Source organism: Thalia democratica, chromosome 1, assembly GCF_965202585.1.
Source record: "Thalia democratica chromosome 1, ktThaDemo2.hap1.1, whole genome shotgun sequence".
NCBI classification, from domain to species: Eukaryota; Metazoa; Chordata; class Thaliacea; order Salpida; family Salpidae; genus Thalia; species Thalia democratica.
Genome location: NC_139165.1, coordinates 52,009,665 through 52,068,386, shown reverse-complemented (window position 1 = coordinate 52,068,386; position 58,722 = coordinate 52,009,665). Strand labels below are relative to the sequence as shown.

General features: G+C 24.1%; 3 protein-coding genes across 4 annotated transcripts; 1 reads left to right on the top strand and 2 right to left on the bottom strand.

Moving 5' to 3' along the window:
* The first annotated feature begins 25,485 nt into the window (after window positions 1-25,485).
* Window positions 25,486-29,536, top strand: LOC145830555 (dynein regulatory complex protein 8-like). The gene is made up of 4 exons (XM_082938275.1): window positions 25,486-25,585; window positions 27,557-27,688; window positions 28,639-28,753; window positions 28,943-29,536. Exons 1-4 carry the CDS (start codon window positions 25,558-25,560, stop codon window positions 29,163-29,165), a joined length of 498 nt encoding a protein of 165 aa, XP_082794401.1. The 5' UTR covers window positions 25,486-25,557; the 3' UTR covers window positions 29,166-29,536.
* Window positions 29,537-32,990: 3,454 nt separating this feature from the next.
* On the bottom strand, window positions 32,991-38,122 carry LOC145837435 (uncharacterized). Its single transcript, XM_082945117.1, has 4 exons — window positions 37,900-38,122; window positions 37,212-37,623; window positions 36,787-36,941; window positions 32,991-33,049 (listed from the first exon to the last, which is right to left on the bottom strand). The coding sequence occupies exons 1-4, from the start codon at window positions 38,120-38,122 to the stop codon at window positions 32,991-32,993; spliced, it is 849 nt and encodes a 282-aa protein (XP_082801243.1).
* A 5,645-nt stretch (window positions 38,123-43,767) lies between these two features.
* Window positions 43,768-53,537, bottom strand: LOC145842418 (equilibrative nucleoside transporter 2-like). Of its 2 annotated transcripts, none has more exons than XM_082949860.1 (14): window positions 53,448-53,537; window positions 52,148-52,214; window positions 51,787-51,868; window positions 50,287-50,450; window positions 50,057-50,135; window positions 49,720-49,872; window positions 48,609-48,657; window positions 48,448-48,545; window positions 48,102-48,141; window positions 47,483-47,559; window positions 47,073-47,211; window positions 46,419-46,504; window positions 45,593-45,795; window positions 43,768-44,543 (listed from the first exon to the last, which is right to left on the bottom strand). In XM_082949860.1, the coding sequence occupies exons 1-14, from the start codon at window positions 53,482-53,484 to the stop codon at window positions 44,432-44,434; spliced, it is 1,386 nt and encodes a 461-aa protein (XP_082805986.1). In that variant the 5' UTR covers window positions 53,485-53,537; the 3' UTR covers window positions 43,768-44,431. The 2 variants fall into 2 exon arrangements, with proteins under 2 accessions (XP_082805986.1, XP_082805995.1); XM_082949869.1 differs by lacking the exon at window positions 53,448-53,537 and adding an exon at window positions 52,530-52,583.
* Between the last annotated feature and the right edge of the window lie 5,185 nt (window positions 53,538-58,722).

The following is a 58,722-nucleotide window of genomic DNA, read 5'->3' as shown; positions in this document are numbered from 1 at the left end:
TGCTTAAAAGAAGCAACCTTGACGTTTTGCGTGCGTTTAAAAAAGGCTGTTAAACCACAGAATTGTGTTTATTTTTTCTTAAATACATATTAAAGAAATAAATTTAAAACTCTAAAAACTTTAACTTAACCTTTAATCACTTATTGAAATTATGTAGGTTTTGTTTGTTAGAAATGCAGTTAGATTTTTGCATTTAAAGTCTTGTAGAAAATTAAAAATTACTTCATACTATTTTTAGTTACTTGTGTTTGAAAGTAAGTTTCTTTACAATCTTAAATAGAAACCCATAAAGGTAAAATTTCTTGTGAAGAGCTTCTATCTTACATTTACTTCACAAAAAGAGTAGATGTATATGTACACAAACATTTTTGTCAGTTCTTTAAGTAAATAAAGGTTTTACTTTTTTTAAAAAGCTTTTTGACTTTGAATGAAAAAATTAATAGTATCATATTTTTTGCCATAACAAACAAAAGAAGGTCTTGCAACTAAAATTAAAGTATCTAAAAACAGTTATTGCAGTTTATTGAAAAGTAACAAAAAAGTTACGAAGTATTCAGTTTTAAATGGAAACTAACCAGTTTTAATTAACGCTAATTTTGTTTATTTAAAAAAATAAACTGCACTAGAAATAGACAAAACAAAGTTTTAGTAAAAAAAATATAAAATATATTAAAAATTAAAATAGGATGAAGGTAGTCTTCCTCTTTTGATTTTGAAGACCGGACAGGATTGAATTTTAGATAAACAAAAAAAAAACGGTTAGAACTATCAAAAAAAATCAGTCTCAGTCTTATTCAAACACTTTTAAGAGATCTTTCGTTTATTAAAAAACAAACATTTTCAATTCTGTAGAAAACAAAAAAATACACTAGCAAGTAGAGAAAATGAAATACTGTATATTAAATATATTTTGCAAAATTAAAAAAAAAACTAAAAATTACCATTTTACTAAAATACTGAATTTTATACTTTTACTTCAAAATTAATAGTACACTTATATTTGAGATTAGTCAGTAAAATTTGATATAATTTTTTCAATTTGAGAAACTGAGAAAACGACACTTTAGAAAATTGTTTTTATTTATTGTAACTAAGAAAAACTATTTCTATAAACAACAAACAATTAAAAACAAGTGTTTTTAAGGAATACTTTTAATAAAAAATTCAAAATGTCATCAATTTTTATTTATTTATCAAGTACAACATTAGGGGATTTTTTTTAATCGTTTGTTGTTTATAGAAATAGTTTTTCTTAGTTACAATAAACAAAAATAATTTTCTAAAGTGTCGTTTTCTCAGTTTCTCAAATTGAAAAAAATATATCAAACTTTACTGACTAATCTCAAATATAAGTGTTCTATTAATTTTGAAGTAAAAGTATAAAATTCAGTATTTTAGTAAAATGATAATTTTTAGTTTTATTTTAAATTTTGCTAAATATATTTAATATACGGTATTTGATTTTCTCTAGTTGCTAGTGTATTTTTTTGTTTTCTACAGAATTGAAAATGTTTGTTTTTAAATAAACGAAAGATCTCTTCAAAGTGTTTGAATAAGACTGAGACTGATTTTTTTGATGGTTCTAACCATTTTTTATTTTTGAATATATTAAAAAGTGAAAAAAAAATCGGTGTTATATTTTTAAATTTTTTATAAAAACAAATTAGACATTAATCTTCCTTTATTCTACCAACATATGTTTCTGTGTGTCAACGAATCAACACACAGAAACATATGTTGGTAGAATAAAGGAAGATTACTGTATAATTTGTTTTTATTTATATTCCAGTGAAGTTACTTTACTAGGATCTTTTGTTAGCAAACAATTAAAACTATATTTTGAACAGTTAAATTTTGTATATAAATATAAGTTGTTAATAAAAAATCTAACGACGTGCTCGACAGATTCAAAGGTAAAATTTAAGTTAAAAGATTTAAAAAAAATTATCTTTGTAAAATTTAATTAAAATAAAAAAAGCTTAAATGTACTTTTAGTTTTTTAAATGGTCAAAAATTTCAAAAATACAATTTTTTAAATTAGGCATAGATTTAAAAATATCCTAATAATCTACATTATTTATGATAGTCTGTTACTCTGAATTTTACGATAACTTGAGTATTTTTAAAGTAGCAAGATTATAAACACTCTCAGTCATTTCGAAAGGTCTTTCTGTCCAATCCTTCTTTTCCATGTCATGTTCAGCCATCAAGTTCAAATTATTAGGCAAACAAAATATTTTACGGCCGACGCAAACAACTTCGGAAATTGACCGTTGATAGGACGCGTCATCATGACTTGTAATCGATTGCTGAAACTGTTCGCTTCCAACCGGCCGAACACAAATAACCTGCTTCTGATTGCCACCTGTTTGTGGCGTCGCTTGCCGAAACATTACTTTTTCTATAATTGTAAACAAAAAACAATGGTAAATATACTTTTTTATTTATGTTTACCATTGAAAATTATTTATTAGATTTACAATCATACTAACAAGAACCAACGATAAAACATACTATAATAAAAAACACACTTTTAAAATATAAAAAGAAAACGATTATTATAAAAGTATTTAATACAAAGAATTTAAAACTATATACTGATAAATGAACTTTTTCTGCTTACATAAACTGGGATTTAATGATTAAATACACAAGTCTTCCAGAGTATGTAGCTAAAAAAAGAAACCTTGTAGTAGAAAATACTTTTAGACCTAAAGGAATAACTTACATAACGAAACAAACAACTTAAAGGCAAACATTAAATACTTGAAAAATTGGTTTAAGCTGCTTTAAAGAATGTAAAAATTAAATAAACTTACACACTATGCACTTGATATAGGTAAAAAAGACAGTTTTTCTTTTTTTTTTAATATACTTCTAAAGTTTCTATAAATTTTAGGTCTATTAAGCTTTTTAAACGCTTTTCTAAGCCCAATTATTCAACTACACTCAGAAAGTTGCAAACACTGAAAAAAAAAAAATTCTTAATAAAAGTAGAATAAGTTATTATAAGTTTACTTGAAACTGTAATCTCAGTCAATAATTTATATATTTAATTTTATTTAAAATAAAAACATCCACAACTAAGTTTTAGTATGGGCAAGCTAGAAAATCAAAAATAAGTTTTTGAATATTCTAAAGGTATTTCAAAAACGTAATCTTAATCAATATTCTAAATAATAGCTGGATAACTAGGTTATAGTAAAAATATTATTTTATCTGTTACATTGATTAGTAAATTTTCAAACAAATCTTTTATATTTTTATTTATAATCAAGCTTTGTTTCTATCAAAACAGCAAACACTATAACCTGAATGCAAAACAAATCTAAGTACTGCAACAAAATGTAATCAACTATAATTTTAAATGGCGGTTTATACTATAAATCATAACACTTTTAGATATTTTAGATTACTTTCTCTACTGTAAAAAGTAAACTGTTTTAAATATATTTCTTAAGATGCTTTTTTTTTGGTTATTTTTAATTTTGTTGTCAGAGACGTTGAAAAGTTTTCAATGAACCAATTATTTGTTTTTAGATTTTTTTGATTGAGTTTTTTTTTTATATAACTAAAATGTCTACTATAAAAATAAAAAAGTGATGCCTTAATTATGTCGGGCCCAAGCTAAAACTTTTAAACGTTTAAAATTAATTTTATGGTCTAATTTAAATAAAATCAATTAGTAGAACTAAAATGTTAAAAAAGGTAATTTTAATAAACTTTTAATTAAGTAACATGAAAGTTATAGAACTGCTATCAAACTAGTTATTTAAGTTATATTTTCATGTTTATTTTAGTATGTAAATACAAATTATTAACGTACAAAATATCAAACACTAATTTTCAATTACGATTTTTATTAAGGTGGGTTAGGGAAAAGGGTTTAAATAAAAAAAAGTAAAAATAAAGCTTTAAAAAGATACTGACTCACCAAATATACAAATCAGGTCTACATTTAAGTATACTTTACATATTTTAGTTATATTCAAGTAAACATAACAATTTTCTATAAAGTTAAGTAAATTTTATAAGTTTTAGGTTTTAAGTTTTTTATATCTATCATTGTTATATTTAATTTTTTTAATTTAACAGTTTGAAAAACAAGTTTAGCCTGTTAAAAAGTTTTATACTTTGACTTATATGTTTTGTTTATAAATGTGAAAAATATCTGTAAAATAAATTAAAATTTTTAGGTTAAAATTTAGGTTTATAAGTTTTTAAAATTACTTAATACTTTTAAAGATGAAATACACTAAAAACCATTAAAGTTAGCGTGACACGATTGGAGCTAAAACATATTTTCCAAATCCTATTAACTTACATATACATCAAACTCAAACCGCTAATTTTTTATTTGGTAGTCTGTTTTAAGTGTTAATATTTATTCTATAATTTAAACCAGTGAAACAAAAACCTTTTTTATGACGGTTATTAATTATTTACAATATTTTTTAATTCTTAAAATCATACAACATGCGTTAACCTAGAAACATATAAATCATTAAACTAACTATTTTTTATATCTAAATAATGTGTTTCTAACATTTAACTAATTTATTTTAAAGCTGGTTATACTTTACTTTTCTTGAAAAAATAGTTTGTAAAATAAGATGTAAATAAATACTTCATATAACAGCTAATGTATACTTCTAACTTTTTAACAAATATTTATTTTAGGCAAGTTTATTAAATTACTCGAAAAGGAAGTAGAAATTTTAGTTTTGTTTAATAAACATAAATATAAAATTTTTTCAATGCAAAGCCTTAAACCATACTATTTGAAAATGGCTGAAATACATTAATTCTAAGAAAATGTGTCTATTAGTGATCATTTAAAAACTGTTGTATGAATTTTTATTCTTTAATTGACTACGAGCGTGAACTTAGCTTGACAGCGTTTTTTAGGAATTTTATAAAATGTCCAAAGTTTAGACCCAATTATTTTCCTTATTTTAATAGCTAATTGAAATTTTTTTTTATTCTAGAGAATGGTCCGTTGTCTTTTACTAAAAAAATCTATTGGATTGGGGTTTGAGTTTTTGAGTGGGGCCCCTTTAAAAATTTTGAGATTTTTATCTATTTTTTTATTTATACAAGATTTCTCCAAAAATAATTAAAAATTTCAAATTTAATTTTTAAGCATTCTTATTTAAATGCGTTTAATGATGTTGTAAACTTTTTTTTCAATTTTTTTTTATACCATAAGCCTGAATAAATTTTTTAGAAAAATTCCAATTTTGCTTGATTTTGTTTTATTGATATACAGATTTTTATGCAAAAATAAAATGTTATTTTTATAATTTTTAATTTTAACAGACTTGTATTTTATGTATTATGATCTTATGATATTGTTTTCCCAGTTTATTATTGTTTTTAGAGTATATGACTCATACAAGTTTTACCTAAACTCTTAGCACTTGCGTAAAAAATCCCTCAAACAGCGTTGCTAAGAATTAAGGTAAAACTTGTATGGGTTATATATTTGAAAAATAATAATAAACTGGGTAAAAAATATCACAACATCATAAAACATAACAATAGAAGTCTGTTACATATATAAATTATTAGAAAAACATTTTATTTTTGAATAAAAAGCTGTTTATCTATAAAAGGAAAATCGTGCAAATTTGGAACTTTTCTGAAAAAATTATTCAGGCTTATGGTATTAAAAAAATTTTTTTTTAAGTTTACAACATCATTAAACTTTTTTTTTTAAGTATGTAAAAAAATGGTGTTTTTCTTGCACCAGGTACGAATATTTTGAGCACAAAATTTTGTTGTTTAATAAACTACAAAACAGCGTTATAAAACATACAATTTTTTGTGATTTATATTTTATTTTAACAGTGCAGAACAACAAAAAAAAAACAACTTAACAAATTTACGTTGCAACAGTATTTTATATAAAATCGAATAAAAAATTAGCTTTATAAAATAAATACATCGAAATTCATGCTTTAAATATGTATCTTAGACTATTTTTAAAATGAAAATATTTAACACTTTATTTTATAGTGGCGTAAAATTTTTTTGAATTAACTAAAATAAAATTTATCTAAAAAAGCTGTACCAAAGAATTTTTTAAAAACATTTATCAATGTTTGCTATAACTACATGCATTTTTATATGGTTTAAATTATATTTTCTTAGTTTTAATTTAACCTAAAATACTTTGAAATAAAAAATGTAGAAAGTATACAACTAAAATTAGCACAAACAAAAAGTATAATACCAAAAGTACTAACTTAATATGCTTAGATTAATAAGTTGGCTACGAATACAAAAATTTGATAAGATCCTTAGATCGACTTAAAATAATATGAGTAAATCAATTACAAAATGGAGATATAAAGATTTTTTTAAACTAGTTGAATATTCTGTACTACTAGAACTTGCGCTTGTAGCAGCTACATCAATAAAAGAATTATTTACATCTTTAAAAATAAAACTATCTGACAGTTGAGAAACATTGAAAACACTTTGAGTCTAAAAACAGTTTTTGTTATTTTGGTATTTGTTGCAAATATCGTTTTGCAACTGTGTGTAATCATTAGTAAAATTTTCTGAAACTGCCTTTTGTTTTCTCCACTGATAAGCGGCCATCAGCGGGGCAAAAGTGTTTAAACTTGCCGCAAAATTTCTACTTAAAGCCGATGTTGCAGTATTATTGCTATGGGTTTGACTGCATGCATATTGTAGTTGTGCAGAGTTTATCTTTTCGAGCTGCGTGTTAAAAATTAAACTAGCTCTACTTTGGTGAAGAAACTTTTGTGAAGCGGAAATTGCTGCTAAATGCTGGTGAGCTATGTAGGCACTATTCTTGTTTAAAGTGTGAACAGATGGCTGTATCAGACTTGGAAATGGAACAAGTTTATCAGTTAATGTAACTAAATGATGCTTTGCGGGAGTTGATTTGGAGTCTGAGTATTAAAATATTTAAGTAAAAACTCTAAATAAGAAAAGTAAAAAAGAGAAAAAAACTAATTTTTATGTCAATTCATTATTTTCCTTTTTTTTAACAATCAGCTTTGTAAAATAAACAAGTCAACCTGATAAAAACGATGAATTGTTTTCAAAGGCATTTTGTCGGGATATTTTGTTTTTGAAAATATTTGTTTTGTATTCCTCATTATTAGCATGTCTTTTAAAAGTTTTATTCTTCTCAGTAATGAAATTTTTCATAGAATCATCTTTTACTTTTGAAAGCATGCTTAGCTGAAGACAAAAAGAAATCAAAATGTTTCAATAGTGTTTTAAAAGAGTTTTAGAATAAACACAAAATATTCATTTAATGGTTTCACTTAACTTTGATTTAATTCTAAAATTTTGTTTAAAAAAATGGTATCAATAATAAAGGAAGTAAATATTATTTAAGTACAACAAACTCACTATTTTATCGTCTTCTAAATAGTCTTTTTGACCGTTTTTGTGTTTTTGTTTATAGAACATGGTTTCATTCAAACAGACGTTTTCCGTTCTGCCATAACTATAGTTTAATAATAAGACTGTTTGTAAAACTGGAGTATGAAAAAAAACTCACTTTTTTGCTTCAGCACTATTTTTATTTTCCATTATTTCGCAAATCAAGCTAGACTTTGGTTCAGATGTTTCAGAACTAACTGTTTTTATAATATAGGATTATGTTTATTATTTTAAGATGTTAAACTTTTTTCTTGTTACTTTTGGTATCTATATAATTTTAAGTTTATCTTATGTGCCAACCATAGTATTTTTTCTATATAGTTTTAAAAAATTTCTTTTTAATTTTTTCATTGACAAAGTTAGCATAGAGGCATGATATTTTATTTCTTCACTTGTTTTTTCGAAGTTGTTAAATAAAGTCTGTTTTTGGTACACTTTAGGACTATTTTTTTGCTTTTCATTGTTTTTTCTTGTATAAACATAACTTCCACTAGCTGATGGTTGGCTTTTACTAGCATATAAGCTGAGCGAAGATGCAGGAAAATTGTTTAAAGGAAGTTGTTTCGACGAATTGGCAAAGTTTGCGGATTGTTGCTCATCAAAACTTTTCAAGATGAGCTGGAAGTCACGAACTTCGCTTTCTTCGTGAGCTTGTTGCCTTCTCAGTGCAACCTTAATATTGTATGTTAAATAAAACGTCTTAATGGTAATAGCTTAGCATAAATAAAAATACAACTTGTTTAAGGTTTTGTTCATAACTTGAACCCAACTTTACAAAGCTCCTTACCACACTTTTTTTTGCTTAATATTTTTTATTCAAACAGTTTGTACATACTAAACGTTTTTAAGCTTTTCAAAGCCTTTATTAACTGATGTAAAAAGGTCTAGTACAATTAGTCATTAAATTTTTGTTCTTTAAACTTATATGAACTAAAATTTTCTATGATTAAAAAATATTAATTTAAAATTTACTTGGGCTGCCATCACTCGTTGTCTTTCAGCAATAAGAGTGCACTTCGGGCACATACAATCCTTCCACTTGCAGTACCTTTTGTGTCCTTTTAGCGGACTGACCACGCCATGATTCCTGCACCTTGCACATTTTGGTGATCGTGGATATTTGTTATCAGCAGTTGAGTTTCTTAGTAGTAGAGATGATACTTTTGTGCGCGAAAATTTTAAATTGCTAGTCGAATCTTTAGGTTTTACCTGTTTTACTTCATTACATGCAGAGGTTGAAGTGGCTTGTTGGTGTGTTGTTGGTTTTACGAAGTTTTTCTTGCTCATTTTCGCAGTTTGATTTATATTTTTGGCGGAATAATTGCTTTTAAATAAATGCAAAACTTTCTTCACTTCTCATTCTCTTCTTTTAGCGGCACGTAGCGGTAACGGTATACTATCAAAATCCACCTGCGTTCAAAATCCAGCCAATCAAAATCCACCCGCGTTTAAAATCCACTTAATTTTTTTTTAAATTTTCTTTATTTGTTAATCTATTTTATTTGTTTTTTATTCTTTTAAATTATCTTTAATTTGTTTTTCACTATCATTGTTAAGCCTAACCCTTACCCTCGATCGGTAAGCGGTTCTCGAATTTGACTGGGTCGATTTTGATTGTGTCGATTTTGAACGCGGTTGGATTTAGAACGTGTCTGAGCGGAAACATTTGATTTTAGGTAGTTGTTAATAAACATTTATAGAAGCATGTTAAGTTTGATAAGAATTAGTTTTTTACAAAGTTAGGCAAGAAAAAAAAACTTTTAAATACTTTAAATTCTTTTTATTTTCTGGTAAAACTATTAGGTTTAACTTTTATTTTTATTTTTTTATTTCTTTAAATTTACCAAAACTTTACTTAAAATAAAACTTACTTTTGAAAAACATATATCAAAATAAAAGTAACAAAAATCTTTAAACATTTAGTTTTAATTATAAAAACTCTTTTTTTTAGTTTTAGAATATTAAGAAACATATAAATGTTTTATTAAAAGTTTTTTTTTAATAGTATGGCCTTTTAAATGCTCTATAAAAAGTTGCAAGTTAATATATACTTTTTTTTATTACTATAAAAACTTTTTTAAGCAACATTACAATTTTAAAATCTTAAGATTGCAGAAATTAAGATGTTTTCTAAAAGTGAAGATAAATTAAAAAAAAATTTAGTAGACAATGAATTTAAAGCTAGCTGACAAGATCAACTGTATAGTTTAAAAAAATTTAGTTTACAAACAAAAACAGTATTGTGCTAGAATATATGTTTTAAAACTACAAAAAGATTACTATTAATTTAAACAAAGATGTTTAATTATTTTTTAAGTATTGATTAACATTTGAGTTAGAATTTGTATCTATTATAGCTAAAGAATCGTTATTTGTCATTTTTATGGTTCAAAATTGTAGGTAATTTATGAAAATCACATCTAAGTGCTTGATCGTTTACAGTAACTTTGTAATCAAAATTATTTAACTAAACAAATGTTTGTGAAAAACTTTATATAATTATTTTTGATTTGAACATAGCTATCTATGCAGGTAATGTAATACATATTTAGGTCTATGAAACATCGCACTGTATAATTTGCACTTATCGAGTAGTTAATGTACCTTTCAAGAAAAATTGAAACTTTCAAATAATTTACTTAAAAGCTGTAAAATGTCTAACTTAAACTTAAAAATAACTTGTGAATAAGGGGCAGAAAATCTATGAAAATAGCAGCTTGACGTTCTATCATAGAACGGCCACATCAGTCTTAACTTTTTGTTCAAAGGCGTTTTGGTATTTTGAATTAGTTTTAGAAGCTTAATAGAACTAAAAACAATATATAGTAGGTAATTAATTTCACTGACTTCTTAGCTAACATTTTATATTGGCATGGATAGCTACAACATCAGTTTATTATAAAAATATGAATTTTTTTCTTAGGTTTAAAAATATAAAAATTAAAGTACACAACTTATACTTTTTTAATAAAAGGAAAAAATAAACATTGTATCAGCTTAACGATTTATTTATATAAAAAATACTTTTTTTTATAACGTTTTACATAAAACTCAAAACTTGAAAATAAATCTTGAAATAAACCTAGACATATTGTACCGAAAAGTAAAGTTTGCGATTTAAAAGAAAAAAAGATTTACCCTTTTTAAACAGTTTAAACATTTTTAAATTTAAAGTAAAGTTCTAATTGTAAACAAAACAAAAACTGAATAGCTTAAAATTTTACCTTTAACTATAAGCACTAAACCATCAACCGGAAAAACTTTTACTTCTAAGGTTTATAACTTACAAAAAAAAAAGGCGATGACACCTGTTAAAAAAAAAGTACTGCCATTTACCACAACCAAAGAACACGAAACTTCTACTTGTTAGTTATACTAAGTGTATAGTTATTTTAGTTAAAACAAATTAAGTAAGTAAAGCTGTTTATTTGATTTTAAATAGTGTTTTATAACGAAGTTACTAAAATTAATTTTGAAATGAAATATTATGGAAACTAAAACTGAAAACTTTTGTACATTTTTCATGGTTATAAAATGTTGAATTTTATGTTGCTTACGTGCATTGTCAAGAAGCGAGTAGTTATTAGAATTTTTAATAATTAATATTTAACGTAATACTTTTAATTAAAACTGATTTTTTGAATATTTACTAACAAATCTAATTTTTATTATAAGTTTAAATTATTTAGTGTTGTATAAAAATGTTATCATATATTTATTTAAAACGTCCGTTGCTATAATTTTTGTGTTTTAATAACAGCTAAAAATTATCATATCATATGTAGATACATGAATATTAAAATTAGAATGCATTTGATAGGTGAAACAAAGCCTTTCCTCTATTTTTATAACTTAAAGGGAACATAAAATAACTTACGTTAAATGTTTAGTTGCTCTTGAATAATTGAACAAAACATAATTCTATTAGAAATAATTTAAATTGACACAAGCCAAGCTTTTAGCTTCAAATTTTTATATGACACACATAGCACGTATGTTATAAATTTTATTTAATAATTTAGTATATACAAAATTATAGAAAAGCTTTCCTACTGCTGTGTAACACAAAAGTCGTAAAATTTTATGACAATTGTTTTTATTAAAAAAAGATTTATTACAACAATGTAACAGTAAATATAATTTTAATAGATTGATATATTTTCTAGTGTTTTCTTCTTTCTGAAATTTTTAGTATGAGGTTAAAAGTTTTTATAAACATTTGTTAATATTTACAAACATATTTACAAGTTAAGCTGCAATTATAAATAATAATTATCTTATTATAAATTTTTCCTTTGTACGTAACTTTTATTAAGATTTTCTTTTTTATTTCTTTAAATTATCCAAGCATTACATTTAAAATACTTCATTGACTTATAAATAAACTTATGTTAATAGATTACTCGAAAAAAAAAACCTTTTTGTTACCGTCAAGTGTTTAGTATTGACAATTTATCCCTAGATTTTATATACAACTGTAGATATAAATTGTAATAATTATCTATGAAACTATAGTTATTGCTTTAAAATGTTACCTTGAAGAGTATAAACAACATAACTTTAGTAAAAGGTAACAATAAAGATTAGTTCGTAGTTTTATATAAATCAGGGGTGAGAAAATTAAATTGCTGTCCCGCGACGTATCCTAGTTTGAAAAAAACTGTTGAAAAACAACTAAATTAAAGAATTTATATTTTGAAATGTGCTCTTAATTAAATTTTCAGAACAATTTAATGCTTACTAAGTTATTATGTTTTATTACTTTTAAATTTGTTGAATATTTTTCGGTATTTGAAGTACAGGTTTTAAAAACTTAAGCGTCTTTTTTTATTAATTAATGCTCGCGAAATATTTATTCTAATAAATTGGCCCACCGACTAAAAAATTTGCCTAAACTTAATTTTAAACGTATTTGTAATTTTTATAGTTTAGTTTAAGATTAAAGATAAGTATTGCGACCAAAGTGACAAAAAATGTTAAAATGATTATATTTAGAACAGTTTTTGTATATGGTTCATAGTAACTCATTAAAGTGTAATAAATAACTTGTTCAACTATAAACTATATGTAAGTTTTGATTTTATTCTAAATATTGATCATAGATCAGCATTAAGTTTTTATACTAATCTGGTTAAGTAGAAAAAAAAACAGACTTTTTTTTTCAAATCTTTGTAAATTGTAAAATTTTTTAAATAAAACTTAGTTTAAAATTGAATTAATGAATTTTTAAATGTTTTAAATAAGTAGATAGTTTATCATAAATATGTAAATTTTTATTATTTATTATTTAGTATTCAAAAGGTTTAAGTAGATAATGTTTTGCCTTCGTTGTTAAACTTTTGTTTAAGTTTATCGTTTAAAAATTATATTAAGAGGACAAGACATAAACTAAAAAAACCGTTAACATTTTTAGTGCTTGTTTTATCCTTTTTTTTTCTAGATGTTTTTGAAGTATATCTAAGCTTGAAGCTTAGTTTAGACTTTAGTCTAATTTAAAAGATAAAACAAAACAATCGTACACATAAAATTTAGTAACGTAAGAAAATTGAATACATGTTAACAATAATAGAAGTTTTATTTAAGTAACATTTATAATTACAGTACTAGTTACAAAAAACATCAAGGTATATACTGGTAGCAAATATTAACATACTAATACGAAATACATAAACAAACGTTAGAAAATATTAAACGTAAAAGTAAATAAAACACATTGACCAGACGTTAAATCGAGCGCAATTAACTTTAAAGTTACCTTATGAAACATTTTGTATGATTTATTTGTGGTGAGTTTTAATTTTTTGTAGTGAATTTCAACCAAAAAACATTTTAAAGGTAAATAAATTAAAGAGCTATAGTTAGCAATAGCTTAATAAAAAAGTTATGTACTGCAATTTTTAGTGAAGTTAATTATTGTTGTTTTTATGCCTTTACTTCGTTATTTAACGAAGTAGTAACTATAGATTTTACAGAGATGATGGAATATATATATTTTTTTTAAGACAGTCGAAATTTTTAACCACTTATAATTTATACTTACGATAACAAAACGCTCAAAATATTTGGTCTTAGGACATAGTGCACGAAAAACCTTATGGTTATCGAGTTGCACACCATGGATACCTTTAAATGTTTTTTCCAGGACAAATATAGCATTTGTAAATTATTTTTTAAACAGCTTAAACAAAAAACTGAAGAAAAGTATTTAGTTTCCAACAAATTGAGAAATTTACTATTTTGTAAATCGGCTATAGCACTCTTAGTAGTATTAAATATATTGCATAAACTTTCATAATTAATTGTTATACTTTTGAAGAAATAATCTATTTAAAATGAATAATTAAATAAATTTTTATAAAAACAACACTTGTTAAAAAGTTATATTTTTAGGATCAATAAAACAATTAATTACCTTTCTGTGTTTACACAGTTGGTATTATTTTTTTCTAATAAAAAATAATAGTTAAAATTTAGTGAGAGGCTATTTTTATTGCTTTATTGTAGTTAGGTCCGTGCAAAAAAAAATGTTTTTGTATTTCTCTTTAAAAACCATAGTAAATAGTAAAGTAAAAAATGTTTGTGAAAAAAAAAGTAGTTGTTAAGTATATTTTAATTCTAAAAAACTTTTTTAAGGTGGTAACAAAATTAAACAACTAAAAATAGTTTAGCGGTCTACTGATTGCTTTATTTTATAAGTCTTTATTATTTCTGAAAACTTTTAAAATTTACCTACCTTTCAAAAATGTTTTGTTATATTATAAAACTGAAACTAAACTAAAATTTATCATTATAAAATTTCAAAATTCAATATGAAAAACTTTACATTGTTAAAAAGTTTTAACGGTCATATTAAATCTAGAGTATATTACGTACGATTGAGATTTCTAAAAAACGTAGCTTTTACTTTTATCATGTCGATTTTATATTTAAAACTACGTACTTTCTGAACTAAAATATTAATAAAAAAAAAAAAATACAGCCATGATTTTTTTTTATCAAGTTCTTATTATCTTATAGTCCTAAGATAACTTTAAACTGGTTTAGCTTTTAGTTTCTTTTATTATTTGGTGTTTTAATTGTTACTAACAGCACTCATGAAACTACTGTCCTTTCTCTGACAATTACAAGTATAAAACACTTTACTTTGACTATATTCTGTATTGTAAATGCAACTAACTCAAAAAGAATTTGTACAAGCTAAAAAACTAATATTTTTAACAATTACATTATATTCATTATTTGAATTATTAAAGTAAAATAAGCTAAACAATAATCCGTTAAGTCAATTCTAAATTTCTTAGTTTTGTCATGAAAACCTTATTAAAAATTGTAAATCTGCTGAAAACAAAAAGTTTTTTAAAATTTTACTAGCTGTGAAAATAATTTTAAAAACTAATTATCGTTTGTTTTCATCAAAGCAAGTTTGTTTATTTAGGATGTAGCTTACATGTAAAGTTTAAGGTACGTAAGATTTTCTTAAAAAGTTATTAAAGATTAAGTTAAGCATTTGTTGGAATATTCGATTGTATCATAGTTTATCAAACGATAAAAAACCCTTAAAATAATTGGTCTTAAGACCTGGTGCACCAAAAACCTTGTGCTTATCGAGTCACACACCACTTGAATACCTTTTAATATCTTGTCCAGGGTTACTTTAAGATTACGATTCTAGTTGCTAGTCAAACTTTTAAAGTTTTCAACTTCAGAAGGATAGTAAATATTACGTTTTATTTTTTCAAAATTTTGTTACATAAACAGTGTTTATGTTTGCTTTATGTATAATTTAACTAAAAGTCTTGTAGTGTATTTAAATATATTGTTTTTGTATTTTTCTTTAAAAAATCGATAAATAAGTTTAATGAATACTTGAAAAGAAACACAATAACAATTAATTTTGTTAATATAAATGTTCATTAGACTTACTTATTGATTTGTTAAAGCAAACAAATAAAACAATATATTTAAATACACTTAAAGACTTTTAGTTAAACTATATATAAAGCATTATAAAAAAACTGTTTATGTAATAAAGTTTTGAAAAAATAAAAAGCAGTATCTACTATCCTTTTGAAGTTGAAAACTTTAAATCTTAACTTTTTCACAATAGTTAGTTTTAATAAAAAGGCTATTAAAAAAAAATTATCACATTATTACATAAAAAAAAGTTAAGGTTTTAGTTAAAAAAAAGTATTGCGAAAACTAAAGTAAACTTGATGTTTAATCATAAAACACTGATTCATTCTCAACAAATAAAAAAATAATACACACGTACATGATATTTAAAATTTTAAAAGCTTGTTTTGTTTTAAGAGTAAAAAAATATTTTAAAAGATATAAAAATTATAATGTTTGTTTATGTATTAGTTGGAGTGTTTGTAATGACACAAGCTTTTTTCATAGTATAAAGAAATTCATTAACAAGTATTGTTACCTAAACACATAAAATTTTACTAAAATTAGTATTATTCAAGGCATTGTACTATTAAAGTACGTACATGTATTAATATTTTATACATTTTTAATTTTGAAGTTTGTTTTATACCATAACAAACAACAGAGTCTATAATTATTTATCTAATTTACTTAATTATTTTCAGTTTATCATAAAAGTCATTAAATTTTACTATTTATTACAACTAAATATTAATTCAAACAAAGTTATGCTCTTTTAACTTAGTTAAACTGTAAACATAAAGTATGTTATTTAATTGATTGAAAACCATAACTGATAAGTAAAAAGTTTTCAAACTTTTACGTACCTACTACACGTGTTACTAAAAGATTATATATAAAATATTTTCAAATACTTTTTTAAAATTGTGAAAATAAAAAACACTTGTACTAGCTGTATTTGTAGACAACAAAAAATTACTATTTGAAATCTTTAAAACGGCGGGTTTAATAGCTTATTTTACAAACTACTTAAATGCAAACTTTCTTATTTTTATTTGTCTAAACAGCTTTAATCAAACTCACTTTATTTAAAAAGCAACCTAAAGCGCCGTTTCAAAATTTTTGTTAAGAAGTAATAGCTAAGTTAATAGCATCGCTGACTTGCATATATGAAATCATAAAAGAAACATGAGGAATTTATGTTCAATTAATGATAATTTTAGTAAAACGTACTTGGGTCATGTGTTACATAAAAATAATTTAGATAAAAAAAAAGGGTGAACCATTTAAAATAGTCATAATTAAGTGTATTAAAATAAGTTTAATTTTTTTTTGCTGCTGCAGTGACCGTTAGAAAATTTGAAGGTTTTTGAAATTTACATTCGGGCATATTTGTATAAACTATTAAAATATTAGAAATTAGGAAAAAAAACCTTGAGAACACAGCAAAGTAAGAATACTGAAATAAAAAAAAAATTTAAATTATATTTTTTGGCTAAAACATCCGTTAGAGTAAAAGTTCCAAAAAAATACATTTTTTTCTAAGGGGTCCCTTTCAAAAATTCAAACCCTAATCCAATGAACTTTTTTTAATTAGAGACAAAGGAGTTTTCTCTAGAAAAAAATCTTAGTTAGCTTTAAAGATAAGGAAAATAAAGTGATCTAAAGTTTGGACATTTTTTAAAAATTGCAAAAATGCTAATCGAGCTAAGTTCACGCTCGTTGTTTTAGCTATAAGATAATTGTAAGCCGAACATCTTGATCTATCTGATCCATGATCTATATTATAAAAAACATATTAAACTAATATAAAAGAAAAGAATAATTAAGGCATGAATCTAAACTCGAATATATAACTATGTCAACAATTGCTGTTTGTTTTTTTAAGTTCAAAAAAAAACAAAAACTTAAAATGCTATAAATTTTCAGAAAGTTATATGCATAGATAGCATGCATAAATAACTTCTTAAATGTTTTGTTTAAAAACGTTTAAAATTGTAACAAAAAAAATTGTACCGATAAGATTAATTAAATTACACAGTCTCAAGTGCACAATTAAAAAGATTACTGTTTAGCTTAATTGCAAAGCCTTTATAAAGTTTAACAACCAAATCTCTTAAACTAAACTAAAATTGACATTTAATTGCTGATTATGTAGCAACTACAACTAAATCCAAAGCTTTAGACTTAATAAGTAGCTGTTATATGTATATATATATATATAACTGTTCAAAATATAGGTTTAATCGTTTGCTAACAAAAGATCCTAATGAAGTAACTTCACTGGAATATAAAAAAAAAAAATGTACAGTAATCTTCCATCATTGTACCAACAAACATTGTTAAAGAATCAACACACTTCAACTGGGTTCTGTAAAAAATAATTACTGTAATTGAAGAATAGAAGCATAGAATAAAGTGGATGTATACATGTTTTTCAATAAGATAAAATAATTTCTACAGAAAATAGTTAATAATAAATAAAATACTTAATATTAAATCCGACTGTTATAAAATTATATATTATTTGTAATTATTAAGTCTAAAACAAGTAAAGTAAACTAAAATACACAACAAAACAGCAAATCAACATATAAACAAACCACTCACGTTAATGGAAAAACATAACTGATTTAAATATACTGTTGTTAATCAATGAACGAAATACATTCATTACATCTAATAATTATGTCACAATACAAATGAGGTAAAGCAAACTTTAACGTCAAAAATATAATACTACCTTTTTGTCGATAATAGTATCAATTTAAGAACGATAAATAACACACAAAATATTTGGTCCTCGGACCTGGTGCACAAAAAACCTTTCGGTTATTGAGTCGCACACCACGGATACCTTTTAACGTCATGTTCAGGACAATACTTTGTTTTTAATACATTACTTTGGACAGGATAAATACAATACTTTATTTTTTCGAAAATTATTTTTTGCATTATTTTTTTATGTTCTTAATAAGCATTATATATAAATATTTATTAGTTTTTTTCATTAAATAGATATATTTGTTTTTCAAATAAAAAGGTTATAAATTGTCTAATCGTAAAAGGTAATTTTTTTAGTTCAAAAAATGTTTACTTTTTCATACCTTTGAACTAAAGTACACTGTATTGTTTGACACAATCAAGTACTAGTTTCAACTTTACTGTTTAAACTTTTATAACTGCCCCTATAACTTATTCAAGTATATTTTGAGATAAGATTTATACTCTTTAGCATAACTGCAATAGTTGCCAAAAAATAAATATGATGTACATTTAGTGGTTGTAAACGATAACGTGATCATGTCCATGCGTTAAGTAGTAACATAAAGTATAAACTTTTACTGCGTATTCAAATTCAAAACAATTTCAAGAGTTTCACAATCTTTCTTACTAAACTCAATAAAACAACACTAGAAATAAATAAAACCTTTAAAAACGTTTTGAACCTTAATATGTAATAAAAAATTGGAGATTTTATCAAAGGAATCATTTGATTATTTTATTTTATCTATTAAATGCTGTCAAAACAATTACAAATGAACGTTAACTGCGTCTTACATAGATTTAAGAATTATATTTTATTTATAAAGTTTGAACCATCAAGCAGTCAGATAAACCGTCATATCAGTTAAACTTAAGTGCAATAGCACTAAAGCTTTTATATGTTTGTTAAATCAAAAAAACTGACGCAACTAAATCGTTCACAATCTAAAGTGTAAGACAGTGATCGGCAAACTATGACTTGATGGTCACATACGGTGCGGTCCATCAAAAGTAAAAGCGCAGCCTGCGTGCGTTCTTTTATTATAAATTGGATACGTAGAATTGGGTCTCGCAAAAAGTAAAATGACTCGTATAATGATATCGTATACTAGATATTTTGGAATTTGAAATTAAAAGCAAAAATAAATCGGGTTGATGTCATATTTGCACGAAAGGAAACTTTTGCACCAGTTGATTTTTTTTGTATTATTTTTTTTAATTTAATTTTATTTTCTGATTTATTTTTTATATAAGTATCACTGTTACACCTAACCATAACCCTCAGTTAACAACTTTTTCTTCTTCTTTTTTAATTTTTTATTTAATTACTTTGCATATTTTTTGTTTTTTTATAATTTTTGTTGATAATTTCTATTTTATTTTTTATTAATATTATTTATTTTTCTTTCAATCTTACACTTAATCCTTATCCTCGGTCGGTAACCTTTTTTCTTCTATTTTATTTTGTAAATAATTCATATTTCATTTTTTTTTTTACTTTATATCTGTTTTTTTTACTCTCGTGCAAAAAGACTCTTTATGCAAAAGTCTCATTGTGCTAAAGTGTCCCTTCGTCCATGTTTGACCCTTCGTGTAAAAATATCTTTGTGCATATTTGGCCCGTCCCTAAAAAATCAGGTCCTAGTACAGTATAAAAAAAAAAAAACTTAGACTAGATATGGATTTTTCGAAACTTACACCAGATATTCTAGGGTTTAAAACAAAACAAAAAACGTCATATGTATAGGGCAATTCTGAAACAAGATAACGTTTTATGACTAAAACTACAACTGCGTCTCGCAAGGTTTTCTTTTTGAAATTTGGCCTGGGAATACCAAATTCCTTCTGACCTTTGGTTTAAAAGGGTAGCTCTAGATTTTCACTAATTTTTTTTGGGAAGCTTGAAAAACTTAAAAGTTTTTTGCATAAACTTGCAAATCATACTAGCTAAGTCAACAAAAATAAGCTATTTTTATGATATTTTGAATTTAACTATTAATACTTTATTTCTTGATTATATGTTTGGGTAATGTGGGTTAGAGATAAAAACATAAATTAAATAAAAACTAAGCTTTAAATCAGTTTATGGAAATTTTTTACAAGTTTTTCAAGCTAAACAAAAAGAGTAGTGGAAATCTGAACTCTGAAGCTACCCGTTTAAGATAAATTGTCAGTTTCAATTTAAAATTATATTTTTGCCTTTTTGATCAAACAATTATTAGTTAATTTGTTTTTTTTACCGAGATTGTTATTTTTTTATTTTGTTATTAGTCAATAAGCACTAGACTGCACCGCACGATCTTTAACAACTGTACGACTTCGACATGTTAAATAAACAAACTAATGCACTTCTATAATCACAATTGACATAACTCATAAAATTTTAGATTAAGCATGTGGTGTACGACTCGATGACCAAAAGGCTCTTGAAGAGATATACTTTTAAACCAGATTTTTAAACAAATTATTTTGAGTTTTTTCGTTTGTGCTGAATAAACATTCTATTAATATGTGAATGTAATGTAACTATCTAATGTACTCTACCAGAATTCTTTTTATACTAAAATGCACAATTTTTATGTTGGGAAATTACCATAGTGAGAGCAAAGCTAAAAATTTTCTAAATTATCAAGAAAATCAAGAAAAGTATGAACACACAACTATAGTCAATGGATCGGTATTGAGAAAATGGAGCTTTTGGTCAGCAAGATGCAACCAATGGTATAATAATTTTTTTAAAGCTTACTTAATAATAACAAAAATAAAAACTTTAAAATTATTTATATACACATTATTTTAAAGCTAAATATAGAATAGTAGATATTATTTTAGGCACCCTTTTTTAAATCCGTTACTGCCAATATTGATCATGGAAACCATAGTCTACCATGAGTACCACACCTTCTCCTATTTTAGATTTTTATATGTATACTTTAACATTTAAGAATATTTTGTTCAAAACCATTAATCTAACTAGGTGATATTTGGGTAATTAACTAGGATGATGTCCCACTAATATCAAGCTGAAAATATATTCATATTGATTTTATTTATGCTCTAAATCCAAGCTAAACCCTAATTTTAGAGTGTGCTTATACCAAAATAAATACATAAAATAGATAAGATACCCACTTTTTGAATCAAGCATCTGCTTAAGGTAAATTTAATAATATATTTATCTATTATATATAAATAACTATTAAAAAAAAATAATTACTTTAAAAACTTTTAAATTTTTGTGTTATATATGTTGGGAATGTAATAAAACTTAATTTACTACAAGGAAAAAAAAGGCATTTATTTTATTTTAGGGGGTATAGTGTTTTTGGTTGTTTAAAGGTCACAAAAAAAGTTTAGTTGGATTGACTTACCTCAAAAGCTATCCACCTAGTCCTCTGTTGGGTGAAAATCGTCCAAAATCAAGAAAATAATCAAAAGTTCTAGCATCAAAATAGTTGTGGAATTATGATTTTATTTAATTTTACAGTACTAAATTAATTATCTAGCAATTATATTAAAACTATTTTAAACTAAAATTATTTAAACATTATTTTAATTAGATCTTAGTTCCACAAATTGCTTCTACAAAAATAAAAAAAGTAACAAAATATCGACAGTAAAGGTTCTTAAAATGTTTACAATATCAATTAGATTCAATTTTCTTTCTTAGTGCTGTGTTAAGGTTAATTTTCTTATTTATACAACATTTTATTTGACTTGAACAAAAGTATGAAACATCAATGCTTCCACTAATGACCTGATACTTGTCTGTTTTAATAACCTCAGGCTCTTCAGGAGATACCCAAATCTGGCCCTCTTTGCTGTGACCAATCTTTCTGAAATATTATAATAGAAAGGTGTCATTACTGCAAATTTCTACTTCATTAGCTAGATGCCGCTCATACTTACCACTACTACCAATCCAAAATACAGCAACATAATCACCTGGCCTGAAACACGTCAAATTCATATTTTTTTTTGCTTTTTAGACAACTGTTCTTTATTTAATGCAGTCAGAATTGTTTGTTAGTCTGTAACTGTAATTGATGTTTGTGAATGTGAGTTATCTAAGTATGAGATTATGTTTTTACCATATTCATCTAACTTCAAGCTTTTTCCTGCCCTTTTAAGCCTGTTCTTTTTGCCAATCTGAATTCCATGTAAAGACGCTTATTCTTGACAGCATCATTGATATCACTGTCCAAGTAATGAGAAACTTCATTAGATCTAGTAAAAAGGCCAGGAGGATTTTTTTTTTCCTTTGTACGTATATTAAGCACTTCCTTCTCACTGTACCCCTTTTCTTTATACTTTTTCATTTTCACATTCCATTATATTTAGTGTTGTTTTTAGGAATTTATATAACTAAATGCAGTAAATACTAAATAACTATAACTGTTTAGTATTTACAGATCTAGATAAAGACAAGCTATCTAGAGCAAAGATAGAATACTATAATTTCTGATGACCTTTCAACTATGTTTGACATTTTATCTACATGCAAAACTTTATTGTGACATAAATAAAAAAGTCTCACTATGAAAGTTTGTATTTATTAAAAACTACATATACAATATTAAAATAAAGTTTGTAATTGTGATAACTTAAACAAAATATGTTTTAATATTTACATAAAGTTTACTTATTTAACATTTAAGTAAATAAACTCAACCAACTAAAATAAACAAACTTTCTTTGTAAACCGTTTTATTAATGAAAAAAAGTTGGCTTCATCCGTTTTAAACATAATGAATTAAATTTTTAGAACAACTAAGAAAAACGCACTTACATTTTACATTTTAATAAAAAAAATTCTTTTTTGGTTTAAGTTATTTAAATTAAGATTATTTTAAAATTTTAAATTTTTTATTAACAAAACATGGTTTTACTTTCTTTAACCAAATAAAACGAGATCATACTTTGAATAAAGTTATATTCAAATAGAATTCTATTTAAAATTTTGAATTAATTTAAAACTTTGAATTGAACATTCTCCTTATTGTTAAGTTGAGAGCTTTTGTTGTTATATATAAAGTAAAAATTACACAATTAAATTAAGATTAATTAATTTATATAAGGTAAATAAATATTAAAGTGATGTTAATTTATTTTAAATTTTAATTTAAAAGCAAACTTTAACATGAAGAGTTTAAACTCTTGGTAAAAATTAGGTATGTGCATATACTTGTAAAGACAATAAAAAAAGATAGTTAAAGTTTTTTTTATGTTAAATAAAGCACAAATATTGTGCGTGCAAAAACTTATAGCTGTTAAAAAACAATTTAATCAATTTATTTTGTTTTACTTAGCATAGATAGATAATCAAAAAACGGTTTAGTTACAAACAAAATTTGATTTTTTTTTGCAGATTTTGTTATGTTTTAGTTGTTTTCATTTTTTATAATGTTTTTTTTGTCATCAAAATTTTTAATTTATTTATCGAGAAGAGTTTTGTTAACATGTATTAAATAGCTAATTATAGGTAAGTTAATCATGTAGTGGTTTTGTTTTTGTTATCCCCGATATGTCATAAAACAAGTGTGTTGTAATATTTGTTTTTTGAATACTTCTTTACACATTATTTCTTTTTGCAATTAAAACAGTAGAGTTTTGAAAAGCATTAATTCATTTATTTATTAATAAAAAAACTTTATCTTAATTTTAAAAGTTCATGATATTAGTTAGTGATCTAATTTATTTTCATTAATAAAGCGGTTTATAAAAAAGTTTCTTTATTTTAGTTGTTTAAGTTTATTTACTTAAGTGTTAAATATTATTATTATTGTTTATTGAACAATAAAATGAAAGCACTCAACATATTTGATCCTATGGCCTGGTACATGTAAAAACCTTTCAGGTATTGAGTAGCACACCACGGATATCTTTTAAATGTCAAGAACAATAAAATAAGTAAATTTTATGGATGTTAGTAAATTCTTTGTAAATAGTAAGATATATTTTGTTTAAGTTATCAAAGTTATGAACTTTGTTTTATCATTGTAACTTTAGTTTAAAATAAATACAAGCTTTCATAGTGAGACTTTTTTATTTATGTCACAATAAAGTTTTGCATGTAGATAAAATTTCAAACATAGTAAAAAGGTCAGCAGAGGTTGCAGTATTCTATCTTCGCTCTAAAAAGTCTTTGTCTCGATCTGTAAATAGATATAGTTATTTAGTATTCAATAAAATTCGTAAAAACATAACTAATTATAAAAAGTAAGTGTGCAGTGCATGCATTATTTTGATCTTTGTAGTAAATAAAATTTTATTGCCTACCTTACATATATTTTATATAAAAAAAAAGCTAAAAGCAGTTAAAATATTCAAATAACTATTTAAGTATGATAGATAAATGTTTTATTAAAAATTTAGTGCATACCTTATGCAATCTTTTGATGTATTTATTTTGATATAAGCACATTCTAAAATTAGGGTTTAGTTTAGACTTAGAGCCTAAATTAAATCAGTATGAATATAGTTTCAGTTTGATATTGGTGCAACATTATTCATGTTTATTACAAAAATTGGTTATAATACTTGTTATCTTACAATTCAGTTATCGAACAAAACTTTAGAAATATCTTTATAATACCTAAACAAAAAATACACTTGTTAAGCGCAAAAGATCAAACCTGTATTAAAGTATCAGACACTAATGACTAAACTTTAATAAATCACTCTTATGAATATTTCCTGGACTAGTACAGCCTGATTAGTTAGATAATCGTTATTAAGTTTTTATTTAGTTATTAAATATCGCTATTGTAGTAGCTTTTTAATACCTAAACAAAATTAGTTGTTAAGTGTAAAAGGTTAAAACTAGTATGAAATTAAAAAATAAACTAGTGACTAAACTATGATAAATCACCTGTTGATTTATTTGACTCTTCTAAATCTTGCTTAGACTAGTATAACCTGCTTAGTTTGATAACAATTATTCAGTTTTGTCTTACAACAAGATAAATCATTTAAAAAGATAAAACACACTTATTAATGCTGGTTGCTACATTTATATAAATTATTGTAAGAATAGTTTTTTTTAATTTAGACACATGATTACCAATTTAAGTTGACCTCATGTTAAATATTTCACAATAGATTTTCAAAAATTTTTTGTTATGAACTCGAAAAACTTTGTTCTTTATTGTTTATTAACTATTAAATTTTTTTTTTGACATTGTACTTTTTATTCAGTGCAGATGCTCTAAACTGTAAAAAAAAATTAATAAGCTTTAAAGCAACTGTTTCTAACCACATTTTTACCAAAGACTGTCATGCAATGACAACATTATAACTGTTTCAAATAAATATATTTCAACAATTATCTTTTTTATATATTTTATGCGTGTGAATTATTAATAAGCATTGTTTTTGTATTAATATGATAAACTCTGTTTCAGATATTTAAAATTGTATTAAATATTCAAAAAGATTTGTAAGTGTCGAAGTAAGTGTTATTCTAGTTTAAAAATGGCTCAGACAGAAGCAGAAGCAGCAGGTTTGTGTTTTTATACATATAAATTAATTTTATGTAAGATAACTAAATAGTTTTTCTAATATATATATATGGATAGTAAGAGCATAAGATGTTTTGTTATATCTTTTAAACTGCCCCTGATTATTTTGTTATTTCAATTTCCATTACTTATAAGTTTGCAGTTATAGTTAAATTATACATCTTAAATAAAATCAAAACAAGCTTTAGTTATAGTATTTATATTTATTTTGTTGTATATGTTGTTTTACTTTTGTTTGTATTAATTTTTTATTTTATATAACAAATGACTTAAAACAATATATCATATTGTTTTCTAAAATTAAAGTTTATATGTTGTTATAAAATTAATTTACATTTATAGAACAAATTTATTTACTAATTTTTTTAGTAGTGATTTTGACAAAATAGCTTAAATATTTATTATCTCGTAAAAGTTAAAGTTATTCTTTAAATAAATGTACTGCTTTTTCTAAAAAGTCTAAAAAATAAATCATAATTCAAAGTTAACTATTAAAAATATAAATTTAAGCGTTTGCTAACAAAGATCCTAGCATAACAAGTTCACTGAAATATATAATAATAACAAATTAAACAGTATTCTTTCTTTATTACACTAAGAAATGTTTCTGAAGTGAGTATTAGTTGTTGAAAAGTGTGCCTATATGAAGTGTGTTAACCCGTTAGCACAGCACCTAGAAACATGTGTTAGTGTAATAAAGAAAGAATAATGTATAATTTGTTATTATTTAAACTTATAAATGTTTATTTTAAAAAGTTTATAAATAATATAATATATATGCTTAAACTTTTGATAAAGTTTAGTTTAACTAAAAGCAAGAAAGTTTTGTCTTACTTATTCCTAATAGAGTAGTTTCAATATTTTTCCAAAATAAAATTTATACCAAACTTTTAAATTGTTAAATTTTGAATGAAAACTCTTTGTAGTTTATCAAGAGTAAACTAGTTTGCATAAAAGTTTTGTTAGATAAACCAATAATAAATTTTTCTATGCTCATGTACTTTTTATTCTTTTAATATGTACACTGTTTAAGTATTCACCAGTAAAGTAAAACAAATTTTGTTAAATAATTAAAAGGTTGTATACTTTATTATTTGTTTATGCAAACAAATCAACTAATATTTATTTAAATATACAGTATTATATAAATGGTTTTATATCTGTTTTACTATGATCATATACGCACAATTTTCACTGTCTAATACTCACTATGACATTTAAGAATGATTTAATTGTATGTTTACACTTTGCCTAACAACACAGTCTAAATCATGGTTTCCCAAAATGGGCCAAGTGGTCTCTTAGGGGGCCATGAGGTCATAATTTGAAACTTACACCAGATGTTCTGGAGTTGTTGATGAAGAGCAAAAAAAAAGGTCATTGGTGCTTTTAATGGTAGTTTTTTGAGTTATCTTGCTAAAAAGGACCATAACTTTTTTAATTTCTTTAAAAGAGGCTATTTAAAAAAAAATCTGGAAACCCTAGTCCATATATTTCCTTAACTCTGATTAAACTATAATAATTTTAAATTCTTATGTTCTTTAATTTTTCACAGCCGTAGGATATTTGTAATTTATGACATTTATACAATTATAAAAAGCTAAATCATTGACTTATGGTAGACAAACTATAAAAACTTATTTTTATTTCAAAGCACTAAGCTTTCAAATTTAGATAGAATTCTTACTTTGTAAACATCTATTTAATCGAGTGTTAAAAGCACAAAAATAAACTGTTAATGTTGAAAAAAAAGTCTTCACTTTTTTGTGATGTTTTGTTGATTCTTGATTTTGAAACTTTATATAGCTGTATACTAAAGTTTAAAATAAGATTAACAAATTTTCATTAAAACAGGTTTGCATCAAATAATATTTTTAATGCTCTGAAACATAATTTTGTTTTGCAGATCTTATTTATAAAACATTTTAATAGAAATTTTACTCTTTTTGTAGAGGCGATGCTTGCCAAACTTACAAAAGATGTCACAGAAGCGTTTGATATTTTTGATCATGAAAAAAATAAAGCTGTTGATGTCAGGGAAATAGGCACAATTGTTAGATCTCTTGGGTGTTGTCCTTCTGAAGGTTAGTTTTTTTAAAAATTATTTTTTTTACAAGTTATATCTAATTTTTATTTATTGCAAATTTCCTGTGCTGGACCCAGTATCATTTAAGCTGAAAGACGCATAAGAAAAAGACAAAATATAGAAAATAACACAAAAAAGTTATATTGTCTAAAATCAGAAAACATAATTTAAAATTCATGTGCAGTTTAATACTTTATTTTGCTTGTAGAGGTTGCAATTTTTTGCCACCTAAACCGGTTGTGAATAAAGTATTTAATTTGCACACCTCTACTTAAATAAACTCTTTACATTTCAGTAAGTTGAGCAATCTTTTTTAGTTAAGGCAAATGAGTATATAAATTTTACTGATAATATTTTTATTGAAATCAAGTTTTAAAAACTCTCATTGAAATTCTTCAATTTTTTAGCAAGAAACTCCTTTGAAAACTTGTTCCACATTTAACTGATCAACGACAAAAAAAGAATTATACCAAACATCATTCTTGAAATGAAGTCTGAATGTAAATTTTTTGTTATTACCTCTTATAAAAAAAATATTTAAAATTGTTCAAAAATGGTTTGTAATTTAATTTCAACGTTTACACCAGTTTGAAAAAATAATGAGGTCAAAATCAAGTCTTATGTATTCTAAAGAGTTATTTGTTAGTCTTTTAAGTTAAGATATATAAGAAATATTGCAGCGGTTAAAGATTATTCTGATATAGTTCCTTCGAAAGTATTCTAGATTCTTAATATCTTTTAAGTATAGAGACCAGGTTGGTGTGTTATATTCCAACTTAGGGCGAATGTTATTAAAATATAACTTTTTTAGAATGTTTATATCCATAATTTTAAAACTTGAAATTTAATATATTAGTTCGATTTCAAATTTTCAGCAATAAAAGTTCTAAGATCTTTAAACACTCTAGTCAAAGATTTTTTTTTTTTTTAAACCAAGTAAAATTCAAGGAGAGCTACACGATTTGTTGGCTGAAATGGAAGAGGAAGACGTGGGTAATCCGAGCGGATTCATCAGATTTGACAAGTATTTTCCCGTCATCACTAAAATACTCATGCAGAGGAGGTTTGGTGTTTCATTAGCAAATTACTTATTATTTCTATCTTTATATATATTTGTTGAAGCTTGTTGTTTAATTGATTTAAATAAAAACAGTACAAGTATTTATATACTTTTTTATCTCTATTAGCTTAAATGATTTGGACACGGAGTTCGTCTATTTAATATAGAAATAACACTGTTTTATTTTTGTAGGTTCAAAGCGGCAAGTGAAGACAAACTAATGCGAGCCTTTGAGGCCTTGGACAAGGATCAAAAGGGATTTCTAACAGCTGAGGAACTGACCAAATACCTAACAACTGAGGGCGAGCCTTTCACAGAGGAGGAAATGGATGAAATGCTGACGGCAGCCGTTGATCCTGATAAAGACGTTATTGTGTATAAAGAGTACGTTCCAATGATGGTTGCTGAAGATTAATAGACTGGTTTTGATTTTTTTCTGACACTGTGTTTTTTATTTTAAAACTGTGACTTTCGTATTTAAATATCTTTTTTTTTGTAGTTTTTTTGGTTTTGTGTTAGTCAACCTTAAAAGTTTTCCTTATCCAATGTAAATAAAAGCTTAAAAATTATTTTCAAAAAAAAAAAACTTTTGTTGGCACATTATATTAAATAAGGTATTTTATGTTACAGTAACTTGAAGCTATTATTATCTAATACAAATATTTTTTTAGACAATTTTTAAAATTCTGTTTTCACAAAGTTTATTTGAAAATTTTAAAACAACTATTAATTAAAGCTTTAATTTAATTTTTTCTTTGATAATTTAAAAAAATACTTTTTGATACTTTTAATTACATACCTAGTCTTACATCACTATTTTTCTTTATTTTCTTTATCAAGTTTGATATGTAGTTCAAAGGTTATTTCTTCAACTTATTGATAACAGAAACTAAAGTTTTATTTCTATACACAACTAGATTAAAGTTATTATAAAAGTGGTGATTGAAATTTAGGTAAAGTCTATAAAGTTTTCAGATAAGTCTTAAGAACAATTCTGAAAAATAATTGTTTCAAGACAAATATTTGGATTTATTATTAGCAATCTATTGTATTACTATACAACCTAGGTATATAAAAAAAGAGTTATGATATAAAACTGGACAAATATTATGAACACTAATCTAAGGCAGCAAAAGTTTTTTGATATAAGAAAAAATTATCATAAATGAAATAATTGTATAGAATATTTTATAAACGCTTATATCAGTTACTAAATCTTTAGAATTGTGTTGCAATAGGTTAACTTCAGTCCTATAATTTCGAAAAGTAAAAAATTATCTTGGTTGATTTTATGATTTGTTTTTATGTTAATCTTTAGCTTTACCAGTCGAGAAGTTTTTTCTACTTTATGTGTTTAAAAAGTTTAATTTATATAGAATAGTGTGTTACGGCCGATTTTCAAATATATAGTACTTATCTGCAGACTGAAAAACAACTTCATATGGCTTTATTTAATTTTGTATTAAGCACCATTGTAACCAACGAAAAATTAACTTATAGTTTGAAAAAATACAAACGATAAATTATTAGATATTTATTTTATGTATTTATTTATATTTAGTATAAGAAAAAACACTGACTTTACATATGTTTCAGATTGAATCTTTTATCAAATGTTTCTGATCTGAAGAAGTTGATCAATACAAACTAAATAATAAAGTTAAACATCTTTTGATTTTACTAAATATATGCTGCTCTGTTTTTAAAGTTTTTAGCGCTTTAAACTAAATCAACAAAACCGCTTATTACCTTTTTTATTTAGAACAAGTTTCTAATTTTAATACCAAACTGAAACTTTTGCTTGAACTTCAACTATAAAATTAAATGTGTTTTATGAGTCACAAGTCCAAAGGAATCAGGCGACAGCGTTTTATAAAGTTTAGGCTTTAGCTTCTTTTAAATTGTTAAAAGGAAAAATAGATTATAAACGTGATAGCTACAACAGATAAAAGTTTTTTTTTTTAATAAAAATATTTTTTTGATGAAACTATTGTCAATGCTATCTAAACTGTATTCCTCTAAACGAGTTTAATTAGTATATTTTGATTATTTTCTTAGAGTAAAAACAAACTACTGGTTTTGCAAAAACATTTAAAGTTTTTTTACTTAGATGTTTTTGTGCAAGAGAGAGGTTTATTTTAAACATTTTACTTGGCTTGTAAACTTTTTAACGAGCTTTGACAATTTTTTTTTAGGTTTTACACAAAATAGTACTAGTTAAAAAACTGACACTTTTTTTGTCTGTACTTTTAAAGATAAGTTTTTATATAAAACATAGTGTTAAGCAACATGCCTAATAATAGTTATATTGTAGAATACAAATAATTGGTTTTCTTTAGTAAGACTAAATTTCAAATTGCATTTTATTATGGATATAGTTGAATCTATAAGTTAACTTTTTATACATTTGTACACTTTTTAAGATTTTTTTAATAAAAAAGTTTTCAACAAACTTTACTATATCCCAAACTTTAATGTTTGTTAAAACTATGCTAGCTTAGACAAGTTTACAGAAACAGTTAATACAAACCTTAAAAAGTGTCATGTCTAATTGTTAATACAACTACTCGTTAGAAATTAGGTTTAATCAAAGTGATCTTTATCTACAATTTTCATCTTGTTCATATGTCTATCTATCAATTTCTTTACAGAAAAATCAAAGCCGTAAAGTTAATTTACTAACTTAAAACAAGTTCTAAGTAGTTTATCAGATATTTAAATTAAAAACTTTTAATTGTCATAGTTTTTTTTTACTTTGGAAGTTATTTAAATCTAGTTTAGAATATAAAAAAGTTATGCTTAAAAGTAACTTATACTGTATAGTAAATACTTTGGTTCTAAAATAATTTTTATTTACGCAAAAAAAAACTTTAGAACAGTAGTATAATACTTAAACACACAGTTTTGTTGTTTTAGAAAACGATAAATAAATTATTGCTCAATAAACAAAGGACCTGATGTGTGAAAAGACCTTACGATCATCGAAGTAGAACCCACCTACTATCTTTAAGTGTTTTTTGAACATGAAAAGTTATATTTTTTATAAGAAGAACAAACTTATGTACAAAAATGTACTATTTAACTGAGATTAAAATAAAAAGATAATGGAAAAAAAAAAAGAATATTAAGAATAAAAAACTCAGGCGTAATAGTTTGTTATAACTGTAAGATATATATAAAATCGTGGAACTCAAAACGTATGTACCTCCGAAAAACAACTATCTTGAGCTATTAAAAGTTACATATGTAAGAAAATCATATTTGTTAAATCAAATTCAACAAAGTAAACTACGTCAACAGCCACAAGAGAAAAATGTACTTTTACTTTGTATTTTGATTAAAAAAAGAATGAAAACTAGCTCAGATACTTTGTACTATATTAATTATTTCCGTTAATGATTTAGACATGCAACTTTTCTGAAAACGGTTATACTAAAGACTTAATAAGTTAATTTATAAATTATGTGTCCTACTAAAAATCTAAAAAATATATACAATAGTAACTGCTACAAACTAGACCGAACCAAAGTCGTTAGAAGCTAATCAATATATTCAGTAAGAATTATTTCAGGTATAAAGCAATTTTTTTATATTTCTAAAACATATGGAAACAATATCCCGATGCACCTGGTTTATACTTTAACTATTTAATTGTTCTTTAAGTAAAATGTCTTTTAGATTAAGCTGTAACCTTCAAATATGGTCCTAATCTTTTATTAGTTAAGCATTTATGTCTAAAAGTTACTATCAAGATAAATAAAAGATGTATGCCTATTTTTATTATAAATCTCAGAAAAATAAAATTTTGTTGAATGGTATATTATGTTTAATTTTGAATTCAGTTAAAATTAATTTATAAAATTGATTGTTTTATTAGTGAAAATTTAAATATTTCGCTGATAAACAATTATGTGTAATAGCTCGTAAGAAATTTTAAAGCATGTGATAACCTAAAGGTTCCTTGTACACCAGATACTTAGAAAAAACTTTTTCAGCGCTTTTTTCATTCAAGAAACAATAGTAAAACATATTTTTAAAATAGACATAAATACACACCTAGCTCATACTAAAAAAAGTGTTTTGTTGTTGTTATGTTTCTTACACTTTCATTGTTAAGGGAAACGCTACTAAAGGTAGATTTTATAATTAATGAAGCTTGCTTAGCCAGTCTTATTGAGTTTTCACCCATATAAGGAAGGTGGAGGTAGACTGGGCAAGGATGTGCATCGAAAGAGGATAATCAGTTCATTTTGGGCTGAGTTGCCTTAATTGTCTTCTTGATGACTGTTTCGGGGGAACCTAATGAGAGAAAAATCTTGTTAATGTTGTTAAATTCTAAATCCAAACAGTCGGCCATGCATAATGTGAAATATAATATAAAATATAAAGCTATAAAGATTATATGTGTATTTATTATAATGTAATGTTAAAACTCATAAAAACGTTCTGCTAAAAAAAAGATTTTATCATAAATTTAACGATTTAGTCTACTAAAAATTTATGTTTGCAAATATTAATTTTTGAGAGGCAATCTGCTTGTAACAATTATCACCAACTAATGTAGTATTGAACTTTTCTGTTCAAAAATTTTTATGAACTTTTATCTGTTTTACTTCACTTCTACAAATTTTAATGATATGTACATAAGTGATAAAACGAGAAAGCTAATAGTTAAATAAAAACCATATGTTAAACTTTATCTTTCAGTTTTAAATACAAAATGAATAAAGATTTAATGCATTATACGATCTTAATGATATATGAACAAATATAAATGGCAAAAAGTTATGTATTGCTTTTATAAATTTGTAGTTTTAAATTAGATTTACCTATTTAATTTTTACCCAAAAAAGTCTGCGTTAAAGAAAACTTTTTAAGTAAGTTATTCTATGTGTAAATAAGGTAAAAATAACAATGAATTTTTTTTTAAGTAGTAAACTTCAAAACTCTTTTTTTAATTTGTAAGATTAAAAAACTTTTAAAACAGAATTATCTTTTTGAAGCCGAAAATGTTTTTAAAAGTTATTATTGTTTTTATTAAGAAAAACTTGTTTAAAATTAAGTGTTACAATTAAAAAAAAAATTCTAGTAATAAAACTTAAAATAAGTACTTTTTTAGAATGAAACAGTTTTAATTAGTATTACGACGTTTAGTTTTTATAATTAACTATTACCAAGCTTATTATTATACAGAAATATAAGACTAGATTCATTCAAAATCATCGGCGATTGCCGAACACTTATTAAACAATTCAGATTGTGCAAGGAATTATAGTGATAGTAACTTTTCAATTATAAGTAAAACTCGTAATGTGATTATCACCTAAGTGTTTTAGAATCTTTGTTTATAAAAACGTTCAAACCTAATTTGTGCAAGCAACAATACGTTTACAATTCTAATCTTTATAAGTTGTTTTAAACTAGAACAAAATAAAAATTTTAATTTAATTTAGTTTTATTCGCTTATTTTATTGTTGCTTATCTTAGTTAAATTACTGATTAACTATTTTTAAATATGTAGTTATAACTTGTGAATGTCTAATTAATTTTTGCTCAATTATGCTAATTAGTGTTAATTGATTGTTTTTTCTGATGAAACCTCAAACTATTTATTTACTCAAAATTTAATCTTAAAATTAGTTGCTAACAAAAGTAGTTGATAAGTGTTAGCCGAAATCGATTTTATTTGTTGTTTGTTTTAATAAAAATGTTTTTGAATGAATCCTGTCTTATATTTCTGTATGATATATGTAGTACTAAAAAGTTATATACAAACTTATTATTATTGTACCATTTAACCAAACTGCCCTGATTTGTACATTTCTTTGTAAGTTTATTAAAGTTTTCTACCTATTTTATACTCAAAAATAAATATTGTTTAAGTAAAATTATAGTGCTTAAGACAAACTTTAATTAAACAAAATTTTAAAGCCAAAAAAGATTCTTTTAACTTATAGTTAAAATAATACAATTTATAAGCATCTGTCTAACAATATCAAAACCTATATTTTTATTTCATACGCCTTTTTTTGTATTAATAGTTGAAAAATTTAAACTATAGCCTGGTTTTTTTATTATTCTAACTATTTCGAAGTAAGTCTGTATTTTTTTTACTTATATATAAAAATTCGATAAACTTATCTGCAAAACAATTAATTAAAGTTTTAAATTTGATGACCACCATTTTAAAGCTTTCTACGACTAATACTTTACCTAAAATTTTAGTTAATTAACGGTGTAAATTTTAATAACATAAAAAAATTAAAGATTTAAGAACCAACGTATAGTTTTGAATGTGTCTATTAAGTGTTACTTTCGACTTTTTGTACGTAGAAATATTTAAAAAATTCAATAAAATGTATTCAGATTAAACATCAATATATAAAGCATTATGCAGGTATTTGGCTTAACATAGCCAAAATTTATAAAGTGTATAGCTGCTGTATAAAAAAAATTGAAAGTTTACTATTAACAAACCTTAGTATAAATTTTTATGTGCCTTGTAGTCTCTAAAAGCCATATAAACAAGTGATCTACCGGATCCAAGTATCCGGATTCTGCCGTATAGCCTTTCAGATCCGGCCGGATCCTATCAAGGATATTTTTTCCAGGTCCTAATGTTATAGATCCCGTAAAACACTGAAGGCTGCTTTTAAAAAAAAAAAATGTTCTGAGGTTCATGGTGAAGAGAAAAAAAGGTCTTACATTTATTTTTAGGTTATCTTGAAACTTACATTAAATATTACGGGAAAAATCAAAACTTACATAATACATTTTAGAGTTCATTGAGAATAGCAAATATAAATATTTTAGGTCTAGTTGAAAACAACTTTAAAACTTATCCTAGATACTACGAGAAAGCCTTGGAAATTTGAGAGTTTGATAGGATCCGGCTGGATTTTAAAATGAGATCCAGATTCAGCCGGATACTATTTTATGGATCCGGTAGATCACTAACAGAAATAAATAAGTTTTAACAATAAAAAACTTATAATTAAAACAAAAACTTTTATTTTTATTATTTGATACAAAATTAATTTCACAGTTTATTTCTAACTATCAGAAAACTCTAAATGAATACACATGAGATAAATTCATCAACTCCATATTCTTAAGAAATTTATAGTTAAAAAAAAATAATTGATGTTACTGTTAGTTTCAAGAAAAAAAAATCTATAACTCTGCTTTTATTGTACTTGAGTTTAGAAAAATATAGTTATTATTTCTTTAGAACTTAGACTTTAGTTAACTAAACTAAAATTTGAGAAAAAAAAACTAAAATAGTTTAGCATTTTTAAAATATCAATAAAATTTTAAGTTTTACAAAATATCTTCTAAAAATATCCACAGTTTACAAAAGTTCAAGTTGTATTTTTTTTGTGTATTTGAAACTATTAATCATACATAAATTAAATTCTTAATAATTATAAACACTTTTAGATTTGTACCACTTTTAGTTTAGTAAGCTGTTTATTTTCTAAATTACTTTAAAGATTATAAAAAGTGTATGTTCTAATATACATGTACATATATTTTAAGCTTTTTCAAAATTCAAAGCTTTTATTTTCCATAATACTTAGGAAAACAAAAACATTATAAATACGTTTTTGTGAAGAATCAGTAACAAACGCTATTGACTTTTTTTAAAACTAAACATAAGTAAAGAACATTTTCTTTTATAATATTGCAAATAAACGCAGTATCAGTAGTAAAATGTAGTTAACTTTCAGTCCGTATAAAAATTCTTAATTTTTACAGTAAATTTGAAAATAATGAAGAATACTTCAGTATGTTTATTATATTACTATTTTGACAATGTTTTAATATTTTTGAATTGACAAACGTTTTTTGAGATTTTAAAATTTTGTACTCTTCTTTATACAAGCATTCGTTTTTGCAAACTCTTTCAAAGGCAGTTAAAAATAACCACTCACTAAATAAAAAACTTGGAAAGTTTTGATAACAGTTTTTCTTTCGTATTTGAATTACTGCAGTCTTTGATATACTTTTTATTAACGACCCTACTCTTAAAAAACCTTTAGATTGCTCAAGGTTAATCTTCATAAATCGCTTTTTTCTAAACATCCAAGCTTTAGCTGCAATAACAGCAACCTTATAAAGGTTTATTAACACAACACGGTTGGAGTTTAAGTTACAATCAAAACATAAAAGTAACATAGAGACTTTTCGTCTAATATATTTTGAAAGGTATAAATGACTGTTAACGTCAACACTCTTACCAATGAAATAAGTTAAAGAAATTTCGATTTCATTCTTTACTAAACCTTTATGCTCAAAATAAAACCCTTCTAAAAACTTATTCATTTTAATTGGAATTAAAAAACCGAGGAAAGTAGTGAAGTTGGCAAAGTTTTCTTTCTTGTATATGTTTGTTACTGTTTTTCTTTCATTAACCTTAAAACAATATTCTTGTTCAGCAGTTTTAATCAAGTTATAAAACTCTTCGGCATGTTTTAGGTTTGTTGAAATATACAAATAATCGTCCATATAGCGTAAGCACAAACTAGTTTGAGATTTACTCACATCAGAAAACCTCATATTTTCCATGTGTCCAAAATATAGATTGCACAATGCAGATGATAGCGGCCATCCCTGAGGAACTCCTTTGTCTATCGAATATATTTTGTTGTTTACAGTGGCTGTCATGGTTTCCAGAAAACTTTTCACAAAACGGATAATTTCAGGTAAAACTTTTGAAACTTTAATATGCTGCGTGTTTAGTTTAATATTTACATCTGGGTATTTAAATGATATTTCATTCAGTATGGCAATGAGTTTGTCTTTACATATATTGTCGAAACAGTTTTGTATGTCTGTCTGGACAAAATAAAAATTTTCTTTGACAACGATATCTTTGAAACATTGAATAATATTTTGACGAAATAATATAACTTTTTCCTTCATTTCAGATATACTGTGTATTCCGAACCCTTTTAAAATTTTTAACTTAGAAAGACTTGTTAGAACTTTGGCAAAATGCTTAGATTTTTCGTGAAAATTTTGCAATACTAACCGTGAACTCCCATTACTTTTAGGCAAAATTCTACCATAAAATAGTGTCGAAGAACAAATACGGTCTGAACATTTCAAATAACTTGTTTTTAGTTTTTCTAAAATTAGATTTTCACTTATTTTTATCCAAATTTCTTTTCTATAGTATTTCAAGCTTTTTCCACATGAGCAATTTTCAGTAACATAAAACACAGTTTTCAGTAACGGCCTCAAAAATTCAAGCAGCAAGAAATTAAAAAACAAACCAACAGTGTTTAGACTTCCACAGCTCCAACCGATGCAGTGAACGTTAAAATCTTTAACCAAAGTGATTATGTTAACTGAATCATAAATATTCATGTTTATTACAAACAAAATTTTTTCATGAAAAAGTTTGTTGTTGAGTTTTGAACCCCACACGTTAAAAGGTAAAACATTTCGGAAAAAAGAACGAACAAAACTAAAAACAGAGTACTTTGAAGAAGCAGTTCGACTAGATAAATCGTAAGGGCAGTGAATATTTGCTAAATGCTTTAAAGACACTGTTTTTGAAAGTCTTAAAATTTCAAATACAACTTTACTTAGCTTTCTATATTTGCTTGGAACTTTCCATTGCGAAGTTTTTAGTGATTTCAGCACGATTTGCTCACTTTTCATTCTTTTTACATTAGATTGCTCCGTTTTGTTTTCAAAAAATAAGAAATTACGATAAAAGTCATCTCGAAAGAGCATACAATTTATTATCATTCTACTTGCGATTCGTGCATTCATTTTACCGGTCAACTTCCAAAAAAAACTAATTCTGTTGAACTTTCCCCTCCGCAGTTTAGATACACGAGAGTCATTTTTTCCATAACAAACTGTTTTTATTTTAAAAATACACATTTAACTCCTAAAAAAATCAAATGGTTAAAAAAATTACTTTAGAAAAAGCAAAAGTTTAATTTACTTTAAATGTAAGTAATGTTTTTACTTTAGAGTAGTGGTTTTAAAACAATTTGTAAATTAACATAATATCATATGAACAATTTTTTCTTAATCATACTTTTTCTTTGATGTTCGTACAGAAAAGGAGTTTTAATTTATTTACAGCAAAGATAATATTGAAAACAATAAGTTTTTCTTTTGTATCATTTATTCAAATTATTTTACTCAGTTAATAAAATTCTATGAACATGACTGTGCAGTGCACATGTAGAAGTTTTGAAAAACAATATCTAAAAGCTTTAGTATTAAAAAAACAAATTAAATCACAAGAATATTGCAGTATTGTTTGTATAAAAAAATTAGTTGAAATTTCTTTTTTAATTAACTAGTTGTTAAATTTTTCAAGTACTACGCATATTTATTATAAAAAAACACTTATTAAAGAATAGCTAAATATGACTAAAACCGTTGAATTTTTACACAACAGTTATGAAAGATATATAGTGAAAAAACCAGACAAATTTAACCTCGTAATATATACTTATTTTGGTATGCAACCGAGAGGTCTTTTTGCTATCCAGGTCATTGAATCAAAAACTTTTTGAGCAATTTTTTTTTTCGTTTTTGTTCAATAAACTACTAAAAAAACTACTATTTTGCAAAGCATTTTTAGTGAAATAATTCATTTTAGATTTTGAATTAAAAATTCACTAAACATTAAAAACTGTAGACTGATAGAAGATTAATATTTTTTTCTCATGATTTATGTTTAAGTTTAATAAAGTTTATTGAACTACAAAAAACGCTCAAAATATTTGGTCCAAGGACCTGGTGCACGAAAAAATCTTTCAGTTATCGAACCGCACACAGTTTGGATACCTTTTAACGTTTTATCCAGGACATAAAAAATTTATAAGAGTTAATTACTGCATTCGGAAAATACAGCATAAGAAGGCCGAAGGGTATATTAAAAAAAAATAACTAGCGTGTGGTTCAAAACTATCAAATTAATCTAATAAATAGTCATAACAGACTAATATCGACAAAAAACTAGTGTTTTTCTTTTAATTAATTTCTAACACTTAAAAAAAGAAAAGTTATTGTTGTTAGAACATAAGTCTATAAAATTATGCTAAAGTTAAACTTATACTTAGTAAAAAAAATCATGCAAATACTAAAAATTCACAAAAAAAAAATTAACGGTTAACAACACTTACTGCTTATAACTAACAAACATTTTGAAATATTATATTTCAACAAGAAAACCAAAAATTAATTAGTTCTAACAAAAAAACAAACTAACTTTTATTCAGTGAGTTGTTATAAACTTTCCACAGTTGATTTGGTAAATTATTCACTTCAATTAAAAAAAAGTATATTGTAATACATTTAAGTCCGTTTATCATGTTTTATTGTAAACTTATAGTTTCTTTTTTCTTAGTTTTCTTTATAGATAGTAAACAATCAGTAATGTAGTTTTAAACAACTTATCTATTTATTAAAAAAATCTAACACTATTTTTACTTCATAAACAATAAACTTTTAAATCAATTTTGAACTTCAAAATATGTACTCATTAGTTGTATAATTTTTTAATAACAATAAAAACTAATTTTAATAAAGTTGTTCAACAGTAAAATTATTAATTTTTTTTAAGTTTATACAAATTGTTAAACTTGTTTAATTGGAAAATATTACCTTTTAAAAGTAATATCGCCTTTAATTGCTTATATTGTAAATAAATGAAACACTTTAGAAACTTTAAATAAATAAGATAAAAAACTGAGAAGTTATAATGTAAAACTGAAATTAGTTGCAATATTTCATTAAAGTTAACAAAGTTATTATATATTAATAATTTTTACCAAAGATTTAACTATTCACCACTTTGTACATGCAAAAAAAGTACTTGTAATATTTCTAGTAAAACTGATAGTCAAGAAAAAAAAGATATATGCTAACTAGCCAACTTGCCTGGGCGCGTACATATATTGTGCTGTAAATTTTGCCATCTAAAGGAAATAAAAAAACGTCTAAATCTTTTGTTTAAACTTTAAACTATTCTTAAGAAAAATATTTAGCTAAAAAGTTAAAACCTTTAAGATATTTATGTTTTGTTGTTTTGAAATGCTTTGCTTACATAAACTGAGAATTAAGAACTTAATAAAGTCGTTGTATAAAGCATCTTAAGAACGAAAGTTTTTTTTAATTTTTTTAATGAAAAAAAAAATCTTTGTATATTTGATAAGGTATATATTTATTTTATATGTTCAATAAGTTTTATATAAAGTATCTATAGAAAATGTATGTATGGATGACTAAAAAATCTTTAATTTTATCTCAGTTAAATTTTCAACTATATTATATAAAAAAAAATCGATTAGAAATCATTAATAAGTTCAAAAAATTAAATTTACCTTAACTTTTTCAAAATATTTATTTTCTATTTGTCCGAATAGTATTTTATTGTTAAATAAATGAAAAATACTATTAAAAAAATTAATATACTTTACTGTTCTAATTAATTTTTTATCTATATTCACAACTTCAAGTTTATTTTGTTTTAAAAGTTGTTAAAGGTACATTATGTTTATACTTTTGAAATATAAATATATTAATAAGTTTTATTACTAAACACTATCATCATCTTTTTGAGGTATTTTATTAACTTTTGAATTTACATTTTTTGTAAATAGTTAATAAAAGTTAAAACCAAGGGTTGTTACTACAGAAGCTAGTTTTGAATCAGCTTTAAGTAAAAACTGGAAAAATATTTATAGTTCTACTAACTATGCACCAACGCTAGTTTCTAGTATAGAATTTGATTCTTTAATAATATAACTGTATTGTAAGCTTAGTTAAAAGGGCTTTCTGATTAAATAAAAACTGATGCTTCAAATAGAAACTGATGCTAATAATATTTTTGAATTATTTATAAACTAACAATAAAAAATTCAAGTTTTTTGGGGTAGAAATTACATTAAGTAAAAACTACTAGAGTTATAATTAAAAAATATATATATATGCAACTAGGTTTAAATTGTAAAATAATTATAAATCCTTATTTAATTTTTGCAATTATTATGACTACATAATAAAATAATTCAATGTTACACTTTAAGTCATAAATGAATAGTTTTCCTATGAAATGGGTCAGCCCTAAGATACGTTGATAAATTTACTTTTTTCTGCACAATAAAACTTAACTACTGTGACAATAAATCATTGAATAGGAACAGTTTCATTGACCAAAAATGTTTGTAATAACCACCTTTTGAACAAAGACTAAAAATTATATTTATCTTTGAAAAATCAGATATATATGTCTAACAAAATTAAATTTGTGCTACTTTTTTTGTAATTAATTTTGATTTCTGTAGTACTTCTAAAAAATCTTTTTAACATTGTTAGGTCCTTTTATAATACAAAGCCATCAAGTTTTTGAATAGATAAAAAGGTGCAAAATCTTTATACTATACACATATACAAACGAAAAAGCACTTTTAATAAATAATAAAAAAGTTAACAGTTTCATAGAAAATAGATGAGTATATACAAAGTTGTCATTGTTTTAATAAAATATTAAGAATTAGCCAAAGTCACTTTTAACTATCCAGAAAAGAAACCTGAAAAAAAAAGCTTTTTGTGTACAATTTAATCACACTTTGTATCTTTATTAAAAAACATTGCTTCACGATATTGATAATATTTGTCTACAACATCTAAAAAAAAATATTTCTATTAGAAAAAATAACAACAAACTCCAGAATTGAGTTTTTTTAAAGTAACTGCAAGATATTAAAAATCTAAATTTAGGAACAAATGAATAATGACATGGTTGTTTAAATACTTTACATTTACTTAAAACCCCTCTATTTGTTTGTGATAATTTATAAAAACTTGTCGTTTTTGAATTATAATTTATTGTTTAAAAAAAACATCATCTTATTTATATAAAATTATAAGCTTCATAGTAGCTTAAACTTTTTTACCAGCTCTCATTAGGTTTTTGTTAAATGTTCAAATATAGTCTGTAAACTTAAGTTAAGCCTTACTGTCTAACAATTTAGAATAATTAAGAAATCATTGATTGAGTGATACATTGTTTTTCAATTATATCTGTGAATCAATAAATTTGTACTTTCGAAAGTTAGTATTAAATGATGTTTTTATTTATGCTTATTAAGATGTATGTTTTTTTTTTTATCTTTTGAAATATATTACTGCATTCGATTACAGGGAACAACTTCCGATTGATAACATTTCAAGTATAATTTTAGTGGTTTACTGATATATTTAGCTACCACTTAAATAACACTGAAAATATTTAAACAATTTGATTTATAATTAATCATATATGGGTGTTTGTGTTGACTATAAAAAAACTGCTCAATTTACTTGGCAAAAAGGTTAATTAAATAACGATACAAGTGCGAATTAATAATTATGAACTGTTTTTATTTTCAGTCTTTACTTAGCATGTAAATCAGATGATCTTGATTTTTATTCAAAATTATAAAAAAACCTTATCCTAATAAAATCAAACTGTTAAAGATGTCAAAAGAAATACAAATTGGCAACTAACTGTTTTAATTACCATAAATTAAACAGTTTTTTTTTTGTTAATTTAGTAGCTTTAAAAACAGTTTCGAATCATATCAGAAGTTTACTTGCTAGCTTTATTAGGAATTTTGACAGCTTTTTAAACTAAAGTCAGTTGATCAGGTCAAACACCAACTGACTGAATTCAAGCAAAACTTGGTAATTTAGTTAATTAAATTAAATACAACAAGCTCCCTGTATGTGCTTAAACTTTATAATTTTTTTACTTATATGAAACCATTTTAGTTAGCTAAAATTGTAAGTTTTAATTATTTATAACTTCTAACTTAAATGTTTCATATAGGTGACAAAACTATTAAGTATATTAGTTTAAGCTTTGAATAGCGGTACATTTTAAATATAAAATAAATATTTACGTATATTATCTATCAATAACAAAAACATTTAGTAGTTTATTAATCTAAATCAAAAGTAAAGTATTTTTTAAGTTATGAAACCGGAAACAATATTTTATACTTGAAACAAATTAAAGATGAAAACTTCAAGTTTGTTCGCTAGTTTTATTTTAAGGTAGTTATTTTCTTAAGTTATTTAATCGAGGCAGTTAAGATAACAAAACTCAAAAGAACTATAAAAAATCTACATGCGGAAATACTTATTTTAATTAATCGAAAAATAAAACACGGTTATGTTGTTAAAATAAAGATCTTGCTAAAAATAGTATACAGGAAATTCTTATCAAACCGGAAGTAAATTTATTTGTAAAAGACTTTTAATTTTACTCAACTGCAACAGCACTTAGAATTTGCATGCAGGATGGGTCTTAACATACCTACGTAAAACTTCAAGACACTTACTAACAATCTAAAACACTATAAACAAAAATACAAATATAAGAAATATGAAAAATTAAAATGCTGGTCTTTATTTTTTAAAGTTGGCTAAATTTCGGATTGATTTTAAGTATCAACGAGTTATTTCTATAATAAGTTTTTATAATTAAAAACAAAGAAACACAAAAACACAAACATTTAGATTGACCTTATAATAGCAGTGTTATGATTCTTTTGTCAAAAGAGCTATCAAACATTCATACAGCTAAACAAATCCAAAAACAGTAGCTTTAAAAAAAACGAAAAGTAACGAAATTGGTCACAGTAAAGTCGAAGTAATGTTATATTAAACCAAGCTGACAACAACGAATGAAAACGCGGCACCGCTTGCTAACCCGATTGTAATTGCAAGTGCCATCATCATACCAACCTGTTCCTTGTATTGCGACTCCACTACTCTGTACATTGAAGTTACTTTAGAAGAAACAAACTACACTTAAAGTTTTGTTTATGTTTAAAAACACATTATCTTAAACTAAAAAACAAACTATGATTTAAAATAGCCTGAACATAAAAAATAGTAAAGTTTTGTTGTACAGTCACCTCTCGCGAATCTACGCACATTTTGTTCACAACAAAAGTGCGTAAATAAATGAGAGGCAGCAAATTTACATACTATATTTGCTATTTTCTTTCAATGAATTTTATTATATACATTATGGTAAATTTCCCTTTTTTTTTGTTTACAAAAATAGATTTTATTCAAGTTTTACCTATATCTGAAAATCATTGTAATGAAAATTGTTTATGTCTTTACTAAGTACTTTTTTCTACTTTGATCCTTGCTCATCTATGATTAAATTTGTTTTGCATGGTTTTAGAGAAAGATATTTCTTTAATACCATGCAAAACAAAATTAATCTTATGTGGGCAAGTAACGAATTAGCTTAAAATAAAAGATTCATGTTTTTGTGAGAAATATTGTACCTTGTTTGAATTAAAGGTTTAAGGCGGCTAAGACACCTAAAATACAAAGAACAAAGCCATAGAGTTCAATAGGTTTCTTATAGAAGGTACAAATTAAAAATGTAAAAATATCAACTCTATAAAGAATCCATATTTTTCTATATTTTTAAAGTATAACTTTAGAAATATATAATAAGTATATTGTTAACTCATACATACAATAAATTTACAGCAAAAAAGATTTTACAAACTATTTGTAATTGTAACTTTTGAGAATTCTAAACTGCATAAGTAAACGAAAGTGCGTATGCAAATGAGTGCGTAGATTCGCGAGAGGTGATTGTATAAAAATCAAAAAGTTCTTAAGTTAACAGTTAAATATATTATAACTATATTATGTGTTTATATAAAACTTTTGACTTTAAGTACATACTTTTTTCTAAATTGAAAAATTCATACAAAGTTACTTTTAATTTCATCAAAAAAACTCTTTTTTTAACTAAAACTAAGCATTAAAAAATGAAAGTAATAAACAACTAACTGAGGAGCATATTTTATCGCAAGAGAACTAAAGTATCCGTTCGTTACAGCTAACAGAAAGTTGAATACGATGAAGTACATTTGATTAATGAAAAATGCTTGAGTGTGATTTCTTGGTGAAGCATTGCAATAAATAAACATTACGATGAAAACCGCCCTAGAAACTGCTAAAAGAAACAAACTTTTTGGGTATTTTTCGGAAGGCTGAAACAAAAAATATGTGATCAGATTTAATGTAATTTGTTTTAGATTTTGTAATGTATAAATTTTTATCAAATCATAAATTCAAACGCAGATGAATATTCATTTTCTTATGTCTTACTTACTTTGTGACTCTACTTTGAAACACTTGTGTCATATTTGAATTAATTCTTTTTATAGGAATTTTCTTTTTGATAATTTATCGTATCAGTTGTATTTGAGTAATTATTGTTTTTTAATATTTAATAAAGAATTATTTAAATCTTGTATTTTACAATTTCATAAAAATTGTAAGCTTTTTAAATTCGATTGTTTTGGTGTTTAAACTTAATTAGTATTTCTTCAGTTTTTGATTGGTTATAATTAAAGGTTTTTAAAACTTGTAAATATTCTTGTAACAAAGACAACGATCAAATTAAAGGATATCGTAAAAGTATTAATATTAAGCAAGTTTTAGCAATTAGCCGTCTTTTTTTATTGTTTGTTAAAATAACTACAATAATTATGAATAGCTTAAAACCAGAATTTGTAAATTCTAGTTTTAATTTTAAATACTAATTTCGTCAGCTTTAATAATAGTTGATAAAAAACTACGCTTTATTTTATAGAAAACATTTCAAACTTACGAAAGAAAATGGGCCGATCAGTGTACGTCCTAAGAAATCTCCCATACCAAATACAAGAAAGCAAGCAACAGGATTGAAGTATTTCTCTAAAAGTAACCAAATTTTACACAGAATAAGTTTTTCTAAACTTAAGTGTTTACTTTTACGACTAAAGAACATTCAATAAAAACAGATAGCAATGTAAAAAAAGAAACAAGACAGTATTTGTAAGATACCAATATTCTTGAAACCTACATAAAACAACATTTGAAACAACCTTACTGTTTCAAAGTATAATACCTTATTACGTGTTATTCTAAATTACTAAAAAAGTTTTCAGTATTATTTTAATAAAAGTTTAATAAATTAAAATAATTTTTTCTGTTAAACTAATTGATAAGAACTAATAAAAAATATTTATAAATAGGAGCTAAACAGTTTAAGGTGTTTTTAAGCTTTCAAATATGGCTTTAATCACTGTAAAAACTGTAAACAAACTAAACTTGATATTTTTATGCAAATGTTAATCAACTAATATCCAACTTTTAAAATTTAGACCAAAAAATAATGTTTTTAAGCTTAAATACTAAAGTTTTCATAAAAACTAAACTATCTACATGGCAAGCGATTTAAACCAAAACAGTCAATGTTTATGAGTATATTCAATCAACTAACCTGCCCATAATGTACCGTTCAAACTTGGTTGGGGCTTGACACTGGCAAGTAGAGCGGGAAAACAAGCTAATGTTATTGCGAAGACAGTGTATACAGTTAAAAAGTGGTACTTTACTTTTCCCAGTATTTCAATGAATCCCTAAAGAATTCAATTGTGATTATCAACTTTTTTAATTAAAGTAGTGTAATGAAGGTCAGAAATGCAGTGCAAGATATACTCAATTAACAACTAAATATAACGTTAGTACTTTATTAAATGGATAGAATTAGTAGAAACATAATATTTATAAAAACTATTTAAAACTTTAATTTAACAATATTTTATTATTCAATAGCTTATAAAGTTAACGGTTACAATTTTATTAACGTAATAAATAATATTTTATAATTATAATTTTATTATGACAAACTTTTGGTTCTAATGAAAAGTCAGCAGGTTTTTCATCTCCATTCAGTTTGTTTAAAACTTCACTGCTTCTCCGCAGTCCTACAAACAACACCAAATGGAAACGATTAAATTTAAAATGTAATAAATACAAATTTGGATTCGTAAAAAAAAAAAAAAACTAAACAAATTACAATATCACATTAATCTATGAACATATAAATCTAAATTAAATCATTACTAAGCTCTACTTTAATTAGTAATGTTATTTAGTTGCTACTTATTCCGTTTTATTATACTTAGTTGAAACATTTTTTTCAAGTAATAACTCTTTTTAAATGTCTAACCAAGTCTTGTCAATAGTTAAGACTAAATGGTTTAATAGTTTTGTTTGTGCTCATAATAAAAACCAATAACTAATTTTATGTAACACTGATAACAAAATTATAGAACAAAAAGCTTTTTTTTTGTTTAATCGTATGTGAAAGTGATAGGAAAAATATAATCATTTCAGTACAAGTTTCTTTTAATTTTGATTGGTAAATAAGTATATTGGTAAAAACGCGAAATTAATAAAAATTAACAAGCAACATTTCACAACTTTTATACGTAATAGAATTTTTTTTAATGAATAAAAAACATACTTTTATGGGGTTGATTCATCTGATGATACTTGTAAAATGACTGAAAAAAATATTTCGATGAAGCCAATTAAAACTTATAAAAATAATTATTTTCAATGAATTGAAATTTTTTGCAAAAATTACCTAATAACTTATGACAATAATTGTTCTTTAAATAAAAATGCTGATATTGAATTGTTAAGTTTATTTATAAGTTTTGACTATTGTGTATTTATAGTTACAGTTGTAAACATGATAAAAAATATTTATATAAAGTTATATAAATTTCATTAAAAACATAAATTTAAACTTAAGTCACTTTTACTGGTTTGAAATCTAGAAAAAAAAGTTCAACTACAAAACTAACGTTTTTTTCGAGAAAGTTCAGGCATACCATAGCTAAGAGAATAACGACTGCAGCTAACAGGAAAAATATCAAAGCATAATCGGCAGGATTTTCGGTGACTGTTATTAGTATTTACATTAAATTATGTCTTACTAGTTTTCTTACAACAACAAATAACGAACCGGTGATTGCTATAATGAACGCAAGTGCTGATAACATTCCACTACAGCCCTGTAAATTCGTGTTTATTATGAAGTAAGATAAAATAGTTATTAAATGCATATTTAAGTTGAAAACTAACTGAAATATTATCAATTTATATTGGTTCCCACTCTTTTTGACAAATAACTAAAACATAATTTCAAAGGTAACCAAAGTCGCTTAATGAATAGTTCAAGAAAAAAAGCACTTTTCCTTAAACATATTCTTAGCTTATCACTTCATTAAAATTACTTAATCTAGGAATAAGAATAGGAGCATGCCTATTATTTGTTATATTAAATGGAAGTTGTTAAAGTTTGAAAACGAAAAGAAGTTTAGAAAAAAGTTTTTAAATATATCTGCAATTGAAATGTGTGGGTGTAATAATTTTTCACAACAGTCATTCAAGTTTGCTATACGAATTACTATTAAGAAAATTGTTTTTATTTAAACACTATCCAGATATTTAAAAAGTAAGTTATGAACTGAATTTTAACAATACAAACTTTAAAAAGTAAAAAAGCAACAGAAGTTATATACCTAATTATCTTCTTTAAAAAATAAAGGGAATATTGTTATTAAAAAAAAAACTTGTTTAAGTCAGTCAACTTTCAAAGAAAAAGTAAAATAACTGGTCAGGGTTTTCATATTTGTACAAATTAGTCTAAAGAGCTAACGAGCCTTTTTAAACCATAGAATTTAGAAAATTAAATATTTTTAATTGTTTTTCTACATTAATACGCGTAAAAATTTTTAGAGGAAACAAAGATAGCAAAACTTATGTTGAAAAACTTTATAAAAAAACTTATTTTTCCGAGAGCAAATAAATTAAGGTTTGTTATAAATAATTTAAGTCGAAGGTTGATTTCAGACCGAATTTTTAAAAATAAAAATATTTACAATAAATTTTTTGATAAATCAGTATTAATTTAAAATTCAAAAGTAAAAATTAATATTAATTATAATATAACTACTTATGATTAAAATTAACCCTAAACACCCTACTTTACAGTTAAGTTTTCAAAACAACTACACACAAAATATTTAAATCCATTCACAAAAAACTTTAAAAAAAAAATTAATATAACTAACTCCTCCGGAGCAAAACGATTGAGTGTATCTGGGTGGAAAAATCGCAGCCATAGCAAACACTGATGCTTGAAAAAATGCAGAAAACAAATTTATCACAAATATTGAGGCCATTGTTATGCAAAAAAACGTCAGCTGAAAGTCGTCTGTTTTGACCTTTGAAACATTGTTAAAATAATAAAAAATAGTAAAAGATCATTTAGTTTTAAGTACAGCACTAAATTTTTAAGTTATACTAAAAAATATTCAAACTTATCTGGCTAAACAATTAATTTTAATCAAGTTATTGTGTAAAATTTCATTATTTATTCTTTTATTGAATAGTATAATAAAAACTAACTTTTGAAAATGATGCAGTCAAAGTAAATATCAACGACATGACTAGTAGAGAAACATAAACTCGACGACGATCTTTTATACTGTTTATTTATTTAAAGTTTGTCTTAAGGTTAGAAAACTACTTCATGCTATAAACATAAATTTAATAAACTAAAACTAATATAAATTTGAGTAAAATGCAGGCAAACTGCTTCTCTAAGATAAATTTATAACCAAAAAATGATTAATTACCTTTTTTTGTAAACAGAACAATACAGTGTACATAGTGTAAGGGGAACTTCGGAGAATACAGCAAAAAAAGAACGATAAACTTGTTCTAAATTCACTGAGCTCTGATTGCTGCTTCCGCTGGAATTATTGGTTTCGTTCAAGTAACGAAACTTTTCTGTCCAGTACTGTTAAAAATGCTTTGTATATTGAACAGAACTTAATGGAATTGTGCGGGTGGGAATTGTAAGTATATACTAGTTTAACATACTATCTTTACCACAAATTAAAAAATTAAACGTTTAAATTGAAAAATAGTCTTGTCAACACATTATAAAAATTTTATTGACTTATTTTTAAAATAAAGTGTACTACATTATTTGATATAAAAGGCAACATGAGAAAAACAAAATTTCTAGCCTCAAACTTGAGGATCAGGTATGTTTTAGAGATACTTCAAAACTTTTATGAATATTTTTTATTTAATTACTTGGATAAAAATTTGAATTTTAGTTGCTTAAACTTACTAAACTTTAATTACACTAAACTATGCCCTTATAGTTTTAGACAGTTTTTTTTTTCAATGGTTTTCATACTTTACAACCTAATTCTACGTGATATCATATGTTTAATGCCTCTTCAGAATATATACATATATTTTATATGTTTATAACTTGCTACAAGTACATGTAATTTTATACAAATGAAATATACAGAACTTTAAAAATATATAAACTAAAATTCTGTATATTTTATTTGTATAAACTTACATGTAGCAAGTTATAAATATAAAAAATATACGTAACCTAATTATAGTAACATCTATAACATTAGCTTAAACAAAAAAAAAACTAGTTTTATAACATTGGTAATAGTTTAATTATTTATTTATAATTTTGGAAATTTTAATATTAAAATATTAAAAAACTAAGTTTGATATTTAATGAAATAGTTACTAAATGAACATGATTTAATTATGATGAAATAAATTTAAAACTTGTTTTTTATATTGTAAATACTTATAATACTTTTTATTAAATAAGTTGATTTCTTTAAAAAAAATTATACACATACATCATTCAATAAGTTTGTTTTTATAAATAAGTCTCTTTTATAAAAAATAAATTAAGGGATTAAAATAACAGTACCAAGTATATTTCAAAAAGTATAAACTTTTAATTAAGGAATATTTTAGTACAGTTGAAGATAAACTAAAATTATATGGTCTTTAATATTTCAGCACACAGTTTCAATGTGAGATCATATCTAAAAAAAGAATAAATTACTTGTGAATTTGTTTTCAACTAGAATAACAACAAAGTTGCTTTTAATATAACAATTAATTATGTACTTAAAAAACAAAATTTGTAAGTTTTGCAATAAGGTCTTAATAAGTAAAAAGTTTGTTAATTTAAAGCAATTAGTTTTTGTTATAAAACTTTGAACCACCATTTGCAAGACTTCTAATAATTATAGCATAAACTTAAAAACTATAAACAGCTTCAAATAAAAAATAATACTTACACCATCTGAAGTTATAAAAAAGTTCCATGGTAGAATTGTTGTAATTCCTAAGAAAAAGAAGGACCAGTAAACTAAATTCTTCCTGTTATCAAAAAAGTATTCAATTTATCTATTTTATTTTATCAACTATAGCATTTTTGTGAAATTTAAGTTAATAAAATTTGAAATGTACAAATTAACTCTATATCAAAAACTCAAAACAAATAGTCTTAAAGTAGTAAAAGACAAAATAATAGAGCTAGTATTAGTAGTTAAACTTTTATTTTTATTTTAAGTACATCGAAGCTTACCTTTATTGTAGGATTATTACCAAAGTACAACATATAAATGAGAAATATCAACTTTAAAAAACTAAAACAACCTGTCAGTGGGCTCTTTCATACTAGAATCTATCAAAGGCTGCTCTTCAGAGTTATTTATAAGGCAATCTGTTTGAAAACTACTGTAAATTTTTAAAAGTAAAAATAAATTAAAGTTCAAAAACTTCTTCAAATTGAATATATAAACAATGCTAATATCAATATGTCAACTTTATAGTTATGTAGAAAACTGTTTAGTTATACTTATCAAACAAAGTAGTAAGGCTCTGAAAGATAAACAAAGTTTTAGATTGAAATAAAGTTATTAATTTATAAAAAAAAGTAGCTACAAAAATGTTTTAAGTTTATCGCTATTTTGCAAACTTGAAGACTACCTTAAGTTAAACATTAAACTAAAAATCATTAAAAAACTCAAAAACTCACTTTTAACTACGATTTATACTGAATTACGCTGGACTTTGAAATTTTAACTTCCTAATTCTAACTTGTTTGTTTGTTAAAAAATGCTGCACTAATTGCAAATCTATTTCATTTCTACAACTCAATTATAGACGAAATAAAATAAAAACAGTCATGTTTAATAGAAAATTACTAAATTAATAGTAGATTGTAAACTAAAATTTTATTTTTATTCTGTGTCCTTAATTTATTTGTAACAAAATAAAATTAATTAATAAACTTTAGATACTCATCTTAAAATAGTTTCACTATATATTTTATAACTATAATATTTATATAGATCTATTTTTGAACTACTTTTTTTCTAACTACATTGTATCGTTATACAATTTATTATTCAAACTGAATACAAAAACAAAGGTAAACAAAATGTTGGTCAAACATAGTAAGTTTATATATAGTTTAAACTAAAAAGTCTCAAGTTTGTTTTGTAAGAAAAACATCATATGATTAGTTTTTGAGATAAACATGAGTTAAAAATTGTTTAAAAAATTATGTTTACAGTAATTTGCGATAAAATTAAAGGTTGCAGCTAAACATTAAAAGACTAAGTAAGATATGTAAAATACAGTATAAAAATAACTTTAACAATAACATATGAAAAAAAAAAAGTAAAAAAAAAAACTTGATATTTACAATTCTATTAAAAAGTGTTTTTTTAACTTCATTTTTTTTTGTGCTTTAAACTAAACATTTTATTTTAATTAATAAATATATAGGAAAAAAAATAATAATGCTGTTTAATCTTATTTAGTTAAAAAAATTAATATATAACTATTGAATGAAATGGAGAAATTTTTAATAATTAAAGATGAACCATTAAGACTATTTTTACTTTATAAAATATAGTTTTGTTTAAAAAAATATTAATGAATTGTATACCTGATTCATTGTAGAAACCTTCTTGTTCTTCATTCATTTTATTGGTGCTTATTTAAAATATTAATATTTTAATTTATTAAAGAAAATCTTTTATATAATAGAAAACTTCACTAAGTTAATTTTATAAAGTATGGACAAACCATATCAGTAATTTATGCCTTATAAATTCTTGAAAAAAATTGGCGAAAAAATATTAAATTTCTAGATTTAAATTATTTCATGATTAAATGCTTTTTTTGTTAGTAACAGTTATACATGAAGTAATTTTAAACAACACTGTCAAAAAAACTTGTGTATCTAGGCTCAAAGACAAACTAAGTTATTTGATAAAACACAACAGCATCATAGAAAGTTATTAGACTATTTTATTCATGTAGTGTAAGAAAAGTTATTAAAATCATTCAATTATCTCACTAAACTTCTAGTTTAGAACTATGATGAACATATTTTATTATTTATAGGCTAAGATAAGCATAAACGATGATAACATACTCTGTAATCAAAAAACTCTAAATAGACATTATCATAGCCTGGCTATCTTAGTCCAAGAAGATTTTAAAAAAGGAACATTAAAGTAATTTGAAAACATTTAGGATAATGTTGAAAAAATTATTTATCATGCAACATTATAGTGAAACTATTGTAAAAACGAATATTCAAGATGCAAAATAAAAGGGCTTAAGATAAAACAAAATAAGTTAAAACACCATTAAAAAATACTGATATTATTACCCTAAAGAATAACAATAAAAATATATCTAAGAACTATGTTTGATATGTTTAACTAGAATGTTAACGCTAACAAAAGTGATACAACATTTTAACTATTTTATATCAAATGCAGATCTATAAAACTTATTTATAAAAATTGAATTTAAAAGAAAACACTGTTTATATTCAATTTTTAATTTACTTTTTTTTAGTAAAAGTGTTACTTGTATTTTCATTTAAAATTTACATACCCACTTTTTTCACTAGACTTTTATGTTTCTAACCCAATAACACAAATTTAAACTGACTTTTATACATATACTTATTTAATCTAACTATAATAAAAACAGAACAGGTATTTTATTACAAACAAAATATTGTAAAAAATTTAATATTATGGTTGCCACTAGTTTTTAAGAAATTTCTTTTAAGTTATTGAAAATACACTTTTTGGGTCTATTTTTAGTTTAATGTAAAAAGCTGTGTTAAATAGTATAACAACATTGAAAAGATTATATGAAGCGACTTTAAATGTGCTTCTAAAAAAAAATTGATGATGACACATTTTTTTTTTTACAGATTTTTGTGTCAAATCAAAATAATATAAACATGTAAAAACTGTTCAAAACTCCAGGTTTTTTCCAATATTCCAGGTTTAGTGGCCACCCTGTAATATGCTTAAACTTTTTATTACTGTATGAAGATAATTACAACTAACCTAAATAAAGTTATTAAAAAAAATCAATAATATTAATAATATTATTTTTTGGTTTATGTTTTAACTGTTAATTTTTGATCTTGCAACATCACTTCAAAAAGTTTTTAAAGTTGTCATCAAGACCCTTACATTATCAGGCCATATAATGTTTGTTTATGTCACTGTTGGTTGTTCTATTTCTATAGCTTTGTATTTACAACTTTTTTGTATAGTATAGGCTAGCTGCTGGTTTTGATTTTTAAACCAGGAAGTTTTTAGTCTTTTATGTCATTAGGAGCCCTAATCCATCACCTCTTCCGTAACATTTATAACAACTGGATATTTTATAAACTTAGACATTAAAAACAATATTAGTTAAACAGAGTTTTACTACAAAATTTTAATAAAATATCTTTAATGAAGTAGTAATGATTGTGTTTGTTATTTTTATTTCTCCATACCATTGAGTCTTCTAAACAGCATATGTCAGAAATATCCCCTACGTTATAACAACTTTTTTAAAGTCTACTAATTTTTCAAAAAAAAAAGATTAGCGTTTAAAACAGATAAATGAATTAGTATTGTTATTCGTTTGACTGTTCCTTATGAAAAACTTTAGTGAATATTAATTCATAACCAACAAAAATACTAAAAATAAAAGTTTTGATGTTTTAATATACTAACACTTAGTTTTATGGAGGTTTTAAAAAAAAATTAGCTATTATGACAATCAAAAGCCATGTAGTTTATTTAACTTAAAAAGTATTTTAGAGCTTTAAGTTTCAGTTTTTTAAAGAAAAACTAATTATTAAGAAAAAATTTCAAATAGCTTTTAATTTTTAATCTTTTTTGGGAAAGTTTTAGTTTACTTTATCTCTATTAATTAAATTAATGCATTTAAAATTTACATTGAATACATATGAGTTTAACCGAGTACCTATTTATCTAGATTGTAGTTTTGCATGTTAAACAAAAGTATACGGCAACTGCATATAACCATGCCAGGTTCAAATATTAAATTAAAACTAATTACTAAAAATCAAAATTTTCATTGATGCATATACTTTGTAGTTTGTACATTACTTATACGTAGTAAAAACAAAAGTTCAATAAAATACAAATTTAAATTATTTCTTACTTTGTTGAGTAAAACAATTAAGTCCTATATTTATTTACATCCTTTATTACGTCCTGGACAAGACGTTAAAAGGTATCTAAGTGGTGTGCGACTCGATAGGTCGATAACTGAAAGGTTCTTCGTGCAAATAACTGAAAGGTCCTAGGATTAAATATTTTGAGCTTTTTTTTTGTCGTTCAATTAACTATAATAAGTATAACAAAAATATAAAAGTTGCAAGACATTAACAGAAGATGTTTTGAATTTAAACATAATAATTTTTTTTTTTTTTTGTAAATGATTTATATATTTTTTAAATTAAAAAAAAATGATTAAAACAAAGTTCTTATCGAAGCTACTAATTATTTTTGAGTGTGAAATTATGTAACATACGCGTGTGCAGTATACTGTGTAGGGTTGTCAACCCATTTGTTTAGAAAAAAAATACTTTAACATTAAATTTAAGTTAAGAAAGGAACGGCTGTCAAGTACTCAGGAACGGCTGTCAAATTAAGAGTTCATTAGTTTTGGCCACTCTGCGACTTTTTATTAAAAATGAATGCCTACTCTAAATATTTCTATAACGAAAAAAAAAGTTATAATAACCCTAAGAAAACTAGTTCTTTTAGCTTAGTTAAAGTACAAAAAACAGAAAATACAGAAACAAACTTACAAAAAATACAATAAAATCTGAAAAAGCACACTATGAAAACATGCTAGAATTTTGTTATTAAAAACAATTTAAAATTTAAACAGTAATAAATTATAAAACTAATAGAAAGAAGAATAACATTTATTTTAAACATGGATGTGAATTAAAAATCATTAGATAGATATAGCAAACAAACCTAATACTTATTTTTAATTAACATTTTAAAGCACACCTATAAAAAATTTATCCACTAAATTTTACTGAAAATCTGAGAAATCTTAGTACCAGATTTTTTTTGGATTGATGTTACAGAAGCTGAAGTATTTAATAAGTATGGTAGCTTAAGTCAAAAAAGCCAGTGCTTAGAGTAGAGTCTCTGTAAAGATCCTTCGGAAATTAGTTTTTTACTTAGTACTAATAAAGCTACTTATCCAAGCATTTTATGAAGATGTATATCCAACTAGCTTAAAACTTGCAAAAGTAGTACAAATTTTTAAATCAGGGCTAAGAACATAGAAGAAGTTATAAACCTACTTCACTTTATCTAACTTAAAAAAAAAATTAAACAAAGTTATTCACAATCGCCTGTACAGTTTTTTCTGAAAAGAATGTTTTAAATAGTTTTTAATTAGGTTTTACAGAGGGTCATTCTACCAACTTGGCCTTGTCAGAATTTGTTGAAGTGGTACGGTCTTTTTCGACTTATGTAAAGCATATGGTAGTGTAGATAGAAACATCTTACTTAAGAAACTGGAATGTTATAGAGTAAATAGCAACATGCATTAACTAAATAGTTAAATGTAGATTGAAGGAAACAGTTCGTTAGCTTCAGAGGATATGAATCAACTTGTCAAAAAGCGAAGTTGGGGTACTACAAGACTCTAATACATATAAATGACTAGCAGAATAATATTAGTCTTGGTGTCCTTAAATTTGAAGATAGTACAATGTAATACAAAACATAACAGTAATAAATTTTATATAGTTATTAGAACAGCTTATGGTAAACAAACTCAAAGTAAATCTTTAAAAAAAAGTATGCTTCTAAATCCAGTAATAAATATTTTTTGGAAAGTTATAAATCTTATGTGAAATTAGGTAAAACTGTTATCATTAAGACAAGTAGTTAGAAATATATAGCAAAATATAGAACAAAACCATAAAAACAAAGTTAAAAAAAAAACATTGGATGTTTTATACAAAACAAGACATTTCTTAAATAAAATGTTTAATGTTTAATCATAAATTCTCTGTTTATAAGGAATGTTAGTTATGGTTTGTCGTGCTGGAGAAGATTAAAAAATAAAAAAGTATGTAAATGATATCAATGTTCAAACAAACAGTGTACTTGGATGCATACAGTATAAGAAACATGATGATAGTGGAAGTAAATTAAAAATTGAAATAAATTAAATAAATGTTGATTGTTTGTATTTAGATGGATTAGGTCAACTTATGTTTATTTAAACACAATTTATTCCTGCTTACTTTAATAATTACTTTAAAGATATTAAATGTGTCTATAAATATCATACGATGTCTTCGGAAACAAACTTTTTCTCACCTAGATTTAACAATAAAGGTAGTAATAAATCGCTAGCCTACCAAGCTAGTAATTTATGTTAAAGTGAAAGTCATTCGGAAGTTTCCAAAATTAACCTAAAATTACTTTATCAAATAGTGAGTACTGCTACTGATACTCTTTAATTTACTTATTTTAAGAAAAATACTAAATTTGTAAAATTCAAAATTTAGTTTCATAAGTTAATTTTTTGATTATAATAACAGTTGTTTAGTCTAAATTGATGCATTTCTATTTTGCTATTACTTAGACTATTTACTAAGATTACTAATTAATTAGTTTCGAAATGTTAAAAAACTTTTTCTTTTTAAAGCTTGCCCATATTAAAATTTAGTTTTAGATGTGTTTATTTACAAGGAGTTATATGTTTAGAAATGATAGGCTATCATTACTGTTTTAAGTAAACTTCTAATCATTAAATCTAGTTGTTTTTGAAAACCTAAAAACTTTTTTGTATTTGAAAGTGTTGTTTGTTTTGTTTTAGTTACACATTTGGGTTTAAAAAAATATGAAAAA

Bases quoted from the DNA above. Each gene is read 5' to 3' on its own strand.
- LOC145830555 (XM_082938275.1), top strand. From the start codon at position 25,558: ATGGCTCAGACAGAAGCAGAAGCAGCAG. The intron at 27,689-28,638 runs GTTAGTTTTTTT...GTAAAATTCAAG, and splicing joins TGGGTGTTGTCCTTCTGAAG to GAGAGCTACACGATTTGTTG. The intron at 28,754-28,942 runs GTTTGGTGTTTC...TTATTTTTGTAG, and splicing joins AAAATACTCATGCAGAGGAG to GTTCAAAGCGGCAAGTGAAG.
- LOC145837435 (XM_082945117.1), bottom strand. From the start codon at position 38,122: ATGAATATTTATGATTCAGTTAACATAATCACTTTGGTTAAAGATTTT. The intron at 37,624-37,899 runs GTGAAAATCTAA...AATGTTTCAAAG, and splicing joins AGAAATTTGGATAAAAATAA to ATATCGTTGTCAAAGAAAAT. The intron at 33,050-36,786 runs GTTTTTTAAGAG...TTCTCTCATTAG, and splicing joins TAACCTTGAGCAATCTAAAG to GTTCCCCCGAAACAGTCATC.
- LOC145842418 (XM_082949860.1), bottom strand. From the start codon at position 53,484: ATGAATGAAGAACAAGAAGGTTTCTACAATGAATCAG. The intron at 46,505-47,072 runs GTTAGTTGATTG...GGTTACTTTTAG, and splicing joins GAACGGTACATTATGGGCAG to AGAAATACTTCAATCCTGTT. The intron at 44,544-45,592 runs GTTAGTTGTTTA...TTCAATGTACAG, and splicing joins GCGATAAAATATGCTCCTCA to AGTAGTGGAGTCGCAATACA.